We start from the raw sequence: 63,882 nt of genomic DNA on the forward strand, positions 1-63,882 counted from the left end.
CTCCGTCATCAGGTGGGACCGTCACTTGATGCAGCAAATTTAGCTGTGACGGTCCCACCTGATGATGGAGACTTGTGTTGCCTCCGAAACGTCGTGATTTTTATTATTTTTTTTTATTTCATTTTTTACCTACGTGACTTTACCGAAAAAACTAAGAATATGAGTATGCAATGAATGCCTCCGCAGTCTTGCAATAATTTAAAACCGACCAGCAGACTCGGTTCCCACAATGCGAGAGCATGAGATTGTGCACTATCGTTAAGATATGTTTTCTTTGTATATATTTGCATTAGATTAAAAAAATAATTCCTTATTCCTCGGTTGTATTTAAGTTGTAGATTCGCTCAAATTATATTTTGGTGGAAATCACATGCCGACAACAAGGGTTGCCATTCGCCACCAAGTTGTGGTGACCTTGCCACAGAATGCTTGTGCCAGACGAGTTTGCACTTTGAGCCATGTGAAGTGGCAAATGCTCTGCTGGCAGGACACGACACACAAATGTTAGCACAGCACTCGAGGTGTAACAATGCATGAATAAAATATCGATTCTTACGCTCACGATACATGCATCGAACTGCACGTTTTAGAACAATGTCCCCCCCCCCCTCCCCTATTTTTACGTTGTACATAATGCATTAGGGCGATTCGAACAGCCTCTGGTGGCTGCGACATTCACTGGCGATGAAAATGTATTCTTGTAATCGAATCCTTACCCTGAATCTCAACAAGTCATCGGATGCCGGAAATCATTCTACCACCAACCCGGCTTCCACCAGCGAAGCTTCTGAGATGCAATGAGATCAGGCCGATTAAAGGTGAATTTATCTCCGATAAATCTCCCCAGGATTAATTGGAATTACGGCAGGGGTAGCACCACGGTGGTGAGATGTTAACTACCTCACTTGGTATATAGGTTGTGGGTTTGATCCCAACCCTGCCTGTATATTTGGAGTTTGCATGTTCTCCCTGTGCTCGCGTGGATTTCTCTGGTTTTCCCCTCCACATTTAGAATCAACGTGCGTTTAGAGTAACTGGCTGCTTTAAATTTCCACAAGCCACTTTGAGCTATCATTAGGAGCCAGGTCACTTATGGAAAAATAGCTGTGGGCCTTACCTAGTAAAAAAAAAAGTTTGGTTTTAAATAGTTCATAATTTTTACACCTCTTAATACACACCGCACATGCATATTCATATATACAGCATGGTTGCCATGAGCCGTGTAATTTACCACCCACCACCGCCTTGTAGCCTGGTGCCTGCCAGCCCAGGAGCAGTTACACCGCCCATGCACTTAACAGCCAAGCCACTGGGCGGCCGCTGTTCTTGATTTGAAAACAAAACGACAATTGTGCAAAAGGGGTTGGGAGACTCGGGACACGGAGGGCACCCCGTGACTCGGCTTATACAGCGAGCGTCAGTCCCACCCCTGCGGGCGAGTCGAGTGCCGGATGGTGTTCCTCGTGCCACGATCTCATCGCACGCCATCGGGCCACACAACATCACTATGCAGATCAAGGCACATTGTAGCTTCGCCATCAACAGTTGGGTGCATGAGTGGGTTGTTTTTGCCATTCGTAACGGAACGGATGAAAGGCCTTTCATTGTTGTACTCGGAGCATCGGCTTGTATTTCTGAATACGAAGGACCGTGTTGTAGCAATTTTTTTAAACTCTCGTCATCGCTGACATCTGATACCGTAAAAGGATCATACGCCGATATGTTTGGCTAGGACTTTAGTACCGATTTGTTGTATGGTAATGGAGTTCCATCACGAGATTGCTGTATGGCCACAAGAGATAGTGGCTTGGGATGCTATCTAGCAGTGGATAGGTCATGGCTGTTAAGTTGTGTGCTTATACCCCCGTCAATACAATTACCTTTTTTCCCAATCACATCTATAAATGCATGCTTTCACTCACACAAACATAAGCACACAATTTACTGTATATTTACCCAAGTGCCAAAACATTGTACTACATTTTTAATGCGTGTAATAATTTTGAAATGGAACATTCCAATGAGTGCACTGAAAATATTAATTATATCTATTTCTGTTACGTGTATGACTGTATAAATAATAAAAAATGTGCTGTATCTTGAGTGAGCCTTTGTTCAATTCTGCCGGCAGCCTGCCAAGGAAGAGGCACAGCAACGCCACCCGGGCTGACTGGGAGGGTTGACAACTAAACGTTTAAGTCTGCATGTCCCATCAGTGACGATATAAACAGTGGTTTCGTAAACTGGGTCATGTGAATAAGACTCGTGGGAGACTTAGCAGCTCTGGGGTTGGGTGCACGGAATCAAGAATGAGAAACGCACAATGGCATAGAAGAGGTGTGGCAGAAAACCTCTTAAAAGCGACAGCTGGAAGAGAACTTTTCAAATCTGTGGTGATGAGCAACCACTCATCTCAGCCCACTTTCCTCACTTAGAGACTCTTGTTTTGCGCGAATGGACGCAAGCGAGCCAACGCGCTAAAAAAATCTGAAACAAGACCCTGCCTAAGTCAAAAGTATTCACTTCTGGTGCATGATTCAAGCAGCCAAGACCGCATGCAGCCACGGGGTAAAATATTCCTAGCGGGCCGGTGGGAAGTGGTTAGCCCCAAGTGGCTGTGGACCGTATGAAATTAAGTAATGTTGGCAGATACGGCCCCCGTGGGTCCTCGGTTCCTGACCCCCCCCCCCCCCTGCGATTGTACTCTTTTTAACAAGTGCTCCAGGTTGGCAGCTTCACGCAACTGGAGACTGAACTCTCAAAAGTGTTTTTATTCAAAATAGCACAAACAGCACTGTGTTTTGGCAGAAACTTACGATGCAGTATAGCCTTTTTACAATGCAGCAACAACCGGAGAACTAGAGGTTAGGGGTCGCAGGGATGCAACTAACGGCCAATATCCGTTACATTCAAATGAACTGGTCTCTCAGCTAAAGGGTACCTACCATTTCAGAATTGAAAAAAAATAACAAAAACGCCACGAGCTACTGGTAACATGCCATCCTGCCAGAGTGAATCGACGGGCAGTTATCACACGTTTATATTAAACTTTTTAAAAGGTAAATGTACACACTGAATATCTTACAAAATCAGCCCCCATTTGGTTACCACCTGTCCTCACTGATCCGTCGCAAACTTTTGACAGCTCTACTTGCCCAGCATTCCAGAAATTCACTTGTCATTTCTCTGTCTCTCTTTAATGATTTCCTCAACCTTTCGCTCTCTTTCACATTAAAAACACAAATGATTACAGCAGGTTCTTAAACACATGCGTTATTGCACCTCTGGTGCCTACACAACAACAGCTGTAAACGTGGGGGGTGGGTGGGGGGGAGCTGCAGAAACAAAGCGAAGGAAAGTTTTACAAAAACGAAAAAAGGAAGGAAGAAAGAACATATGCTCAGTAACATTACAACTACAACTCACCTGGCCGAACACTCACGGATGAACACTTTTACTGACAAAAGGAACAGGCTGCAACTTAACAAACGTGCCGGGCGCTGAAGAAATCGGCAAATCGATAAGTGCGGGAGGCATCACCAGTTCCAATTTGATTAGCGGCTGCATTTTTATTATCAACCCTGTTGTGTTGTGTTTAATTAAATTTTAAACCCTAAACTCTGGAATTAAAAATCTAATGTGTAATTCCATTACAGGTGATTGGAATATAAAAATGAGACTGGTTAAGGCGCATCTAAATTCAAAACCCGACTCAAAACTTCCACTTAAAAGTAATGATCTTGTCGTGTCCCTCGAGACGATACAAAGTTATATTTTGAAAGTCAGACGCATGGATGCCAAGTGCTTTTTTTTCCTTTTTTGTTTCGTTTCTTTTTAAGGTTTTTTTAAACAGTTTTTATTTTTTTTGTTTCTCGGTACGATCACTAAGTATACAACAACACCTACCCTATATATACAGTCTCCTGTGAGTAGTCCAAACCATTAGGATCTAACAGGCGTAAATTACGACGGTCCTTTCGATGCGTTAATAAAGACCCGAAATCCATGACTATACATTACACTAATCAAAATCACAGAGTACATTGGGGGGGGGGGGGGGGGGCGGGGAAATATACAGTGAATGTATAAAAAAGCCAAAAAAGAAAAAAACAATGTAAGTTCTTGGGACGAAATAAAAAATAAACAATTAATAATAAGCAAAAGGGTAACATAACGGCTAAAGCTTGGCAATAGAACACTTTTTTATTGATAAAATAAACTCATATGCTTTTAAAAAACTACGCCGACGTTTTTAAAAACTTCAATTTTGGTAAGTACAAGCCAATTCTGTAAAACGCAATGCATGATGTGATAGGGTACAGAACGGGTACGGCTGGCGGCCAAGATCCCGGCGCCATTCGCGATGGCACCATACGGGCGTGACACCGCCGCACAGACGCCACCTTCGCCGCCAAAGGGAGACCAAACAAGACCTTTCTCGCTCGCCTGGGCACTTGACCCCCCGCGTGACCACTTGCCCCATGCTTGCCTGCTGCTGCTGCCACCACCTCACCTCCACTCGCTTCTCCCCACCGCCACAACCTCTTTCCCCCCCGCTCCCACCCCCCCCCCCCTTTTCCTCGGGGGCGCAACACCCAGGGCGCTGGTTTTACAATCACCGCTTTGCTTTCGGAGAGAAAAAAAAGACGCCGTTTCCGTTGTGGTAGTCTGTTCCCAATTACACAGCTTCCTGTTTGGGTTTCTTCAAGCCCATCGGGGTTTTGCTGCAAAAGAACAAGGGCAGGGCAGTAAAGTGCGATTATGTTAATTGCACGTAATAGATATCGTTGCCGCTTGCACGTGTGTGCACATGCACTTTGTTGTTGAGAGTTGCCATAGTATTATTCAAGCATTTAGATTTATCTGGAAATGACATCCAACATATGCAATAGGCCATGTGTTACATTTTCAGCCGTTTATCTCAACACACTTAAATTCAAAGACTAATTTGAGAAGCCGTGGAGTAAATAACGCATGCTGCGAGAAATTACAGTATTCAGCGGATGAGTACTGCAGACCAGAGGTGTGGACTCGAGTCATGTGACTTGGACTCGAGTCAGACTCGAGTCATGAATTTGATGACTTGCGACTCGACTTGGACTTGCATAACAATGACTTTGTCCCACCTATGAGATGTGGACTCGAGTCATGTGACTTGGACTCGAGTCAGACTCGAGTCATGAATTTGATGACTTGCGACTCGACTTGGACTTGCATAACAATGACTTTGTCCCACCTATGAGATGTGGACTCGAGTCATGTGACTTGGACTCGAGTCAGACTCGAGTCATGAATTTGATGACTTGCGACTCGACTTGGACTTGCATAACAATGACTTTGTCCCACCTCTGCTGCAGACGTCCGTGACTGTGGGGAGAACTCACGTTTCTGGCGATGTGATGGGTCGCTTTGCCATCGGCTTGCTTCCTGGGGCATCTTTGCCAGCATCTAACAATGAGATGGATGTGTGGGGGGGCAGTGGTGGAAGAAACAAATACACAACAGCTTTCTTATAGTACAAGCATCCTACTCGCCATGAAAAATAATGCCATTGTGACACGCCAACCATGAGTTCTCTATTAATGTGTCTCATTTTTACTGCAATAGGTTTTCTTTCTATTTCCACCTGAAATTTACAACCTTCCATAACCATACATGAATGGAAAAAAAGCATTTATTTTTACATGCGCACTGATATAACAGCTGCTCCTCAATCGCCGAGTCAGTGACTGAATGCCTACGTGATCAAAAATATTTTTTTTATTTGACCAGGTAAAGCCCACTGAGCTATATAGGTCTTTTTCTGAAGTGACGTGGCAACAAATGATCGCTCAACGAAGTGGCTTGTGGAAATTTATAGCAGCCAAATACTCGAAACACATGTTTCTAAATGTGGAGTAAAAAACCAGAGGACCCGGAGAAATATCCACGCGACCAAGGGGGAGAACATGCAAACTCCACATATACAGGCGTCAGGGTCAGCATCAAGCCCATGAGATCCAGCATACCAGGCGAGGTAGCTAACATCTCGCCACCCGATTGGCTTTGTCGACCCAACAAAAACATGCAACACTCTACAAGTCCGCATACACATTCACGTGGGGAAGGTGAAATGACTAACAACGTTGGCGGTGCGCGCGCAGCCCTACGAACCTTGCAGCCACCGCACTTGTGTGGCGGGGCCATAGCCTTTCTGGTTGCGTGCCGAGATGCGGAAGATGATGGCGGGCTTGGCTCCCGTGTCGAGGTGAGCGCCGGCCAGGCTGGCGTTTGCCACGAGGCACGACGGCTCGGCGCCGCAGTACACGCGCGCAAACGCCAGCTGGGCGGCGGCGGCCGGGGCGCCGGTCTTGCCGTCGCTGGCCGCTTGCGCGGGGGGCTGGTTGGGCCGTTTCACCGCCAGGTAGACAGCGTATTCGAGGATGCGGCCGAACTTCAGGGCCGGCGGCTCCCACGTCAGGTGCGCTCCCTCGGGGGTCTGGCGGGCCGGGGGAAAAGGCGACGGTCGCGAACGTTAGTGGATCCCGGCGAACAAGCGGCTGACGGATTTTGTTGGTTAAAAGAAAGCGAGTGCGTGGAGGTGGCCGAGATCCTGGGTTGAAATCCAAAAAGCAAGCCGCGATCAAACTGGCTGGTTAAGCTTAGTCAATTGATGTTTTCGTAACCGTACGTAGCCAACCGTACTAATTGGAGGTGCGGGAAAGCCAGATAACTGAAAAAAGTTTTCCTTGGACCCAGTGATGGAGCGAAGCATTACATTTAGAACAGCGGTCGAGGCTGCTGCACAACCGTATAAACCAAACGCAACCAAAGCCTTCAGTTTCTCGCAACCACCGCTTCACCTGCATCCACCTCGCCAGCCCCCTCCACCTCGACTGCTGTTCAACCCATCCTCCGTCTTCCCTCTCCAACACTATCGACAACTGCGGGGTGCCCTGCACCGTCAGTGGATGGCCCTCAAGGAGTCGCTTTGACTTCCTCTCGAGCAATACTCCCATCATCATCCAATAAAACTTCCAGATTTACATGTTTTATTGTATTATTCGTGTTATATGTGCATTATTGTACATTAATACTATACAGTATAGGATTAATGTTATGAAACGTTCTCACTTTCTCCCGTATGTTCAGTCGGACACAGAAACCTATACACCTTTTTTCCCATATAAACATAGTCTCTACATTAGCAAATTCTACTCTTGTGCAGATTTTCAAGAACCTAACCCTCATGAATGTCAAGGCCATACCCTATACAATGCATTTTGGGTTTGCGCACTACCGTGATGAAAGAAAACAAGAATAATAATCCACGTACCTTGCTGATTTTGATAGCGGAGGGCGCCCCGGGGAAGCCCGGCAGGCAGGTCTTGAAGGCGGAAATCTCGCTGAAGGAACCGCGGCCGAGGGCGTTGACGCCGGCCACGCGGAACTTGTAGGCCGTGCCGGGCTGCAGTGACTGCAGCTTGAGAGAGCTGTGGTCAAGGATGCCACTCGAAGCGTCACCGTCCTAACCGTGTGCGTGGCGAGCAGTGTGCGAAAGGTGGAAATAGCACTCGGTCAGTCATCACCGTACAAACTAAAAAGTCGACAAGGTGCGGGGCCCTGCAACTGTTTGCTCACAACACGTCTGGGTTAAGAGCCTCAACTGAAAGGGAGCTCCGGAGAGCTCCTTTAGTGGGTATTTAGGCCGGCTCATCCACACACTGGCCATACCATCTTGGAAGATAATGGAGTTACCCACACTTCACCACCACACGCACTCCGCCGATTGACAGTGGTGTTGTCATTTACGCTGCTGGAGGCCCTTCAGCCAGCAGTGGTGCGAGCGAGGAGTAATTTCAGGGCAGCACCTTCTCCTATTACTGCACCAATAATGAGTAATAATGCAATGGCTCATCACAAACCTCCATGCTGCTGTCATCAGGAGGCAGGTGGTAGCGAGTCACCACGGTGTTGGTCACTTTGAAGATGCCCACGTCAAACCAGGGCGCAGACTCCTTCTTGGCGAGCGGTTTAGGCGCAGCCTCAACCACCTCCGGTTTCTGTTCCACGAGTCCGCAGACAACATGCACGCGCGGCAATTAATGGTTAGAATTGGCCATTCACCGGACAAGTCTCCCAACTTAATGCTTGTACAACTCAATGTTAAAGATGGAAAAAAATGATTTCATCTTGTGGCAGGTAAATAATGTTGATTCTTGGGCTGTGCAACAAGAGATTTAAGTTTCGTCAGTAAGAAAATGGACTTCAAAGTTGCTCTCGTGCGAGCACCAGTGACGTCACTTTGACAACTCCTACACATGACAACATGTATTGGAGTTGTTACTGTTAGTATGGCAGCGAGTCTATAATTTTATGTCTATTTTAACATTAACAAAACTTAAAAGTCATACTGGACTAGCCTGAAACAATTTCTACTAACTAATCAATACTTGAAGAGTGAATATTTCTTCAACGAAATTGGGGAACATTCAAATTTATAATTTCACGAGAGGTGCGCGAGTAAAATTGAGCATATTCTTTGGGTCTTTTGGTAAAGTCATGTAGATAGGTTGAAAGAAAATTACAAAAAACAATGAAGTTTCGATCGCAACACAAGGCATCCGTATGGGTGGCTTTCCTATAGCCAGTGTCCCATTTCACCATCTGGTCTCTTTTCGATTAAAACATCCAAGAATAGTAGCTTGCCATCCTTTTCCATTCGAGCTCACCGTAGAGGCCTCGCACCGATCTTACATTAACATGCTAATTTTTACCTGGCAGCCCTTTAATTGGTGGAAAACCGATCCACGGTCACGGCTGCTGCCCCACCACTTACATTAACATTCGCTGCCAAGTCCATGCTGCTGACATTTGAGCTACGACCATTTCAAACCTTTCTAGTTTGCCTTTAGAAGTTAACCCCCTTTTCCTGATGACGACCGCTTGTGTTGCGATCGAAACGTCGTAGTTTTTTGTCATTTTCTTTGAACCTATCTACGCGACTTTACCGAAAGACCCAAAGAATATTAATTACTGCAGTCACGAAAGCCTTAAGTCAAGATTTAAAGTTTAGCAATTAAACACTTACCACCTCTCCACCCCCGTGGCCTTCTCTCAGGAGCTCCCAAGAGTAATGCTTTGATTCCAGAACCAATTATGTTTCGTCTCATTTGTTTCTTAGAGTATATTGTTTATATAGTTTTAACAGTTTTCTAGAGAATATCATATAATTGGCACATATATTTAACTTGGGCACAACGTGCACGATTTGACACATGTGCCGTGAGCTTAAAAATGTACATTAAATAGACGAATATGCGCATGTCCCATGGCAACAAAATAATGCGATCAAGTAGGGGGGGCCAGGGCGGCCCAGTGGAACGCACCGCTATAGTGATAATAGTAGGACTTGGCGGGACGTTGTTTGCCACCTGGGCCAGCACGGTGGCCGCCTGCAGCTTGGCGGGGCTCGCGGGCACGGTGGACACGATGGGTATGGTGGGTAAGATTGGCACGGTGGGTAGGATGGGCACGACGGTAGGTAGGATGGGCACGACGGTGGGTAGGATGGGCACGGTGGGCAGGATGGGCACGACGGTGGGCACCGGAGCGGTGAGAAGTGTGCTGGACGGAGCAAGGCCTGCAAGAGGTAGGAATCGGCTGAGGTTAATGCCACACACGACACACACGCGCTCTCATCTCGTAAGGTTCTCAAAATATGATTATTTGTATTCACACATGTATCTAGCCAAGCTTGACTCAATTAACTGTTGTGATACCGAGTCGTTATTGTGGTGACTTTGGTGGGTTTTTGCTGCAGGAGGGGGCCACAACGAACCCATTCATTGCAGACAACATATACTCAAAAAAATGATTCTTACACAAATCCATGCACATATCGCGAGCTAGCATAATATATATTATTCAATGAATCGATGTATCATTGCACCCCTGGTTATTCATAATCAACGATTTTTGGGTTTAGATCGCGTTATTTATAAATGTGTCGTAACCCTCCACCACCCGACACGGCCAATCAGTAAAAAAAGTGTCACGTTGACAAAAGACAAATAGTTCACTGCTTTAGCCCACCGGTGTGTTGAAGCGTGAAACCACAACATTTACAATTTGAGTACGACGTTTCGCTGGTAATTGCATCCAGCATCATCGGGCAATTCGCCAGAATGGTGAGGCTATGCTGTGTCTCCCGTTCTTATATAGAGCAGCAGCAGGGTGACGTCATCATTAACTCATTAACTCATCAGGTGCAAAGATTTGAGGGGGGGGGTTATTGTAATTATATACTTGATTAGTAATAAGGCTATTGTTACGATGCGAGTTGTAGATTAGTAATCATTTGGAATGTGTTCTATTGTGATTATGCTACATTAATAATCAGTTAGTGCTTGTTTCCCTTATAAGGAATTGTAATGCATCTTATTTAATAATACGCTTCCAGGCCGCACTAAGCCTGTAGCTGTCTGAGCGATTAAAGTTATTTCTGTTTCTCTCAATCTCAATGGATTCTCTAATTAGTCTTTGCCAGTAGTAACTAGTTTTACACAACACTTCAACGTTGTCAAAATCAATTGAGTGTCCCTGTTGACAAGCATGTTCTGCCACTGCCGACAGTTGTGTTTGCGATAGTTTAATATTTCTCTGGTGTTCTTTTAGTCTTACACTAACGTTACGCCCTGTCTGTCCAATATAGCATCTGCCACATACACAATTAATCCGATATACACCTTCTGTTGATAATTTAGGTAATTCGTCTTTAGTGCACGTTACTAATTGTTGAATTTTGTGTACTGTACCAAATCTTACTGTAATGTTTTGCTTTTGCAAAACACGGGCTAATTTGTCAGTTACTCCTGAGATAAATGGTATTTTTATTGTTTTAATAATCTGATCGCTTTCAGCAGTGTTGCTTTGCGATCGTGATTTGGCATTTAGTGCTCTGTTAATTTGAGCATTATTGTAGCCATTCTGTCTTAGTGCTTCTTTAACATGTTTAATCTCTCTCACTAGACTTTCATCATCTGACACTGTTTTAGCCCGATGTATGAGCGTCTTGATTAGAGAGGATTTCTGAGCTGGGTGATGATGCGATTTCGCATTCAGATAGGCATCAGTGTGCGTTTGCTTTCTGTAAACGCTGTGTGTTATTTTACCATTTAGGCCATGCCCAAGTAAAATATCCAGGGCATGGCCTAAATGGTAAAATAACACACAGCGTTTACAGAAAGCAAACGCACACTGATGCCTATCTGAATGCGAAATCGCATCATCACCCAGCTCAGAAATCCTCTCTAATCAAGACGCTCATACATCGGGCTAAAACAGTGTCAGATGATGAAAGTCTAGTGAGAGAGATTAAACATGTTAAAGAAGCACTAAGACAGAATGGCTACAATAATGCTCAAATTAACAGAGCACTAAATGCCAAATCACGATCGCAAAGCAACACTGCTGAAAGCGATCAGATTATTAAAACAATAAAAATACCATTTATCTCAGGAGTAACTGACAAATTAGCCCGTGTTTTGCAAAAGCAAAACATTACAGTAAGATTTGGTACAGTACACAAAATTCAACAATTAGTAACGTGCACTAAAGACGAATTACCTAAATTATCAACAGAAGGTGTATATCGGATTAATTGTGTATGTGGCAGATGCTATATTGGACAGACAGGGCGTAACGTTAGTGTAAGACTAAAAGAACACCAGAGAAATATTAAACTATCGCAAACACAACTGTCGGCAGTGGCAGAACATGCTTGTCAACAGGGACACTCAATTGATTTTGACAACGTTGAAGTGTTGTGTAAAACTAGTTACTACTGGCAAAGACTAATTAGAGAATCCATTGAGATTGAGAGAAACAGAAATAACTTTAATCGCTCAGACAGCTACAGGCTTAGTGCGGCCTGGAAGCGTATTATTAAATAAGATGCATTACAATTCCTTATAAGGGAAACAAGCACTAACTGATTATTAATGTAGCATAATCACAATAGAACACATTCCAAATGATTACTAATCTACAACTCGCATCGTAACAATAGCCTTATTACTAATCAAGTATATAATTACAATAACCCCCCCCCTCAAATCTTTGCACCTGATGAGTTAATGAGTTAATGATGACGTCACCCTGCTGCTGCTCTATATAAGAACGGGAGACACAGCATAGCCTCACCATTCTGGCGAATTGCCCGATGATGCTGGATGCAATTACCAGCGAAACGTCGTACTCAAATTGTAAATGTTGTGGTTTCACGCTTCAACACACCGGTGGGCTAAAGCAGTGAACTATTTGTCTTTTGTCAACGTGACACTTTTTTTACTGATTGGCCGTGTCGGGTGGTGGAGGGTTACGACACATTTATAAATAACGCGATCTAAACCCAAAAATCGTTGATTATGAACAATATTGGTCGCGAAAGCCTACGTGTTAAACTGACCCCTGGTTATGTCAAATTCAGTAGACGTCATGTGCAACCCGAGCTACAACATGTCTGAAACTTCACGAATGCATGAGCGCACACCTGCAAGCACTGGGAAGTGGTTCGACTCCGGAGCGGGGTCGTTGAGGCTGTCAGCTGGGGCCAGCGCATCTGATGGCGCTAGAGGTTCGATCTTGGAGGGCAGTAGCGAACCTGCTCTCCATGCAACACGCACGGGCAAATTAGTGTGGAAACATGCAAACGCACACATTATTTGACTCACAGACACACACACAAGTCCACACTCGCACTAACATGCACACATATACACTCGGATTCATGCAAAGACAAATAACCCCTATAAATACTTTGACAGACTGTGCACACAAGTGCTGTTAGTGAGCACATGTGAATGCCAACACGGGGTGATGAGACCAGGCACCATACCAGGCCATCTTTATCTCTCCAGTGCTGATTTTACATACCACAGCAGGTACTCATTTAAGGCCAAATCAATCTACCACCATATTTCTCTTATAACAGGAAAGTATATACAGGAAACTGACGTTTCGGGCAATGACCCATCTTTAGTGAGGTGGTGCAGTAATGGTGCGTCCGACACATGCATGCGCCCACCTGCGTGCGGCGCTGGCTGAAGGACGACGGTTGCCGTCTCGGCGCTGGACAGGCACGTGGGGGTGCTGACCGACGCTGGTGCCGCGTTTGTCGGGGGCAGGATTATGGTGGTCGTGGGGAGCGGTGCCGGGACGGCCACCTTGATGGCCACAGTGGCAGTGGTTGCAGTCATGGTGATGGCGGCGGTGGCAGCAGCAGCAGGGGCTGATGGTGCCGAGGATGAAGGGGGCTGTGGTGGAGCTACTACTACTGCTGCTACTGTTGCTGGCGCCGGGGCCACATTAGTGCTTGCCGGTGGATTCACGGCAGTGTTCACCGTCTGTCGGGGAAATCAAGACCAAACTCAGTCAATGCCCCTACATTTTTTCGATGCCTCTCATATCATGTAACAAGTGTACATTTCAAAAACTTTCCGTCTTCATTAATAGGGGGCTTTTAGGCATGATGTAACATTTTTTGCACACACTAAACCTTTAAACAGTGTTTCAAAGTCAAAATCTAAGTTTCAAGTTAAGCTTATTTTGTTTAAACAGGTGAAAGAGAAAAAGAGAGTGTAATTTGCAATAATGACCTGGGGCATTCGTCTGCCAGTATAGGGTGATGACTGCTGCTGGGCATAACCCCAATTGAGCAATTTGCAGTGCAACTTTTGAATTTGGCATCTTTGGACCCCTGACACCGGTAAATGTCATCAAGGAATCTTTATCGCCAGTTGCAGTTATTACATTTGCAGTAAAAATTCACGGCGGCCGCTGAATTTGAACCGTGAACCTCTGTAACAAGCGGCAAACGCTTTACCGCTAAGCCACCACCTAAAATAATTCCCCTCTATTACCCGAATAATGGGGCTAAACTGCTTTACAAATGGGAAATTTTGGTGGGGCAGGCTTGATGTGTCCACTTGGCCATAAGAAATGAATGTGCGGTCATGATAGGTTTCCTACCTCTTGCTGGAATAAAATGTACCCAACTTAACCTCGTGTGACAATAGGTTGACAATTAGCACTCTCTCATAGGAGTGCCATGAGGTCAGCAAATACAATTAACTTGGTCAATATGATTCAAAGAAAAACCTCTATTTAGGTAAAATTCGGGTAAATTATGGTTAACCTGGTTCCACTGTTGACCGTCTGTGACCTCTCACCTGTGCAGGTTGGGGGGCGGCCTCGCTTGCTTTTGGTGCTGGTGGGATCGCGATTGCTGCTGCTACTGTCACCGTTGCCGTCGCTGCTGTCGCTATTGTTGTTGTCGCCGAAACTGTGGCTGCTACTGCTGCCGCCCCACCACCACCGCTGTTGGAGGTGGTGGCTGCAGTCTCTGAACTGGCCGCTTGGTCCGAAGTGGATGCGATCGTCTGCAGGTGTAACGATGCAACGCTCTGTGTAACACAAGTGTCTTTCTTAGAGAGAGTCGGGTTTTTTACTTACCCAGCATTATAGACCTTGATTAAGAGTCTTGAGACTCAGCGACACATTCATCGTGAATGCAAACAATGGTAAATATGCTACAATAATGATATGATGCAACGATACCATCATCTGCTTTCACCATCTTCCCTTAACATTTCTTACCCCATCCTCTTTCGAGAAAAAGTACCCTAATCAACAATTATTTCAAATTACCGCACTGTATAGGTTCCCCCAGTTACATAAGGGGATGTTGAAGAATGGTGGCGAATGGGGGAGGCTTTCAACCAGTTGTGGATTGGTTATGGCTGATGATGATTATCCAATGTTTCCCTCTGTGTACCGTCGCATGAGACAAGTCACAATCGAAATTGTATCACGTTGTTATATATATATCTTTTGTTGCATTCTATTTTAAGTATTGCTAATCCATTAAAACTAATACACGAGCACTTTGAGAAAATAAGCAACATGTAACGATCACTATAATAAATAATAAACATTAATGCATATGATGCACTTACAGATATTTGTTGTTAGATGTAGCTGGAAATCAAACTAACAAAACAAAGATATACTATGATATAATTTTGGGGGCAAGTGCTGCTGTCGAGGCTGAGTGGACCTAGGGGGAGGCCTAGAACTGGTTCGAACACGGGTCACCAGGCTAATGGCGAAGTGCAATGCTAAGCACTGCACTATTGCTCCCAACCACAAAACAAAAAAGACAAAGATCCCCAAATAGCCTAAACAGTCAGTTGGGGCAAGTGCTGTGAGCGATCACCTATGAAGGCCGACTCGGTACACAAAGGGGTGGGTGGCCAGAACCACGCCCGACTGCCTTTATCTCCCCAGTGGCGATGTTTGCACACTGCACCAGGTACACATTTCAGGCTGAGCCAACCTAGGCGAGGCTCAGGACCGATTCAGATAACAAGTCACTGGTGGTGGCCATGAGCGGGAATCGAACTGGGTTCGTCGGATTCGTAGTGCAGTGCGCTAATCGCTACACCACAAAACACAAAGACAAAGGACAAATGCAAAATCACATGGCCATTACCGAGATGGCGGGCCCCGGGGCGGGCGTTGACTGCGTGACGTTGGTGACGGCGCGGGGCTGGGCGGCTGACACGGTGTTGGTGGCCGTGTTGGTGGTGCCGGCTGTGGCGGTCTCCCCGTGCACGCTCTCCGGAATACCACCCTCGCCCGTAGGGGGAGGCTGAACTGTTGGTACAAAAAAAGCGTGAACGGTGGAAGTTCAAGAACATTTATTTTTAAGAGTAACTAATTTGAGATATGGCCGAGTGGCAAAGGAATTTGAGCAACGAGCCAGTACCACCAAAATCCTGGTATAAATAATTATGTATCAATTCTAATTCGTTGTCTATACCCCCCCCCCACCCCCCCCATTTTTATTCCGATTGTGCTATCTATCTATTCAAATGTCTAGCAAAGCAGTGCAACTCCTCTGCTCATCTGCAGTCCCATCGTTGATACCAAAAGCTAGCTCTGCACCGATGGTGCATCACAGAAGGTGGTGACACTTTCTGCCACTCGCTCTACAATCAAGTTTGTCACATAACAGTCAAAGCAACATTTTACATTTCTAAGAGCTGGATATTAGACAGTGTGTAAAAATGTAAGTTTACGTGATTAACTTTTTTTGTGTGCAGTCGTCATTGGTGACCAGGCTGAGACCATCAACTGTCTACACTTGAGAACCCAATTTAGTCACAGGCGGCTACCAAAATTCAAACTCAGCATCCCAGGTCATACTAGCTGAGCCCTCTGACCTTCTGTGACATCCAGCCACTTTTTCCGTATCTGTTATTACTTCCGGCAAAGCGGTGCAAGGTGCAGACTGTTACCCTGGTTGGGGTCCATGCTGGCTGTGGTTGTGGTTGACGTGTTGGTGGTGTTGGTCTCCGACGTCTCGTGCGGCGGGCTTTTGCACTCGGGCGGTGCAACCACCTCTGCTGGGGGCTGGGCAACGGGGACAACTGACACAGCCACGGTCTGTGGCTTGACAAGCTGCTGTGCCAACATCACCGGCTGTGGAGAGAGCGACGATGGTGACTACATTAGGAAGGCAATTGTTAGTCGATTTAAGAAAAGCAATAAAAAAGTGGCAGGTTGCGTTAAGTATAAATGTTACACTTGGTACGTACTTTAATGTGTTACAGTAAATAAAAGATCAAAACATCACTGCAAGAAGCCCTTGCAATGACAGCCGTTTACGGCCTGTAGGTTGGGAGATTACACACCCCTGACCTACAAGGTGAGACGTTTTTCTTAGAGATCAGTACTGCACATTTCCAACAATCAACTACCAACATCCCCAATGCAATACTATGAATCAAGAGCACTGTGTATCGAGAGCACGTCGCAATATCGCAGCATGCGGTTAACGCATACCTGGTTGATGGATGTGGCAGGCACGGCCGTGGTGCTGGTGACATGGGTGAGGGTTACGTTGGGCGCCGACGGCCCCGCCACGCCAGCCACCTGAGATGAGAGGGCGGCGATGGTGGCCAGCGTCGTGACAGGCGTCGCCAGTGCGGCCGGGACGCACGTCACGCCAGCCGCAGTCTGTGTGCTGAGGGCACCGGTAACTGTGCCCAGTGTCGTCATGCCTACGTCACATGCGCACACACACACACGGGTTTAGACCATAGATATACAACTTACGGCTCTTGTGTTTTTTTACCTGGCCTGTGAACACCAGGAGTACGTGGACGTAAAGTACTCGGTGGGCTTCTCGTCGCGAATAGGCTACCAGGCCCACTGAGAATCTCCGAGATACCCGCTTGACTCACAAAACATCACATTTCCCAATTCTAAAGTGTCTTTCCAATTAAGTGGCTTTTACACATCTCCCTCCACGCACACAATATACCGAAATATACACAGATAACACAATGATCCCTTGTATATCTGTTAAAAGACTGTTGGGGCAAGTGATGTTAAGCTAGCACCTATGGAGGCTGGCACAGCACACAAGGGGGTGGGCGGCCAACACTATTCACAGCCGATGCTGATGTTTACACACCAAACAGGGTACTCATTTAGGGCCCAGTCAACCTAGGAGAGCCCCAGGACCAAATTGCAGTTTAAATATTTGCCACTATTATCAGTCGTAACGCAATACACTACCATTCCCCACATGTAATCGCGCACACGCACAAACCTGTGGTGCCCTTGACGACCAGTGTGGTAAGGGCAGGCTTCCCTGCAGTGACAGTTGCAGGGGAAACCAGACGCACCCCTCCCATCATGGTGGCGGCCGACATGGGAGTGACGGCGCGCAGGATGGTACCGGCAGGGCCTGTCCCACGCAGCAGCACCTGGGACGGACGGATGTGAATTGTACACGTTAATGCAAAAGCATCTACATACACACAATACAGAAAGTGCATTTGTCAATTGGTACACTTAAGGCCCGTGACCCAATCGCCCGGAATGTGCCGGATCGAGTCACACCTCGGCAGATAAATGGGGTTCAGACTGAACAGTGATCGGATGGGAAAGTCAGCCCACATACATTAAAAATGCAATTAGAACTTCAGTAGAATGATCGATTGAAACATTACACACCTAGTAGGACCATAGCAAGCAGGATTGCACCACGACATTGCTTGGATGGACAATTATCATGCGTTGCGTGATAAAAAAAACGAGATTATTATTTATTATAGAACAGGTGCTGTAGGCTACTACTGCTGGGCTTTCAGCCTGCGGAGGGCAATGCAACATCCATCGTTATACTGCACTACTATGCTCCAATGGTGTAACAGGTTTTTTTAAGTGGAATTTAAAGGCCTAAAATTGTAATTTTAACCGAACCAAAGAATGGTTCCCTGTTTGTCCTCAAATCCGTAAGATCCACTTTGACTTAGGTAAGTCATGAAAATGAGACTACAGTAAAGCCTCGTTATTTCGGTATTTGATCATTCGTAAATGGGAATAATTCGGCACGGCTGCGCTTTCGGCATATGTACAGAATTAGTAATTCGCCACGAGCCGAATTTCCGTACCGAATGGTCTAATTTCGGCAAACACGTGGCGCGACACCGCTCGCCACGACCAAAACAACGACTCAGTTTAGTGGCGGCGCGCGTGGCGAGCGTTAGTGCAGACCTGTTGCTTTGGACTTTACATTGTTAAAGCACTCTGCAAGCCAACCCTCTCAGATCTGTCGTCTACACCTACATTAAGTAATAGAAAGGGACTGAAGTATAAAACCCTTGGTCTGGATATAATTGATGCAGGTGTGTCAATGCGTACGGTTTGTGAAGAGTTTGACACAAAATAAAGCACATTTAATGACATCAAGATAGGCCGGGAGAACATTTTTGGAAAAAAATAATTGGGGCAGGAGACACTGCGAAGTACCATTGTACATAATTCAGAATATTGGATAATTCGGAAATGTGTCCAATTAACAAGGGTTTACTGTATTCGTCCCTGAAGTTGCCACCTGGTTAAATAAATCAACTTGAACTTTAGTGCTCACCTGTGTGACTCCGGACTGGGTGCTGCCTAGCTTAGGCATGGCTGTGATAATCTTTCCTGGAGCTCCGGTTCCAGAGGTCATGACCTTAGTGGTGATGTAAGTGATGGGGGACTTCATTCCACCTGCTTGATTTCCACCTACAGTACATCACCAGGTAAACATAAATACAAAACATTATATGCATTACAAGACACATGCCCAAGAGAGATCTCAATGACTTGAAAAGAACTGGGCATGGACTGGACACGGTGGTCGAGACTTATGAAGGGAGTGGACATCCAACGTAGAGGATTGGAGCGATGAAAGCAGTTCGCGTGCTTGAGCCAGATGGGATTGTTACGTCGCAAGACTGTGAAAAATGGCTTTCATCCAGCAGTGGATTTTAACAAGGCCGATGATGACGATCCCATGCCTATACTGTATTTGTTTGTTTTTGATTACCAACCTCCATCCCCTATCTGTGGAGAGAAGGGAGCAGGGCAGGGGTCAGAGAAGCCCAAGGCCACAATAACAAGCTTATGGAGCGTGGGCACACAAACAACCCATGGATCCTCCACGATAAATGGAAACCAAACTAGGCCATTCCTGTGCCAGCAGAGCCTGGTTCCCCGCATGAGTGGAAACAAAGCAATACCATAATCCGATGAGATTTTTGTATCCAGTCAAGCACTGTGTGATCGGTCACCTGTAGCCCCAGCCTGGCCCATGAGCGCCGACATTGGGATGGTCTTGATGATGGTGGCACCGCCGGGCTTGCCCATGACGGTGCCCGTATGGCCGGCCATGGCACCGATGTTGAGGATCTGTGCCGTGCCAGTCATGCCACCCGCCTGCGAGGTGGTGATGAGCGTGGCAGGCTTGCCGTCCGCCGATGTCACCAGCTTCACGATGGTAGCGCCCGGAGGCAAGGTGCCCTTGGTCTGTGGTGCAAATGGTGGAGAGATGATAGGGATGTAAATTACTCGATTACAATTTTTTTTACCAGGTGTGGCCCACTGAGCGAGATAGCTCTTTTTCAGAAGCAACCTGGCCACAAATGACAGCTCAATAAAGCGGCTTATCACGTTTAAGTTAATAGCAGCCAAAATACTCTAACGCATGTTTCTATATGTGGAGGGAAAAACCGTAAGACCCGTCCTCGGTCTCCCACTCCGCAACACAATTAAAAGGTGAAACTGCAACTCTGCAATTGCTTTCTCACTCAAATGATAGAGGGCGCTCCATAAAGAGGGTCAGAATCGGAATCTTTTTTTATAATGGAGGAATCTGATGAGCTATGAAGCTATTTTCCAAAGATGTCCAAGTATGGGTGTGTCATGTCCAGTATTTGGCCTACCTTTCCACTGTCCAGAAGAGGAAATACCCAGATTTTACCTCCCCCCACCCCCTCACCCCGACCAGCCAATCACCTAACTGCTGGGTAATTGCTGGGTGGACAGGGGCAAAGGAATATAAGAAGTCTGCCCAACCGCACTGCCGGGAGCTCGAATCTTATCTGGTGACCTCTGGACTGCAAGTCCAGTGTACTAACCATCGTAGCATAGCAGAATCTCCCAAGATAAGTGGCGTCTGCTTCACAGTGTAAATTAACGATCCTGCGACGTCATTCACAAGAGTAAACCATTGTGTGCCTGCATCATGGTCCAAATTTGGCAAATGATAAAAATGATTAGCAAATTATCAATTTAAAAGTACGTAGCAATTATGGCCCCCCGACTGCAAAAACTTGTCCTCAAACTCGTTGAAGCCTTCCTGGGTAAACAAGCGTAATGAAATAAATAAATAAAATTGAGTTTATTAGTCTGAAATAAATGTGATTTGTTTTGCCCAGTTTAGCATATGTAGAATCTAGCTAGGTATGAAACTATTATCCTAGTGCATTACCATGATTAAGGGTTACAATTCAACAACCTTACTTTTACACTGTGGTGAATATAAGACGAGTGGTGATAGGATCACATCAATTAATGGGAAATGTTATTAATAAACAAGGAGTTGTGCAAAAGCTACCATAGATTATTGCTATTCTATGCAGTTGTTCTGTTCACATTTGTGCATACACACACTGAGCACTCCCAATTATCCAAGACACCTTATTGGAACAAACCGTTTATCTTAGCTTTCAGCCAAAGTAATACAAATCATTGCCGACATTAACAGATATGCTGCTGGGATTTACTTGGATATGTTTAGCACTCGACTTTCTATAAAGGATTAACTTTACTCGACACGGTGGAAACATGAAGCTCCAGCAGCCAATAGTGGATGGCAACACTGGCTGGCCCCCGATGTACGAATTAATATGCTAATATTATGAACCGGCATTTAAAAACCAGTTTCCCTAACATCTCGAGGATTGTTTTGTAAGCTGATGCATTGTATAATTACGGACTGGACATACAATAGCCTTGAGTTGTGCACACATTTAAAATGCTGCGTTTCCCTCACTGTAACCATCATGGATGTTGCAATGGCTCCCCGGTGGTGGGGGGGTGTGTGCCTTGTGCAGTTCATTGCACATTTCGAGCACCAATCACCACAACGATTGCACCATGGCTCTACCCGGAGGTGACGCTGGCAGCCACTGAACAAAACATGTTTATTTTCCCCCACTGGTAGGACAACTGCCAAATTCTGCGTGTATCTTTTTCTTCTTTCCTTACAATCCCCCCAAATGAAAACAACACCCCAGATGCCAAAGTCTGGGGGCACAAAATTAAATGAAGTACATTGGTGCGAGAAATAAGGGAGCGATGACTCGCTGGGGCCATCCCACATCTCAGTGGTGGACATGCGTTGTTGCAATGAAAATTAAATATGCATTGCTAATGTACTCAGGTGGCCAGGCAATTTAAGGGACTAATAAGTGTTATCAAGGCAATGAGCCAGCACTTCTGTTAGACTGGGTTTGAATCGTGGCACCTACATACAATTAAACTGGATTCACAAGTATAGTGAGATGATGGTCTCAGCTTGGTCACAAAATAATGCACAAAAACAAAATGGTTTGATTGCCATGGTGAAATTACTATTTGAAAATGAAATGTGCACCACCCTTTGTGTGGCTAAAAGGCAATTGTTGCGACTTTATAAACGGTTCTATGATGCCATCTTCTGGGACCATTTTCTCACACAAGTAGATTTTTTTACACTGGTAACTTTGGGAATTCAGAATGTCTTAATATTAAGACATTACAAGAACAGCAGTATGAATGAGATTGGGAGGACAACTGTCAATAAAAAAGGTTGAACCAGTGTTAGGGATGTTCTCAGAAGCACGCACGAGACTATCCACTCGGGAAAGGCTACGATCCCCATCAGTGTACTTGCGCAACGGTAATCAATGCACAAACACTGTTGCAAAACAATGCTTGCTCTGGAAATTAAACTTTACACGCAGTAAAGGTGAACCCATCATCATGTGCACCAGGCCATCTGCAAGCACTGAGGATGAGTCGCAGCCCTTCCCATCAAGCACAAAAGGAGGCACCCCTGCTCAGTTCCACACCAACTTGATAAACAACCTCCTGCTGTTGAGAAATTCACCGGCCAACTGGCAACACATTTCCCTGCAGATGATGCCAACGTTGGGCACACAAAAGCTTGTTTACTGGCTCCAGTTTGGGCTTATTTATTGCGTTAGTGTGGATCCAAGCATTACAATTATCTTCACGAGCGTACGCAGGCTGCTACAGGGATTGGAAGCATTAGTTGCACACGAACACTAAAACGACAACAATTATGCTCGAGCCATACATTATCAACTGTACGTCACCCTGCAGCGGGTCACTTTGTATTCGTTTTTGTTATTAATCCTGTAAACTTGGTTCGTTTGCTTTTTGGTGAAAAATATCAGCATTAATGCTTGTGGATAGCAGCAGACATATCATGTTTGTGTGACCCGCAAACAAAACCTACATTGAGTCATCTGAAATATCGGGACCGGCCACAGGAAGGCATCGCCGGGTCTGGAGAATAGATGGGTGGGCTGTGAAAGGGTTTATCCAAATCAAATTTGTTTTTGGTTTTGATACTCATAATTAATGTACGAGAGGGTTAATATAAAAGGAGGCAGATGGCTTTTCAAACGATCCTACAAGCTGCCGTCAAGAGCTTGCGGGACCGACAAAATAAAAATCAAGCAGCACACACAAACCGGCAAACCACTCGCCGCCACAGGACAAAGCGAAGGAGGCTAACCTGAATGAAGTGGGCGAGAGAGCTCGCCTGCGAAGTGACAACCCCAGACTGCACAGGCTTAGTCTGCATCAGCGTCACCAGAGAGCCCAGATTGGAGAGCTACACGGACAGGCAGGCGGGAGAGGATACATACACAACACAGCCGGAGGGGACAGCAAGGGGGGGAGGATACAAAGGCAGTGTCACTATGCGCACAAACAACAAGGCCCAGGCAGAAAAAAATCACCCAAACCACAGCAATAAAAATAAAAGAGATTCCCTGCTCAATCTGAGCATTAAAGCTGTGTGAACCTTGTAAGCGCAGGCCACTCGCTCTACCACTGAGCAACCAGGCTGGGTCAACCAAATAAAGTAGTTCCTCATTTAATTAAAAAGAAGTCCCACGTAATTGAATAGCTTTAAGTCCAGTGCTCGGCACAGGGGAAAAATAACCACTGTTATTTGAACTCCAGAATATTTTTGCCACATCGGTGAAGGGTGATGTGACCCAATAAACAAATAGCTCTTATCTTATAGATTAACTAGCTTCAGCTATATATCCTGAACTGTCCATCACGTCTTACAATTAACTGAAATAAAGAATTAAACGTCACTTCAGAAGCACCCCCACAGTAGTGTGCTTTAATAACATCTTTCTAACAATATGCAGCACATTTTTGGCATTGGACATGTGAAGCATGTCAAAAATTTATTTTAGAAAGATAAAAGCCAGTGCTCGGCACAGGGGAAAAATAACCAGGGTTCGAGAGGTAAATTGTTAGTTTTATATTTCCAGAATGTACCATGGATCGACTGCATTTTGAAAGTGAACTAAAATATACTCTGGTGGGTTCCATCATCTATCAGTTAACAGCATATGTTAAGCTGATCTCAGATTTAAAGCCATATGCAAGTCGTTTTGTAAAAATAAATGCACATGAAATAAAACAAATCTTTGCAGATATAGAAATATAAACATTTTAAGGAAACATGATATTAGTTTAGGTGGGCAGGCAAATTGGCTAACATAAAAGACAAAAAAAGAAAAGCTCACAAAAACTATGGATAGAAAAGTTGTCAACTGTAGGAAACACAACATAGCACAAAGTGTGAAAAATACAATTAATCACCCCACTGCCCCACAAAATAGCCCAGAAAAAAGATTCAACCATCGACCAAACACAATAAAAAAACAGTTACACTATGTTATTTTAATACGTTTGTATTTTTTCTAAATGTATTCTAATTGCCTTCTTGCCACGTGACAAATAAGGCATTTTTTATTCTCACAGAAACGTTTACTCTGTGTGTGGTCGACATTTGCCCATGGGCGAGATTTTTCAGAATGACCAAAAATCCTTCAAAATGTAATTTTTACCCTTTAGAAGTTTAGACAATAGGGTGTTGCACTTTCCCAAAAAGGCATGTTTCATTAGACAGTGAAATAAATACAATTATAATTCTTAACAGCTGGAATTTAGGCACATCAAGTGCAAAACCAAACAATATGATGGATCACTGCTGACCGGGCTGATGCCATCACGTAACTACATTTGATAACCTGGTTTAACCACAGGTAGTTGAAACCTGAATTCGAACCCAGGGTCTCTGGGGTGCCAAGCACAGCACTCTGGACCATGCGGCACTCGAAAAACATTACAATCGTATTCAAGAAAAAAAACACGTTATGGTGTTTTAGAATGCAATTTAATAACTTACTTTTCAGGAAGACATATTGCTACATTTATTGCAATAAAATCCTGTGTTTACTCAGCATATGTATTAGCACTAAACCCAAGCATGCTATAATTTTATCGCCACTTGGTACTCGCTCGGCCACAAGTGTGGGTTCACAGACCAATCGGTGGGCACTAGTAATATTTACATCATGATGAAAAGTAATAATTATTTAACATTTAGCCAATATACACTGGTTAATGCTGCCAAGAAGCATAATGCAGCTGGCCAGTTAAACTAAAATATATGGAAACACAAAGCAGGTGGAGGCTGGCACCGAGGTCGCCCTCGCAAGAGAGGCAAACACCGTTACAGATGTATCAATTGGTTTATTTAATCTCCAGGTTAAACAGAGGATACAGCAACCTACTACCATCATTGTCCTCTGCCTGTCAACTTCCACTTGCATTAACATTTGGGTAATTTTTTTACAAAGAAATCAGCCACAAGCCACAATGGGTAAGGTTTGTCTCCTCAGGTGGTATGGACAAATGTTCTCGGCCAATAACTTTTCAGCCGGAGTAGATGGTGCAACAACGCGACGCTCTCCCGTCACGGGCGACGGCGTACCAGTGTGCCGCCCCCAGCCACGGACAGGGGGCTCTTGACGAGGGTGATGGTCTTGGTGACGCCTCCGATCATGGTGGTGACCACCTGCGCCTGCGGCATTACCGAGATGGTGCCGGACTTGTGCACGGTGATGATGGGCCTGCCCGAGGTCCCCGACACTGTTCCGGGTGAAGACACCTGGGCCATGGCCGACTTCAGCATGGAGGTCGCAGGAGCGTTCACCTGAAGGGAATGGCGCTATACTCAAAAATAATACTGCTCTTAAAGAAATCCTGCCGCTGTTACCGCCATCAGAGGGTCGTGGGTCTATTAACGTGTTAATGGGCCCATAGTCGTGCGTAAATGAAGAAAAAAAGGATGTTGAAATGGTTAGGAGCTACCGATTGATCGCGCCATTCTTTTGCAGAGCGGCATCTTTTTTGTACTAAAGCGCCGTTAATGACGACGACCAAATGAGGTGGATCATCATCTTCACTTAAGACAAAAACTAGTACAACAAAATGTTTTTAAATCCTTTATATTAAGTTCGCATGCTTGCTTGCTTATGACCGTGCAAATCTTTCGGTCGTTTTTTAACCCACTTCCCGTGATCCAATCGAGCTGACATTTTCCACACAGACTCGTTGTGACAGACAATTAATGTTCGTGAAAAAAAATTCCCAAAATTTTACACTTTTTAGGCAAAAAAAAATTATTTGACATATATTCAAATAGAACGCATTCTTGGCTTTGGCTGAACGTCACAGTATAAGAGCCCAGAGCGTAACCCCTCCACAGGCCGTGGCGGAGTAGCGCAGTTGGTAGCGCCCTCGCTTCCCATGCCAAAGGTCGTGGCAATATACTAAATGAAGTAATTAAGCGACTGAAGTTTTATTTCTATAGGGGACAGTGTAAAGAGTTGAAAATTGGATTGTTAATCGCGTTTGTTTAGCGCTAGTGATAATTAAACATAAAAAAACACATTACTAAAAGTTATCATCAATCAACATGTCCAATAATAACTGCTTCTTCCAACGCGATGTAATATACACCCCCAGGATTTGCCAAGAGTCGGGAACGACCGACGTCACTCACCACCGCTTTGAGATGTGAGACACGGTCCCTTACCACAACAGTGCCGGGAGGAACTTTAATGGTGCCTGGGATGCCTGTGGATCCAGCTGCGAGTGTGGTTGTGGTGGCTGCCAACGAAGAGGCCCCTGCAGGGATCTTTTGGGTGGCGGCAGCCGCAGCAGCAAGCGCTGCCATGCCACTCATCTGTGGCGTGCCAGAAACGGTCTGAAACAAGACCACAGTGAAAACAAAAATAAAATAAATTACCAACGGTAAGAGGCAGCTTTGATCATGCGCAAGGTTGAGCTGTTGACAGTTTGTGCTTTCGTGTTGAGACGTTAGCCTGCTATATTTCATGTTATAAAGGCATTGTTAATAAAGTTGGTAAATTTGTATTTGTGTAGTGACATCAGGGATGTCACTGTATGGTGCCGGCCCGGAAGGGTCGTGCCGCTCGATGTTCCTACATCGTGGACAGCACCGTGGGTGGCTGTGTGTAGTACCAGCCCTAGCGGGGCTCGGCGAGCACTGGGATAGTGCGGGCACCACGCACAGCGTGTGGTGGGGGCTCCCTCGAGGGGGAGGGGGTGAGTGTCAGCCCAGGGGCAGGGTTGCCCCGGGCCGTGGCACTCTGGTTGACCCCAGTTCCCCCACCTGGTGCCCCCTGTGTGGACATTCCGGATCACGTGTCCGGAGAGAGCTCTTGAGAAGGTTCCAGAGGGAACGAGAATGTTCAGGTAGGTGGGCGGGGCCGAGGGCGGAGCGGCCCCGACCGGAGAGGGATATAAGACGGGTCCCTGAGAGTGACCGGGGTCGCTGCATTCTACAAGCTGGAAGCTCGACCCTTCGTAGCAGTAACTCGCTGTAGTCTGGAAAAGGGGCAGTTACCCCTTTGTGTTACAAATAAAAGTGTTGCCTCTAAAAGGAACAATGTCTGCGATGCAGCTGGACCCACTATATTTGTATCTCAAAGATCAAGATAAAATCCAAGTTTCAGCTGTTCGTTGTTAAACCAGATCTCAAGTGCAAACGAGCATAGGGTATGAGTTTGTCTCCAATGACTGCACAAAAAATCCATTCTATTTAGTTGATAATGAATAGTTGCATGTAATATGTATTTTGTTTAACTTATTTTGCATCGTACGTAGCCAGCCGTGCTAATTCGAGATGCGGGACTTTTTGGGTTAGGCTACGCAATAATCTGGCCAAATATCTGTCCTAAGGCCTCCACCACCCAACATAGCCAAACAAATATAATTATCGCATGCACAAGCACTTAACACGCAAATACAAGTATTATTTATTGATGAAAATAACTTTAATCGAGCTGTCATAAATTACTTGCAGTGTGCAAACATTACAAAGTAGATTATTTATTCATAATAAACTACTATAACATTTTTAACACTTCATTTAATGTTCAATTTAACAATCCTTTCCCTCTACAGGCTCATTTATTTTATCAGTAATTATGAATAAATAATATATGAATGACTGGCAAAGATAAGTGAAAAATGTGTAAAGAAAAATCATATAATTTGTTATATGTAGTTAAAATGTGATTGGTTGTTCCTGTAATGTGTTTTCTGGGTTTTTCTGGAGATGCTTGGCAGTTTCAAGCAGAACATCGTATCCGATTGCTTAATATGGGTGTGCAAATGTTCTTCAACTTAGTGGTTGAGTTGAAAAAGTTATTGGCTCGTTCAATGCTTGCACATGTGACAATTTTATTTGTTTGGCGATGTCAATAGGGTAAATCTCAAGTACTGTACTATATGTTACTACTGTATTATTGGTCTTGAGATATTTGGTTTTGCATTTAATTTGGCTAAATTGTCGATAATTTACTAGAATACTTTTTTTCAGGCATGTAACAAGCCTACAGCAGGAGCTGTAGCCAGTTGTCGCCGCTCTGAGATTTCTAAACAGAGGACGCTTCGTCACATGACTTTACGCCCTTTAGCACAACTGGAGAAAAGGGGTCCACAAAAATTTGCACTAATTTATGAGAAATTTCTTCTTGGTTCTTTCGGTAAAGTCACGTAGAAGGGAAGTAATAAAATAATAAAAATAAAACATAATAAAATAAAATAATTCTCACGACGTTTCACGACGTTTCGGCTACAACGCAAGCAGCCGTCTTCACCTGAAGATGGCTGCTTGCGTTGTAGCCGAAACGTCGTGAGAATTATTTTATTATGTTTTATTTTGATTATTTTATTACTTCCCTTCTACGTGACTTTACCGAAAGAACCAAGAAGATGAATCCCTGCAGTCACGAAAGCTTTAAATCGAAATTATGAAAAATTACTCGCGATTGTTCCAAAGATGAACTCACCCCCACCGTAGGAATATAGCCTTTCCAACACTGAGTCGGGGCTGTGAAAAAGAGATGCGTGCTGCCCCACTCTCACCAGAGCAAGATACCTCTGTAAGTGCTCGTAATTCAGTGAACTATCGCCCTCTAGTGGCTTAGGGGGAAATAAACTGCTAACGTACAGCAGACCTCACACTAACTGCAATTACCGAAACTAATGTATGCTGGCGCTGATATAAAACACCTATCCCGCTCTCTCCATCCAGGGCATAGAACATGTCTATAAACAAAGTCATTTTTTCCTTTTATGCTCACAAATCCTCAACCCTGTACCATATTTGGAGTGGTGACATGAGCCACCCCATGTTACGTCAGCCATAGGGGTTATTAGATAATACTTTATCGTGCCGTTCAGTGTGGGTTATGAATGGGGGCCAGAAGCAGTTCAGTCACAACTTGAGTCGCTGGGGTCAAACCACTGCGTTAAGGCTGCACAAACTTCATGACTATTTATAGCAATTAATTCCCCCACCACATCACACGAGTATAATTTTCATTTATGATGTATGGATGCAGTTCATATGCTGGTTGCACCTTCAAGCAATAACGTAAAGAAAAACACCACTGCATTTTAGTACAAAGCGAGATAGATAAATAAAAACTTCCCTACCCACGCAATTTGTTGTTCCTGGTAATCGGCAAGGTAATGGGCGAGACTTGACAATAGAATAACAAAAAGTTACGGATTAAGTTTGGAGTTTGTAATTTTCTGCAGCAGTGGCACATGGAGCATCAAGTGACACGCACCGTGGGTAGGGCGGAAACGGTGATGCCCGGGTTGGTGGGCTTGCGTGTGACGGTGAAGATCGGAGAAGAGGATGCGCCGGCTCCCTGCGTGGTCTGCACCCGCACCACGGTCGTTCCTGATGGCAGCAAAAGGCGTACACGGAGCACACGATAACAACGGTGTTAGAACTGCTCACGTGGTGTGCTTGAAACACCGAGAATGTCGTTATCAGCACATATACAATACACGTGCATGTACAGCTATTTGTCAGTCCCCCCCCCCCCCACATCGTGAGGTTCATGGGGACTATTCGTCCATTCTTCACCAAACTGGTCAGTATGGATTGGTGAATGAAAGAAGCAGACTTTGGGGGCAAATGCCTATACAGTATGTTGAACGTTTTTACATTGGACGTGGCTAACCGCGCTAGTCAAAGGTGCGGTACAGTACAACTATATACTTTGCTGCACTGCCCAGGTAAGTTTAAAACAACCTGCTACACCATGCACTATCCAGGATTAAATCTCCTTAGTTTCTGAGATCTGATGAGAGCTGGCGCATTTGGATTTGGTTTTAGGCCTCCAAGTCGCAAAACTATTAGGGTGCTTAAGATACTTGGCCAATTCGTTAATAAGTAATCATTTCTAAATTGGAAAAGATGCAGAACATGTGGTTTTAAGATTACAAAAATCTAGTGAGGATGGGAAATCAGCTTGCTCTGCCATCACCTACTGACCATCACACTTTGCAGCTCTGCAGGTGGCCGTGTCCAACACAAGCATCTCTCCATAATACAGGTATTTTTTGGGTTATATCGTGTAAATATGTATCGTTAAGCCGCCACCACCCGACACAGCCAATTAGTAAGGTTTGTCACGTAAACAGAACATGCCAATTCATTATTAGTACAGCACACCAGTGTGTTGTAAAGCAAAGCCACAACATTTACAATCTGAGCATCTCTGTATGATCCAGAAACCTCACACCTGGAGCACTGGCTTACAGTATCACACCACCACACCCAATACAAGATAAATCTGGCATCCCTACCGAGACAGATATCAACCATTTACATTAACCAATTGGTCGAGTGTGGAAATGTACACTCCCAATTTTCACGGTTGGCTACGTATGGTGCGAAAGAAGTTCAACATTCATAACGGTTGACTACAAATTTGTGAAGCTGCCTATGCAACGGGAGTGAGTAGTTTAACACATAGGCTTTCGCGACCAATATCATCCATATGAGGTTTTTTTGGGTTAGATCGCGTAAATGTCATCAAATTCCGCCACCACACGACATTGCCAAATAGTAAGTGTTGTCACGTAAACAGAACGTGCCAATTCGTCACGAGTACAGCACACCGGTGTGTTGGAGAGCCAACCCACAACATTTACAATCTGAGAAAGACGTTCCGCCAGTAATTACAACTAGCTTCATCAGGCGACAGCCAGATTTGTGGAGAAGTCCACCTGTTTTGATCCTTATATAGAGGCGTAGATGTGGTGACCACACTTCTGCACTCTTGCGCAAAGTGGGGGGGGGGGGGGTAATGAGTCAACGTACATTATGCATGTGCATTATGCAAGCCCTTTGATCTTGCCCTTCCATGTCCATTGTGTATGAAAATAGCCGGACCAACAGTAATCCCTTTTGAAGTATGGTGCCCTTTATAAGATTGCATTTAAACAATGTATTATTTGATGATTTACTTCCACGCAGCACTAGGGCGGGTAGCTATCCGAACGGTTAAAATAATTTTTATTTCATTCAATTTCGATAGATTCTCTAATTAGTCTTGGACCAGGAGTAACTAGTTATGCACGTAACTTCAACATAATCAAAATCAATTGAGTGTCCTTGTTGGCATGCGTGTTCTGCTACTGCTGACGGTTGTATTTGGGAGTATTTAATATTTATATGATGTTCTTTAGTCTTGTGCTGATCATTCATCCTGTTTGCCCAATATTGAATTTGCCACACGTGCCGTTAATCCTGTACACACCTTCTGTTGATAGCTTCGGTAATACATCTTTTGTACCAGATATTAATTTATGTATTTTATGTACCGTGCCAAATCTGACTCGGATGTTTTCTTTTTCCAAACATCTGGCTAGTTTATCAGTTACTCCCGCAATGTACGTTATTTTGATCGTTTTAATTACTTGGGAAGTTTCAATGCTCGTGTTATTTGATTTGGCATTCAATGCCCTGTTGATTTGTGCATCATTGTAACTGTTCATTTGCAGTGCTTCTTTAACATGTTGAATTTCATTTCTCAGACTCACCATCTGACACTTTCTTCACTCGATGAATGAGCATCTTGATAAGAGCAGATTTCTGTGCGGGGTGATGGTGTAGGTTTCCAGATGGGAATACTGCAAGTTGGTTCATTAACCTGTTTGATGTTGAGTATTATCCTTTCATATGTGTGCGTTTTTTTTGGGTAATTCCCGTTTCATCCCCGCACAAGCACTAATTTATAAATGCCAATCGACCAGAAATCCCAATGCAACAAGCTGCCTCCTGAAAATAAGCCTTCAGGCATTCCTGGGCAAATTCATATTTAGAGCTGAGCTTATTAGAGTAGAATGGTTTTGATTTGTAACAGTTTGGAGAATTTGACCATATACATTGAAAAAAGTGTTAGAGCCAGCATTTGGTGCAGTATTACATTTGCAACTGAATTTAATCAGCATCTCACATGCTACTGATATTCCCCGTGCCTCTCATGTACTTAAATTTATGTTTGTGACAAGAAATCACTGCTTGCTTAACCACTCCCTCGTCTAACTGTGGTCAGCAGTAGACCACCAACCTCCCCCCCCCTCTGAGAGTAGCTAGTCTGCCTCCCACTGGACATTCTAGGAACGACAGTAATAGTTTCAGTTACATGGCACACAAGCAAATTTCTGCATGACTTTCCCAACAATTTGGAAGGAAATTTCTGTCAATGATATTGTAATTGTGCTATTGGCATCATGCCATGAGACACAAGCTTAATTCAAAACTCTCATAGCTATCAGTGCCAACACAGCCCCAGGAAATGTCAGAACTGCCGAAGTCCCTCTGATGGGTCTTTATCCACGTGTGATAAAATATTTATATACTCTAACAAGAGCGCTTATATTAAATCAATCTATTTGTTATTCTCGAGAGCTGAAATAAGCCAAAATGTGAAAATCAATAGCGACGAGGCTGAGACCACCAATTGGCTAACTTGGAAACACGATTTGATTACACATCGCTGAACTCTGGATTTGAATGAGTTCTCAGCATTGTCAACTCAGTGCACTATTCATATTTAACATACTACAGCAATGCAGACCAATGGTGAAGACATAATGCATGTAACAATACATCGTCCCCTCCCAGAAATTCAATAAAATGTTGCAATTCATGGTCACAAATCCATAAAAAGATCAATACTTTGTTAGTGTCATTTGCTAAATTTTGTTTGCTCCATTAACCTAGATATATGCATTTAATCTGAGAACCTCTGACAGTTGCTAAAAGAGGAGAGGATCTGTCCCGGACATCAATCCTCAGATATGATGACAAAACTATACAAATGGGTAGATGTGCACAAACCATAAACAATTCTCACACGCACACAGAAACGAGGCATGCATCCTAAGCAACTCACATGGTACCGTTACCACATCTGCACACACTGGCACATTTAAGCGACACAACTATGCTCACCTTGAGCGTTGGCTGCCCCAATTCCTCCGGCCGCCGATGCGCCCAGCAGACGGATGCCTCCGGTCGTAGTCATCTGTGGCATGGGGCTAGTGGGGATGCCGGCAGCCATCAGTGGCGCCGTGGCAGCGTGCGAGGGGCTCTTGTCGCCGGCCATGGCGGCAGCAGCAGCGGCGGCTGCAGAGGCAGAGGCTTGGTCCATGGCGCTGACGCCTGCAGGGGCCTGCACTGGGGTGGCGCCGGCTGGCGGGGGGATGTCATACTTCTGCAGCTGTAGGAGGTAGGCGTCAGCCGTGCTGACGGCACCCCAGCTCACCTCGAGCGAGTCCGTGCTGGCGCGCACCAGCTGCACACGACCCGGCGCCGGCGGCCTCTCTACGTTAGGAAGGTGGAACGGACAGAGCGTCATCATCATCAGCCATGGTCCATCCACTCGTGGTAGATGAAGGCCTCCACAAGCCGTCGCCAATGTGTAAACAAAACAACTGACAAGACCCCAAAATAATTATAACAGATGAAAAGAGTTTCAGGGTGTGTAACTCCAGTGCCCATGGAGGGACAATGGTCTTCGTGCAAACTGAGCTCTCAATTAAGTAATGGGACCGGAAAACATTAGCTACGAAGCAGTTGGAGCTTTCAAGTTATCCACGCAACTTGCAGGACCTGCTGCAATTAAGGACCAGAAATAATGCACCCCTGTCATAGATGCAAATGACTGTAAAAAATATACCGACGCCTTTGACCGGAATAAATAACGCGCGCGGACGAGGATGGCAGTGACTGGCTGTGAGCAGGGAAAAGATGCGCAAGCACGTACCTGTCTCGAGGTACCACAAGTCCTTGCAGCACACCTGGTTGTTCCAGGCCTTGCGGTAGCCATCTCGGCCGCTCCAGACAAACAGGCGTGAGTTGATGGACACGGCACAGTGGCCAGCGCGCGGGCGCGGGTTGTTATCCTCAGACGTGTCAGTCGGCACTGACTGCCAGGTCATCGTTTCTGTGCGTGGCGGAGGAAAAATATATTTAAAGGACGCGTAATACGAGGTAATTTCTTGTGTGTGCAGTTGACCAGTGGAGAATGCGTCCCATTTGTGAAATATGTGCGTGCTATAACTCATGTTTGTGATTATACGATTTCTCATAACACCAAATGAAAACTCAAGCTTACATCTTTACTAATAACATGTGCATTTTCCTATGCAATGGTGATATGATATTGTAAATTGTTGAAAGTATATAGTTAAGTCGCTTTGAGATTCTTTGGCATTTAAGAGACTAATGCACATTCATATCAATTCATGAATAGGTCTGGCTTAAGCACTGCAGCTTTGTTGGCTGCCAACAGCAAGTAAAGCTTACGATCATTATTGTAAATCATAGCACACAAAATCAAGCATAATTTCCCCACTCACCCAGGTTTAAGCAGGCGAGGTTGCTGGTGCATTTCCATTCCTTCTCATGTGTCGCTACTTTTGCGTCTTCCAACACAAGGGGCACCCATCCTCCAAATACGAACATTCTGGAATAGCAGCAAAAAAATAACATTATTAACTCGCACACAAATCTGGGTGCTTCTTACTTCTGTCGAGCTTTGTAAAGTCATTGGGCCCTCTTGAAAACCACACTTCACCAAAACAAAATTTAATTGAGTGAAATGTGAACAAGATTGAAATAAAACAGGAAGCATAGTTATGCTTTTTTCAATTTAGACCTCGATATCACAAACAAAATTAAATGCAATAGTTCCATAGCTTACAATGTCCTACTGGACTTCTGCTAAAAAAAATAGCTTCATACCTCAGATTCCTCCAGTCTAAATAAAGTTTTAAAGATTTTTATTCTGACACATTTCGCAGCTATAAATTACGCAAGATGCTCCACCGTTACTCCTTCTCAGCAAGCGTATCCGATCCCTTTTTTCAAGGTGATAATTTAGATTGAAACCCATCTATTATGAGACCTTGACTGCAAAGAAGGCATTATGTGGATGTCATCTCACATTCAACTGCCACCGTGACAGCATGGATCGTCAATGTTGAGGATTTGTATTTTGTTCACGTGTTTCAAGTGAACATATCTGCGAGTTCACCGCGTTGGGCGTGCGCGAGTCTTACTTGGGTCCGATGACTGTGGCAGAGTGAAGACTGCGAGGGAGAGGAGCAATGCCCGACATCATTGGCTGGCTCCAGGTCATTGTGTCTGCAAGTGAGATGGATGGAGTTTAATGCAATTAAAAAAATTGACCATATTTTACCAAGCTGGTCAGTGCAGAGTGATGAAGATGGGGGCCATAGACGTGGAAGCGTTTGACAAATAAGTACCGCAATAGATTTTGCTATACTGCATGGCGTTTGTAGTCAAAAAGGTCAAAATAAAAAGAAAAGATGCAGCCCTCCAATAGCCTCCCGACACAGCTTCTGATGGAGGGGCCTCCACTAGAGAGCTCGAGAGGGTTCACAAATCAAAAAAGTACACAGCTGTAGGTGAAATAATTTCATAACCATTACAATACATTGACTACAGAACTGAACAATTAATATACAAATGAAAGAATTGGAGGTAAAATTTGCTGTCAGACCTCAGAACGCCACCCCCGTTCTCCACGCCGCATGCGCCACACTCACCAACATCGAGCGTCCACAGATCTCCGAGGCGGCACCCGCTCATGCCTCCGTAGATGACGAGCATGGGCCGACGTCCCAGCGGCTGGGTGAGTGCCGGCTGTGTCGGGGTTCCAGGGGAGGTCTCAGGGGGCTGGGGGTAGACGACGGCCGTGTGGGACTCGCGGGGAGGCGGCGGGGCACCCTGTGTCACGGGGATGTCCCAGCCCATCACCCCCGAGCCCGGCTTCAGCTCCAGCACGTACAAGTCGTTTAGATACCTGGTGACAAGAGGTCAACGTCGGTTTAAGTTTGAGCGACGCGTTGACATAACCAGAAGGATCGACTATGAGTTAAAGCATAATATCCTCAGGTTCCATATATTCTTCGACTCAAGATACGAAAACATTCAATCATGTGTAAGAGGATTGTTTCATATGTAATGTTATTTATTTAGACCAGAAAGCTTCACGGATTCTCAATGTTTGGCCAATTCAACGTAAAGAAGTGTTCTGAATGTGGGATGAAACTGGTTTCGTGGATAAACCCCGCCACCCATATGCAGGAATAACACGAACAGTCTGTGGAGAAGACCACAAACCCATTGGCTGTGCTGCCATCTCTTGGCCAATTTACGGCACAGCAGGTTTGGGAGTTTCAAACATCTGCACGATACACCAAAACCTTGTTTACAAAAAGCCTGGCTACAGGCATACGCCACCATGCACAACTCTAAAGACGAAATTATGTCGTGTGCAGAAACGGCCACATTGTGATTTTTACACTGCACAATGAGCACTAACACCCGACTTCAATTCCTGGCCATGGAAAACATCAGCGGTGAACGATATCTGTATTGGTACACAACGCAGTGCTAACCACGGCGCTAAACCCCCCTCCCCTTTCCAAACCCCTTCACAAACTTGCACTCACAAGCAAAGTACACTCAAACAACCCCCACGACTAACATGACATGGGGAGGAGGACTTCATCCAGCATTGGATTATCAAAGCACAGTACATTATTATAATGTATACATTTTCACAAAAATACAATCTCAACAGTCAAACAAGAATCCACTCGGCGTGGGCCCCGCACCTGGGAATGTTGTTCTTGGGGTCCTCGCTATCGTTGGCAAGACCCCCAAAAAGGTAACACTTGTTGCCGATGAGCGAGAAGCTGTGGCCCAGTCGGGGACACGGGGGCGGCCCGTGCTTCGGGGGTTTCGGTTTTAGGCGCTTCCATTCCCAACGGCTCGCCTGTGGGGAGCAACAAAGATGCCGGTTAGAATGAGAGCAAGATGCCGGCCATAACATGGGAATCGGCGTCATTCTCTTTAATTCTGACCTTAGTTCACTCAGGGTCCTGGTGCACTGCATGAGGCTGGAAGGGGGAACCTTTCCAATTCAAACACAACGCTTCTTAAGTCAGCAAGGGCAGGAGTTAAAATGAAACATTTTCAATGTGTTTGATGTTTGAACTTTTAAATAAGGAGCAATGTTCAAGACAGATTGGTGCTATAACAAATATGCAGCTCCATGAATTAGCTAACAGCCTTTAAAGTTAGCTAAGCATGTAATTATAGCACTCTGGTGATGTCACTGCGATATCACACGTGTCCGCAATTTAAAAGTCTTCATCATTAAGAATCCTTCAAACCTAAATTGGACAGCCCAAGGCACACAGCGGATTTACAAGATAACAGCTTTCTTTTGTGTTGCATTGTCCTCTAATACATGTGTTGTGTGACATTTACAATAGCCCATTCTTGCAAATGTCATCGCGGGGTTTTATACAAAATGCGGGACTTGAGGATAAACCGTGCGACTGCTGGGTGGCTTACCTGCAGCTCGTACAGGTCGTTGCTGTACTTCCCATACTCCACCATGCCGCCGAACACAAGCAGCCGTGTGCCATCGCACACGAAGCCGTACGCTGCGCAGCCCGGTGGGATCTCGCCACGCACCGCCGGGATGAACCATTGGTTTGTTGCTGCAAATGACACACCGCGGGTGTGAATTTGACGCAAGCGACGTGGACTTATAGGGTTGCGATTCACATAGCCATATGCAAGATGACCAACGCTCACTCAACAACCTTCTAATTCCATAAATGTCACATTTAAAAATAAACTTTTACATGTTTATACCAACCACAGCATTATGAAAAAATCTGTCGAAATTCACCAAAATATCAGAAGCTAAGCAGAGTTGACTCAAGATGAAACCAGTGTCTTTGGCTGCTGAGCAGCTACATTGTCAGTAACAAGAGGGAACTGCAGCAAGATCAATTGTACTGTGCAGTACTTCAATGCTCTGATGTCTATTGTCCACGCCTTCACCAACCCACACTGGCCATTGTGATAAGAATCGAAAATAAACCCCCATAACCAGCACAATATGGGGAAGCCCTCTTCCAGCAATGGACTGCCAAAAGGGCTGCACATGCACACCAATTGGTAATTTGTTAAACTGAAATTAACGTGTCAAATTCATATTTCACAATACTCACATGCTTTATTTACTTCATACTATTATTTGTAAGGCTAATCAGTTAAGGCAAATGTGTAAAAATGTGTGTTCCTGGATGCACACTTATATAAAACATATTCACGATTCCCTTCGACATTCAAAGTTTGTACAAGGACTGTACCGATTGACCTCCTTGCGTTTCTATGTATTAATCACGATTCAAGAATCAGTTCCTTTTTTGCACTTGTAGTGAATGTAGTGCCTTCTACTGGCTATAGGGTAGTATGTCAACCAAATACTGTACGTACATAAAACCTAAACGACTAAAATAAGCAAGTCGACATACGTTTAGTGGGCATAAGAATACATTTTGAATGATTAATTGATGCAAAGTTACACACATTGGTACTAATATACGGAAGAGCTACCATCTTTAACTTCAAATGGTAACCGAGGCCAACAAATAACATTGCCAATTGACCAAAGAGTAGAGCCAGGTTTACTTTTCACTTCAAGTGGGCACCCAATTTAGTGCACAATGTAATGAATGCATAGACAGGGTGGCCCACGTCAGGACACACGGGGTTATTTCATTTATTTTAACACTGGCATTAAAAGATTTAGTTTCAAACATTAAATCCACTGAAATAACGCTATGATTCCTTAAAATATAACCCTGTGTCCTAATTTTTGGACCACCCTGTACATTAACTCACGAGCGGCTTAACAATGTCAGGCATTAAAACTTTGTTGCTGCCTACCGTCGATATGTGCTATAGCTTGATGTTCAGGGTTTTTTGGGGGCTGTTGACATGAATGACGGTGTACAAGATCAAACTATTATTCCCTAGAATTAGCCGATGTTAGGAGCTTACGTGTTTACTGTCGCCGGACCTGGTTTGTGTTGTTTCACCTCCATACCCTTGATCTCTTTCGACTTTGTGTCTTCATGTGAATGTGATTCGCGATTAGCACCGTTTTGAAATGCAAATCACATGAATTAAGCTATTATTATAGTAGAACATTATTATTTTTAGAGTGTAAAAGCACAGCTGTGGGGGGTGGTGGGGCATCTTCCAATAGCGACCACAGGTCTGCTCATGCACCAACTTAAATGGCATGGATACTGTTAATTGCGTAAGTGAAATTCCACGTAACGTAACAGTCGTACAAAAAAAATAGGGGTCAAAAAACATTTGAGTCAGCTCATTGTGGTGCATGATATCACACGGGAATATGCGCAATATCATGCCTCATTAGGAAACGGTAGGCATTTTAAGGGTGTTTTGCAAAACCTTTTCTGTGCCAGTATTTCGTAATCGGACGTTATATTGTCCTGTTCAGTAAAACGTCGTGCCATTTTTTTGTTAGCACGTTGCATCAAATCGTTCACGAATCAAATTAAACGAGCCTGCAAAGGATGTTAAGTGGATATTATTGCTATGGGTAAACTAATTGAATACATTGTTGTGACTTTTCATGTATGCGTGCCAAACACGCCTTTCGGCGCAACAAAAAGTGGACAGGATTTCCCAGAAATTATCCAGGAGTAAAATGTTCTCCTCTTAGGACCAAAACATTGAACTGGATCGCTTACATACCAAGGTGAATTCGTAATTAACACACAGAAGGGCACTGCTTAAGCATATGGTGGGAATCATTTAATGGACAATAAACGAATCAAGAGCATGTGACGCATTAAGTCCTGGTGCATTAAAAAATAAACCCCTTAATAAGCATCAGGCTGCGTAAATATTGGAAAGGCTGAGAAAACAAAACCGAGCAGCCTAATTGGGCATCCCGACCCTCCCATCTCCACTGAACACGCTCCCTCCCTCCCTCCTAGAAAGCTGTGACCTCATTTGCATTCAGTTGTCATTTTTATATAATTAGTAATATTTGTACAACGTCAATGCTTTGTTTATTTTCTTGTGTCAAGTGAATGGAGGCTGTCACGTAAAACAAAGGCAGCAAAATAATGCGCAATTCGTTCCAATTGCTTTAAACACGATAAAAACAGAACTGTTTGCAAAATACAGTACTAGACTTTGTACAGTATGAAAAATAATACACATACAAAGTAAAGAAATTCTAAACCAGGGCAAATTTACGTCATTTTATTGCATTCATTCAAGGGTTTCCCTTGAAAGTAGCCACAATCACGGCATTAAGTATGGTGCGAAAAAAGAGAAACACTTGATTTTTTTTATCCCATTCACCACGACCTAAGTTTATGTATTCTAAAAAAGAATGATGAATAAATATTTACATTGGTGTAAAGGTGTTTTGTAACCGAATAATCGCCACTCATTTAACTACAAGCTACAGTAGCTGGAAACCAACGCGTGCAGACAGTGCCGAGTGAGTGTACTCCGCAAGCAGACATGCGTGTGGACTTCAGTTAAAACCAAAGGATTGAGTTTAAGTCCAAAAGTCTATTCGAATTAAAAAAGTCTCGCAAGGATTCGTATTAAAGAGTTGCTAAAATTACACCTCCCAGATGAATATCCCATTATAACTTGACCACATTTACACACCATGAGAACCCTGATTAAAACAATATAAGAAATGTGCCCTTTGTTTGAAGCCACAGTAGACGAATGTGAAAAAAATAGCCACCATCGATCGTGTAAATCCAGGCTAAATATTAAGATTTCCCAAAACATTTTAAATTAAACCCACCTCAATGTTGCGAGTTCCTAGATTAAACTACCCAGAGCCAGTACCATTCCTCTCATGAAGAAAACTTAGTGAAACCGATTACTCAAATTTCGTGAATTTGTTTCACATGTTCACTGCTGTACTACAGTAGATTGTGTTGACTGAATGAACGAGCATGACATTTGTTATCATTGCATCTTTATTGTCTTTCACCCAATGGTTGGATGACGTTACAACCCATGTCTCTCTTGACTTGGCCTCTATTTCTTCTGAGATATCTTTCTGAAAAAATGAAAATTGTTACCCGCCTAAAGCAGGCAGTTTAATTTATGCAAAGTTTCAGTTTAAGCCAACGCAATTAAACAAATATAAAAAAAATGTCCTTCGTGTAAAACACACAAACACACGGTGTCAGCCGAGAAGCGTCGGTTTATTGACTTAACACCTCTGTTCCACCCACAGGGGCAAGAAAATATCTCGCTGGAGTAGGACCGGAGCACCGTTCCCCTGTGTGCCACCTCATTGGCCGACAGAACGACGCCGCCAGGACAGCGAAGAAGGCAACGCGGGAGCTGCCCTGAGGCAATGGAGGGCGCATGGCAAAACTAACAACACAAGCGCCTCCACTGACCGGCGCCATGTTATTACCGCCGCTGAGTGGCGGAGGGAGACGACAACGACCGCGGAGAAAGGGGGGTGGCGGTGAAGCGGCTCTGGAGAAGCCGGGTTCGAAGGACCGGAAAGATGGGGGAGCGGAGTGAGACAAAAGTAGTTCCAGTCACCCCGCTACTTAAAATAACGAGAGAAAAAAAACACAAGACACTGTATGCTGAGAAAGAGCAAGGGGAAGCAGGCGCTGCGGTGTCTGCTGTCAACACAGCATCTCCCGCTCAGCAATTCAAACAATGACAACCATCACCACCACCCGCATAAAAGAATCGCCCAAGAGTAAACCAGCACCGCAATACTTGCAAAAACGGCGCACTGAATGCCGAATACAAACAATAAAAACGTCACCAATTTGAATCGCGCAATTGTTCGAAGGAGCAAAATACAAAAAATCCCGCGGCGTTCCCGCAGAAATAAAAAATAAGCCGCATTTAATTATTTATTTAACTCGGCGGCGGTGGTGATAAAAAAAAGCGCGGCCCGCAAGGCCCCAGCCGCCTCAGCGCTTATCCACAAACACAACACAAATAAAACAAAACCACAGCTGCGACTCGCGCGCGCGACCGCCGGCGAAGCGAGCTCCGCCCGCCGCGCGCACCCCGCGCTGTCGAAAGGCGCGAAAACGTCGACGGATCGCCGACAAATCGCGACAAAACAGGCGCCGCGAGCCGCTTTGGCGCCAAAGCGGAGCAGCACAAACACGGCCGCCATCTTGACGCCGCCAACCCCCGCGCGCGCCTCCCCCACCCCCTACGCCACCCGCCGAGTCGCGCACAGCGTCACCCGCTTCGCTCGCCGCGCTCTACGCACGCACCCGTGTTGTAGACGTGCAGCTCGTCCACGATGCCTTCGTTGCCGCCGCCGAACACCACCATGAGCTCCTTGATGGTGACGGCGCGGTGGCCGTGGCGCGGCCGCGGCACAGGTCCCGTCGAGCCAGTGATCCGCTTCCACTTGAGCGTGGGAGCCGCCATCTTGGGCCTCGCCTTCCCACAATGCCGAGCGCGCGCGCGAGACAGCCGGAAGCGGCCGTGGGGGATGGATGGGCGGGGTGCTGACCCCCCTCCCTCCGTCCCTCCCGCCTCTTCCGCCACATCCCCCGCACCGGCTTCCGGTGACGAGCGGGGCCCCCCCCACTCTCCCTCTATCCCACTCTCTCGTGTGAGACTCTTGCGTCACGGACCCCCCCCCCCATCATCACGCACCACGTGACCCACTGAGACCCCCCCCCCATCATCACGCACCACGTGACCCACTGAGACCCCTCCCCCCCCCCTGTAGCCACCCCCATAGAAATGAGAATCTTGATCCTGGAGGAATCCCGATGAGTTATGAATCTATTTTTTTTTTACAAACGTTCAGTAGGGGCGGGTAAGGCATACATTAAAGACAAGCCTACCGTCCTGCGATTGTGGGCCATATAGTAAGCCCTTAAGATGTACATTATACACAAGCCACGGTGCGATTAATGGGCATGCAACACAAACCATCGACCACGTAGTAAAACCACTGCAGTCTGCGCTTATTTAACGGAGGAACAGCAACACTACACGAACTACTCTCTCGTTGTGGCCAACAGCAAATGTCGACATTGGCATTTAGCAACTGAACATTTCCTCCATAGGCAGGAACACTGTAGTACGATCTCGTGATTTTGTATTGCTTCAGCACCATCGGTTATGTTATAAAAAATTCCACACACTTAGCAGGTACTGTATGTACAGTTACAAGTTCAATTACATCCAGCATCATCAGGCGATTGACAGAATTTTAACTCGTTGATTGGTTTCTAGAAAACGTACGTGTTGCATTTTAATCTGTTAAGTTAATTTCTTAGTGAAATGTTCTTGTAAACTCTCCGGCCATTCGTGACTCTTAAGCCATCTTGCAAGTTGCAGAGGAGTCATTCACGAGGAATCGATTAAGGGAATCGATGTGCGAAGTTGGACGCATGCATCGAATTGTGCGCATACGGTGGGGAGGGGTGAACCATTACGTCACGGACAACGGGCACGTGACGTCATAACAAAAGGACAATCAAAGTAATTGACGGCCATCTTACAAAGGGGCCTTTTAAAATGGGACCTTTCTTTGCCAGTATCAAAGCATGAAAATAATATTAGGTTTTACCCTTTCTGGCAATACTAATAATAATAGGGTTTACCCTTTCTGGTAATAATTGCCAACAAGGGTAAAGCCTATTATTTTTTATTAGGGCACTTTTCATTAAAATAATTACCGACTTGTTTTTTTGTTTCTGCCCTTTCCATGAAATGCAGCAAAAAAACCTTCCACAATCGTTATTGCATATTGCTTCGTTACGTGGATGTGTTAATAAACGATATTCCACTTTGTACATTTTTTTAAATATTTTGCAACAGCGCGTCGTCGACTTAACGGAGCTCGATTACCATTGGGGGTGTGCACGCGGCGCCTCGCCCTTACCAAGATGGAGGGTCCACGCCTCGCAACGCGCCGCGCAGCTGTTGTTATTAATTCATGGCACTTTCTAGACGGTTACATCCTTTGTTTCAAGAACGACCCCCCCCCCCCCGGGGGTAATGCTTGAACCGCACAGCTAATTTAACAAACAAACAAAAACAACACATTCGTGGATAACATCGTGGCTTTAGAAGGAAGACATAAATATATAACAGCTGACGTTTCGGGCAATGGCCCTTTTTAATTGCACGTAAATTATGTTTTTTTTTACATCTACATGTATGCACCATTGTCAACGCAGCAGCCAAATAAGTTGATACATTTAACACACCGGTCTTGTTATATCCACGACTCAGCGTTGCACGTACTCGAATTGATATGTACTGTATACATAAAAACTAGTTAATAATTAAGTGCTTTATACACTATCTGGCCTCTAAATAATAATGAGTACATGCGCCAGTGGTGTAGCCACATACGTTTCCTCTCCAATATAATACTGCATTACATATTCGGATATAAGCATAACTCAATACGGTCTCTTCACACATAAAAAAAACTTAATGCTTCGTCCATTGATCCCCATGGCGATATCCCGGGGTACCAAATAAAAATACAAAATGGGCCGAGGCAATTAAATATTTTACTTCTGGGACACTATTTTTTCCAGGGTTTACTTAACCATCGTGGTGCATCGTGCACAGCTCGTCGAGATGAGTCGATAGCCGCATCGCCGACCATCAACAGACTAAAAATGACTGCATCACGGACATTGTGCGAGAGCTATGGTTCTATGGTTCAATTAGTCCATCAGCTTAATTCCAGACCAATCCCAATGAACGTGCAATATTCGGGCAACGTCGGTTAACGTTGGAACAACGTTGGTTGACGTGGGACAAACGTAATGTACCATTGGAACCTCATTTGCCAGTAGCAAAATATGATCATTGGTTTTTACCCTTTTATCTGGCAACAAAACTGACATCTTTTTTTTTTACAAGGAGTCATGTTTGCATAGACCACGATACCTGCAGTCGGAATGCAAAAAAACCAACTGATAATGTATGCAAGGACAGTGCATACATGATCAGAGTTATGTGTTTTGATAATGTATGCAAGGACAGTGCATACATTATCATAGTTATGTTTTGAATGCAAACAAAAACAACTATGATAATGTATGCAAGGACAGTGCATACATTATCAGAGTTATGTTTTTTTGCATTCTGACTGCAGGTATTGTGGTCGATGCAAACATGACTCTTTGTAATAAAAGGTGTCAAGTTTTGTTGCCAGATAAAAGGGTAAACCAATTATCAAACGTAATGTAGTCCAGAGTTTGTATCAACATTTTGCTTGATATTTCTTCAGTAAACATGCAAACATTGAGGTTGGCCCGAGGTCAACCGACGTTTGCACGTTTACTGAAATATCAAGCAAAATGTTGTTCTTGGTTTTTTCGATAAAGTCACGTAGAAGGGAAATAAAAAAAATTAAAACATAATAAAAATTCTCACGACGTTTCGATTGCAACACAATCAATTGTCGTCAGGTGTGAAAACTACTGCAAGAAAATTTTAGCTGAAAAAAAAGCTAAATGTGGTTGACACAAGCAAACTCTGGAATGTAATAAGAAACTATTCATATGCCAATAAAACAACCGGTAATCAGAAAATATGTTGCAATTGAATTCTCATCAGGACACCACGGTGTCAAGGGCATTCTCCTACCCTTATCCATTTTAATTCCCTGGCCTATGTGCTATGAAGAAGAGTCATTGCTCGAAACGTCACCTTTTGCATATTTTCTGTTTATTTGAAAGCCACGATGCTATTAATGACCAACGTGTTGAGGTGTTTTGTTGGGTTGTACTTTTGCACCACTGCCAACGCAACAGCGGCATCACCAAATACTTGAACTCTGGCCCTGACTGCTGCAATGCGTAGTGGGGCTGCCATCACATTACATCACAGATGACTCTTAACGCCTGCTTAAATGCAAATTCAACCCTCCCCCCACCCAGTGGCTGAATATCCCATTGCAATTACCCCACGCCATCTGTTCATTTGCACATAAACTACATTTACGGACTTGAATTATGTGCTATAATGATGTATGGGACATTGCCCAAAACGTGGCCCTGTTACATATAGTATGCATTTTTTTAAATGTTAAGGCCACAGTGTTATTGATACGCGTGTTGGGTTTTGTTGCTTTTATTTGTGCGTGTGCACCATTACCAATGCAGCAGCAACAGCGTCTGACAATATCGTATACCGTATAGATTTGCATAACGAGTCACTTTCCCTATTGTTTTCTCACGAGACTCGATTAATTTATCTAGATTAGATTAAGCAATAATGAATACAGCACATTTCTGGAATTACAATGTGTACAGCGTCCGATTGATGTCGATTCAGCATCTTAAGACGTTTTACAAAAATAGCAAAGCTATATTCAAGTTTAATATGAGGTGGGGAGTGGGTCAGGGCAAGGAAACGCGGCTAAAACCGTTGATCTGCCTATATCGTCTGCATGTAACTCGAATATCTTTACACACTAATGATACAGTCACCCTATATCATTTTAAGGTTTCTTTAATTTAATGTATTTGTGCTATTTTGTAATGCTATATTAGGAAAAATAAGTGTTGCTGGCTGGCTGCCTGGCAGGACGTGACAGCTGGAGGGGAGGCATGGAGGGCCGGTCACTTCCAAAGGACATGCGGACTGCTGGTCAGTCTACAAATACATTTTTCTGACTCGACTGTACATGGAATTTACTATTTGACGTTGATTTATGTTTCTGCAATATTTTTCGATTTTTGCACGTCATCCTTGTTGTTTTTTGCTCTGATTTCCATTTGCTTCATTGGCACACTTTATTTGATGGTGTTTCGCTTTTGTCATTTTGGTGACACTGGTCAACCGTGGAAAGTTTGACCATCTCCGGCATCTTGGAGTTGCCACCTGGTTGAACAAAATGAACTTGAAATAATCGCGTAAATTCTCTCATCTGCACTGCTCTTATCTTTTGTCATGTTTGTGTGATCTGAACTGTCCGTTTTGTCTGTGCTACCATCGTTTTCGGACATTTTGCACGTCGGTATTTTCTGCTATGCTGTTGTTTCATTCCTTCAGACCAACAGCCAAGAGAGAACATTAATTGGAAAACATAATTTCCATTGTAATTATTGCAAATTCTAGCAAAAACGCATCATTACAAAATACCGTAGAACAGTTATCAATAAAATCTGTTTGTTGTACAACTGTTCCAAATCATAAGAATTCAACATATCCGTCAATAACACTGCCGTAAAAATCAAAAAAATACATATCATAGGTGACGTTTCAGGTGTTGGGCCTTATTCATAGCAATGCTTATGCACCACCGCCAAAGCAATATTACAATTCCATTGTTTTAAAATAAGGTGAGGCTTGAAAAGCATAATAAACCGAGGGTCGATAAACAAAGCAGGCACTACTTTGTGGGAATTCAACATTGGTGGTAACCCTTGTGGATAAGACTGGCCTCGGCCACCACTATTGAAGTCCCAAAACATCGCCACCTAGCGCCCATTTAAATGAACACAGGGAACGGGGGAAGAAAATACAGCACTGGACAGCCCACTTATACTGCTGGTGGACCGAGGCAGAAGGATCTGAGAAACGTGACCATTGTTTTTGACTGCCACGCCGGAAGATCGGCAACCTCTGGATTGTCTAGTGTGTTCACCAGCACATCACATCAGCATCTCCCTGATTACGTAATTTATATTAGTATTGCTGTAAACTGTGTAGTTTTCACTATTGGGCTGTGTTTATGTGGCTGTCTCCATAAGTAAAACATCAAATTGACTCTGAGGGTAATTCTAAGCATGCATCTACCCATGCCTCTTTAGGTAAATTGAACACACTCATCAACAACACTGTGGCCTTGAAAGACAATTACAATCGGTGACGTTTCGGACAATAGCCCTTGTTTATACCACATTGCTCAAAACGTCGCCTACTATTAATCGTATTCTTTCATGGCAGAATTGTTTGATGAATGCGTTCAGTTTTTTAGTTTGATTAATTGTGCTTGTGCACCACTGCCAACGCAGCAGAATCACCAAGTAACTTGTGCACAGATTAGAAACGTTGTCATTCAGGCACATTGGTAAGTTGCAATTTACATGATCAAGTTCATCTTCAAAAAAATAAACATTCCGACCTGCTCCCGTCCACGCATCTCTGTATCTCATCACATTGACCACCCTTGTTCTGCATCAAATAACTGCTCAAAGTCAACACCTGCTCTGATGCGTATTCCAGTTGCGCCACCACTAACAGACAACTCTAATTGTTGAGTGAACTTCGTGCAGGTGACCTTTGGTGGCGGTGATAGGGCCCAGCGGTGGCGCGTTCGCCGCTTGTTGTTGCAGAGGTTCGCGGTTCAAACCCAAAGGCCGCCCTGATTAATTACTCAATTGGGATTATACACAGCAGCAATCGTTTCCCCCTATTGGCAGACTAATGCCCCAGGTCACTCTTGCACCCGAGAATCACCCTGGTGTCTTGAGTTCTCACCTCCAACTAGCAAAATAAGTTAATACCTGTTTTTCTCATCTTTATTCTGAGTCCAGCTTTGCAGCCTTCTTCATTGAGTTATTTTGACATTTCCTGTAGTTTATTCTAATTGGATTTCGCAAGAAACACGTCGTCGACAAATCTAGGCAAAACCCTCACTCAGAGCAATCTCACACCATCTACCCTGAATACGACCTCGTCAGTCCAAGTCCCGCCCACGCGGCGGTTGAGTCCACTCGCCACACGTGTAGCGGTCGCAGCCACCACATGCAATGTGAGGTTCAAGCATAGCGCATAGCAGGTGGCACGCGTGCAGGGCTACAAGACAGACGGCCAAGAGATACAGCTGAGCTTCTATATCGACTGTGCAATAGCCAACATCAATTTTCACTCAGCTTTCTCCTACGAGCTTGTAAGACTGCGAGTGACACGAGTTATTGCAAGATTTCGAGGTTGTTTATAGGCCGGTGCATTTAATTGCTTGGCATGAAGCGGCAACTTGCTGTTCACTTCAGCGGGTCGGTTAACGGATCGCTGTGGCCAGGCATTAAATTGCTTTGGAAGGCAGCAGAGGAAAGCCGCATATCCTAGTCATTGATACAAATAGGTGGATGAGACAGGAAGTGAAGTGTTCAGTCCAGTGATCAAATAAGCATTCTTTCAGTGAGAAATTAATCCAATATCAGAAAAGCTAATAGCCAGTATTTTGTTATCGATTCAGGCAGGCAGTGGCTATTGCTGACAGTCGTTAGCCAACTATTCCGGCAATTCCTGTGAACTAGTCAGTCAGTCGTTATCCGGACATTGGAGCAGCCATTTGATAGCTATTGAGTCAGTTATCAGCAGTCACCGGTAGCGATTCAAGAAAGTGGACAACAATTCGGGCATTATCAGTCGTACATCCCAACAGTTCTTCGCCAGTCATTAACAAGTTAATAAGGCAGACATTTGCAAGAAATTCAGTCATTAGTCAGATTTTAGATAGTCAGTTATTTTAAGACATTTAGTCATTAGTCAGATGTCTGACATTGGTTAGATGTTCATGAAGCAATTCACCAAGTTAATCAGGGAGTCCTTTCGCCAACTTTTCAAGCAGTATTGATCAGCTGTTCAGTCACTAGAAGTCAATTGCGATATACTGTATTCACACAGTAAGTAGCTAATTATTCAGTCATAAGCCAGATGTGCAGAGTCATTATCTAGCTATTTAGACAATCATTAGCCAGAATGACAGTCATTTGCCAGATATTCAGACAGTCATTTGTCAGATATTCACAACGCCATTAACCATATTCAGACAGTTATTTAACCAGCTATTCGGAAAAGCAATTAGGCAGCTATTTTGGCAGTCATTAAGCCAGCTATTCATGCACTCGTTAGCCAGACATTGGACAGACATTAGCGAATAATTTGCCAGACATTAGCCAGTCATTGAGGCAGTAATCGTAGTCGGCCATACGAAAGAAGAAAAAGTCAGCGATTAGGCAGTCATCATCGAGACATGTCGAAGCCCGGAGAGTTCACGGATCGGGCAGTGCTAGATCTGAGATGCGGCTTCTGTGGCAGGCGCGTGTCTCCGCGGGGCATGCGGGCCGTGCTGCTGTCTGACCCCAGCACTCATCTCTACTCTACAGACGCGCCACCCACGTGGTCAGTGACCCACCGCACGCTCTTTTATCGTCAACGACCACGCACAATCGTAGACTATTGGACACCATAACATATAGCATCATCGTCATAATAATAATAATTCATAATCATCAGACACTGACGTCATGGCTCAATATCCGTACATCATCACACTACATCATACATTACTCATTATCACAAATCACCATCGTGATGTATTATCAAACATTGTAACCGATCAGACAAGACAAGGGAAAGATTTATATTATAGCCAACACGTATGTTATAAAGACCAGCTTGGAAAACGAGGGGGTGGTGTGGTCAGAACCACTCCCTGCCGCCTTTGTGTCCCCAGTGGTGATGTTTACACACCGCACCAGGTACTGATTTGAGGCTGAGTCGACGTAGGGAAGGCTCAGGACCGGTTCAGATAATTGTCACTGGTCTTTTTCCGTGAGCGGGAATCGAACTCGGGTCGCCGGTTTCATAGCTCGGCGCGCTCACCGCTACACACATCGGCAGACACACAGACAGACATACAGACACATAGACAGACATACATACAGACACACAGACAGACACACAGACACACAGACAGACACACAGACACATATACATACAAAAATACAGACACATAGACAGGTGGTATGCAGGCAGAGCTCCTGTATGATCCCAGTACTCAGCTCTACTCCAAGGACGTGCAATCCATGCTGTCAGTCAAAGACAAATATCCCCCAAATAGCTTTAACAGACTGTAGGGGCAAGTGCTGTTAGCGAGCACCTATGAAGGCCGTCAGTCACACACACACACAGACACACAAAGAGATGGAGGATGTAGGCATATGCAGAAACGTGCAGATAGACAGACATATAGATCGAGTGGAGTGGTGGCGTAGTGGCCAGCGCACTGCCATTTGAACCTGGCGACCTGAGTTCGATTGTCGACCACGGCTATCACAAGTGGCGAGTGATGATATCTGAACACCAGTCCTGTGTCCCCCACTTGACACACACTTCGACATACAAACACATAGACATCCCAGTGAACATGGGAACGTTGGGACAGCGTTGAGCCAATGTTTGTCCATGGGTTCTAACGATATATGCCAACGCTGGCCCTACGTTGACAAAGATCTCCCCCCCCCCTCACCCACCCCATGTAGCTTTTAAGAGACGCTGTGAGTGAGCTCAGCTCACGAGGGAGTGATATGGTCTGAACCAATTGCTCTGCACTTCAAGGAGACTGATAGCGACACAGCTTCATCAAGGCCACTCATTGCTCCTCGTGAAGCCGCGCACTTTTCAATTACCCCCCTCGTATATATTGCTAACTGCATGCTATATTCTACTGTACGAGTAAATGGCATCAAGATTTATTGGCAGCTGTCTATCAGACGGAGACTTGTGTTGCCTCCGAAACGTCGTGATTTTATTACTATTTTATTTTTTATTAATTTTAATTTCATTTTTTACCTACGTGACTTTACCGAAAAAACTAAGAGTATGAATCCTTGCAGTCACGAAAGCTTCAAATCTAGAATTAGCTGTCTATCAGCTCCAGAAGGCAGGAAAGTAGAGTGTGGACTCCATCCGTTCTATCTGTACAGGATAGAGTGTTGTACCATCGCACGCGTGTTTTTTTCAGGTGCTCCGGTTTTTAACCCACATGTATAAACGCTCATTAATTGGCTGAAAACATCTTAATGTATAGAGGACAGCAGAGCATGGATAATTGTTGGGAGAGCCGGCTGACGGTGTGGCTGCTGCCTTCCCTCTTATCTGTGATGGGGTTCGTATATTTGTAAATGTTAAGTGGGAAACTTGAAGCAATGTTAAATGTCAGGCTGATCTTGCCCCAGTGTCAAAAGGTCACAGTATTTTCCAGATCAAATTAACATTCAGGCGGTGCTCATCTTCTGAGCCAGTTGTGGAAAGTCCACATTGTTATGGTCGTGGTAAGTTTATCCACAGTTGACTTACTCAAAAAATGGTACTCATTTGATCGATCCCACTGAGATGACGGGATGAATCAACCCCCAAATGCAGGAGTTAACGCCAGCACTTTCGATTGCGAGCCCGCTTTCTCAGCCGCTGAAAAATAATGGCCGGTTTGCCCTCTGGACTGTAATGTTCAGGGGGACACATTCTTTGATTTTCATACAAGTACGTGTTTCGCATTTTTCTGGTTGTAAACATCAACTATATTTGTGCCAAATGTAAGATTTCCAAACCTTCTGGACCATCATTATAATTTACTTCCATCACACAGATCGTCTATTTGTATGAGATATACTATGCCTGGATTACTTAACCGTATAGTATTGAATATACAGTATGGAACAGATGAACATTCATTCATCACAAGAGAGGGTTTCATAATATATACGTTTTAACCCACAGCTGAGATCACGATTGATATTCAAATATAATTAATTAACAAATGAGCGTAGTGTGTAACAATTAAAATTTCAGATTTAAAAGGAACAACGAAACAAAACACGTGGAAATATTGGGTCACGGAATGTTTAAAATTTGAAGGTAAATTTGGGCTGTTACATCTTTAAAAAGTAAAAAAAAATGGCACAATTTCAGATCAATAAGACTCCCATCTTTGCAAAAATGCATTTGTGATTAGATGCAGAATGTAGTTTTAGTAAAAACTGTCAGTATCCAGGAAATGCAATCGTCGGGAGTGAATTCCATAATTTATTAATGACTTATAATAACAGTGACAATAAACGTATGTTCCAATCCTTTGCCATTCCACTGCAGGACAAAGGACTCCCCGATGCCGTGCTGGTCATTGAGGTTTTTTTAAAATCATATTTCACCAGTCTGGTCAGTGCGGATTGGTGAAACAGGGTCCCAGGACCCTGTTCGGATACCTCACGCCACCGATGTCAGCTGTGTGCCAGGAACCAAGCATAAACAAACAATACAGTTTGTATCGAATAGCATATAGAAGTGACGTGCATCTCGAGATTAACTCATGTTGCTGGGTGCGTAGGACAATTAACTTACCACTGTCCTACCCCAGGTTAGTAAATCAAGAATACAATTGAAGTTTTGTAAAAAAAGAACAATTCAATTTAATTTTGGAGGGCATTTGGGGGGGGGGATTTACAGCTGCAGTTGAAAGACCCCCACTTGCAGTGCAAGGTGTGAGCGAGTGGCTGTGGAAAAAGTATCAGGCAGGCAGTTGTAGATGTGAGATCCTAATCGTGACCTCATCTACCCCAGCGCTGACCTTATCTGGCTCGGAACGGTTTTTGAGGCGAGTTGTATTTTCCAAGGCAGCACCAACCAAAAAAAAACAACACGAGACGCATGCAGCGAGTTTGATAATGGGTGGGTGGCCGAGTCTGTGGGTGAGTGTTTTGGTTTTCGGGTGGGTGAGTTTTTGAGTGAGTCTGTGGGTGAGTGAGACAACGAGTGGGTTATTGGTTGGGCAAGAAAGTGTGTAGGTGTGTGCATGGGTAAGTGTTATTTTTGTAGGTGGGTGAGTTTTTGAGTGGGTGTGTGAGTATTTTGGTTATCGGTTGGTATGATTGTCAGTTGGAAAATACTGAGTGAATTACTGAATATGCATGTATGAGTACTTGAGTGAGTGGGCAAGTGTGGAATACATGAATGTGGGGCGCAGTGGAATGCGCACTGCCCTATGAACCCAGCGACCCCAGTTCGATTTGCACCCACAACCAAATGACAAATATCAGAACTGGTACTGAGCCTTCCCGACGTCGACTCAGCACTGGGGAGACAAAGGCGGCCAGGTGTGGTACTGGCCACGCCCCCGTCCCCCGCTTCCCCCGGGCGCCGTGCTGTGCTTCAAAAGTGCTCGCTAACAGCACTTGTCCCCAACAGTCTGTTAAAATCTACACGGGAGATCGTTGTCTTCTTTGAAAACACGAATGAGTGTGTGCACAAGCTGAGTGTATGATTGAGTGTATGAGTGAGTGCATGATTGAGTGAGTGTGTGAGTGTATGATTGAGTGGGCGAGTGAGTGTGTAAGTGTATGTATGACTGTGTGTGAGTAAGTGTGGGTAAGTGAGTGAGTGTGCGAGTTGGGGTGGTGAGCGCAGTGTGTGCGGCGTGCAGTGCGGTAGGGCTGGTGGGCCCTCTCTACTCTCCCGAGAGCTGCGCCTGCCGGGTTCAAGATGCCGCCTGCCTCACCTGGTAGGGCACGGTCCTCCCTGCACTCACCTTGACGATAGAACCGTGATAGGTGGTTCCCAAAAGCATTGCCGCGACTGGACACAGACTCTGTCGGCCACGTGCATTAGCACCGGGTTCCTACGAATCCCCAAAGGTGCCTTGGCGCGTCTCTCCAAGCTTCGTGCATTAACGCACGCACGTTTCTTCCGCAGTAAGTGGAAGATCAATATGGCTCACGAAACTGCGGACCATTAGGCATTTCACTATTCTATGCTTTCGCGTGGAAATATATTCAGGAGCTCGATGGCAACGTCAAGAGGGCTTCAGGAGAGAGTTGATGAAGTTTTGCTGTTCCTCCTCCGTTGATGGAGCGCAGACTCAGAGGTGTGGACTCGAGTCATGTGACTTGGACTCGAGTCAGACTCGAGTCATGAATTTGATGACTTGCGACTCGACTTGGACTTGCATAACAATGACTTTGTCCCACCTATGAGATGTGGACTCGAGTCATGTGACTTGGACTCGAGTCAGACTCGAGTCATGAATTTGATGACTTGCGACTCGACTTGGACTTGCATAACAATGACTTTGTCCCACCTCTGCGCAGACTACAGTAGCTCACGATGTGGTCGATAGTTTGAGTTGCCTGGCCTCAACGGTAGGGGTGGAAGGCAGTAGCCCTCTGACGGTGGCCAACCTGTTATGCCATCGGGTTTTAATGTCACCTCAAACGCAACTAACGCCGTCATCTTAGTGAAACGGACGTCGTTAATTTGAATCCAGATACGATCAATATACATCGGGAGGGAACCCATCCCAATTGTCGTCTGCCGCTGCTTTTTTTTTTAAACGCCATATCAAAGAAGAAGATTAACACCAAACTCAAAAAATATATCACCAATGCTCTGTACTTTCACCAACCCGCACTGACCAGTGTGGTGAAGTATGGTCAAATAGTCACCACAAATCCTCATGGCGTGGGGAGGACCTCATCCACCAGCAGACTGGCAAAATTGCTGTACATGGACGGACATGTACCCGATGTCACTGCTGTGCAGTTTCCCGATGTGTTTCCAGGTTGTATACCGTGTAGTTTGGCACGATGTCAGACGTTTCGCTACATGTGTTGGGAGCTCCTTCTCTGATCCGCATGTTGGTGGAACACTAAATTCGATTTCTGAATGTGTGTGTATTTTGCTGGGGGAGTGAATGATTTAGACATTCAGCGCCTGAATTCAATTCCCTGAAGCTGCGGAAGCTCTCACAGCACGTGGATGCGAAACGTCGGACACCATGGCGAGAACCACCTGGTACAACCTCAAATCACATCAGCGAACCCAGTGTATCACACATTCAGCCAGAATGCAACGGGCACGGAAAAGCGATTTATTTAATTATTTGGCACGTGCATTTCACACGGGGTGGGGGGGGGGTCATACAGATGGAGCTCACAGAATTCACTCTGTCGGCCAGATAATTATCTTCCAAGGCACCCCCCATCAATACCCAGGGGTGCGGGTATTGAAGGGGGATGCGAAATGTGAACGCTGAATCCACTACCCCCCCACGCCCCCCGACAAAGTTCCGAGAGTGAACGGCTGTGAGACAAACAAAGTGTCAAGAGTAAATGGCTGTTCGACAAAATGAACTGGACCCCCGCAGTGGGAACGCGCTGGGATACCACGTGGCGGTGCCGTGCCGCCCCTGCCTCCTCTCCTGCCACAACGGCCACTTGTGGATGTTCCACAGCCACACGTGCCGTGCCACCGAGCGCCTCGACTCCTCCGGTGAGTCCAACGTTGCCTGGCGACTTCTTCCGACGACGCGCGATTTGCAACCCTGTAAAGCAGTGTTCTTCATCGCAAGGTTTCTGGCGGCCCCTGGTGGTGTTTAGTGCGGCCCCCGACAATACACAAATGTGAAAGACCCCTTGCAGACGACATGGCCGCCTTCACACTGTTGATGTCTTATCAGCGAAAGTGAAGAACACTGCTGGAAAATGATCTAGTTTCAAAGAGGGGATGTGGCATACACACATGCTTCCGGCACCATAAATGTTCTCCAGGTGCTCCGGTTTCTTCCCACATGTAAGCGCATTTCAACTGGCCGATAACACTTGAATATATAGAGGTCAGCAGAGCTTGGGCAATTGTTGGTACAGGCTCACACCGTGTGGCTGCTGCCTTCCCGCTTGTCTGTGGTTCCTCTTTGGGCCTGCGTTGTTCTCTGTGCGGTGCGTTACAAGTTTAAATTATTATTCCAGGCTCCCCTCGCTTTATGCGGTAGATGCGTTCTCAAAATAGAGGCGCGCAAAGCAAAATCGGCGTAGCATGGACCGCACAGCCAGCCAACTCACAATGCACCGCACGAGGAGACAACTCCCTGCCGAGTAGCGCACACAGTACACACAATGTTGTCCTACGTCCGACCGCATAGCAGCCCACAAATGAATTCAAACCACCATAGGTTGCGATTTTTTGGTGGAAATAGGTTTATCCGCACATATGCGCGAAACGGCACAAACCGAACGCGCGTCGAGCGAGGGAAACCTGCAGCAAGTTCGTCCGTCTCGCGCATCGTCGCCGCGTCTCTTGCAGGAGTCGCCGTTCTCCTGTGGGGCGTCCTCGCCGAGACGGATGACGACGATGACGGCAGGTCTGGAAGATCCCCAGGGCATCCGCGTGGACCTCAGCCCGTGGCGAGATGAGTGGAGCGGAGGCACGCGGCGTAACGGACGCACGGTGGCGTGCAGAGCTGAGCAGTTGGTGGCTTGTGGCTTCCACGTTGAGGACGCCAACACATTCCGCTTCGAGTTTTCCAAGTCTCTGGCGATGACGTGCGCTTCATCATCAGAGGGGTTTTTTTTTCTTCCACGCATAAGACCCAGACATAGATCCAGAGACTCAGGCAGAGACCCATAGATTCACAAATAAGCCCATAGACAAACACAGAAACCCAGACTCACACAGAGGCCCATAGACTCGCCTATGCGAATCAGAATAGGTTTCATACTGGAGGAATCCGATGAGCTATAAAGATCTTTTCACAGATGTCCTCAACTACCATAGGCTCACAGACACCTGCAGATTCACGCAGAAACTCATATTTTCACACGGAGACTTCTAGATTCACATAAACATACAGACCCATGGACTTGCATAGAGTTCCATTGACTCATACACAAACCCATAATCTCACACACAGACCCATAGACTCACACCGAGACCCACGGACTCTCATAGACACCTATAGTTTGCAATGCGTCATTCATGCATTCTCCACGAGACGAGCGCACACAGCCGACGTAGCTTCCCAGGAGGATAGAGCTCAGCACGGGTACATCACCATCATCATCACCATCATCATCATCACCATCATCATCGCCACATGTGTCCTTTTGTGTTCTAATTATCAATGAGCATTCCTGTTAATCCCTTATCAGTACCTATCTTATTCCAGACCAAATTCAGACCTTATCGGTCAACCCGCAACCTTTATAAATCATAACGTTCATGCTACAAAGTCCCATCACAAGAGAGAAACACCAAGAAATAGACAGAAAAAACAGTTTTTTGCCCTCATTGAAACGGCTGTACGTCGTTTGGACCTGAAAACTCAATTACCCTGCACAAGAATAAGGGTAAACCGTACGGGTTGACAGCTATGGATGAAATCTTGACGTAAAGCTTTCGTGACTGCAGGAATTCATATTCTTTGGGTCTTTTGGTAAAGTCACGTAGATAGGTTCAAAGAAAATGACAAAAAACTACGACGTTTCGATCGCAACACAAGCGGTCGTCTTTCGGAAAAAAAGATCCTTCGGGAAAAGAAAAAAAAAGATCCTTTTCCTGAAGACGACCGCTTGTGTTGTGATCGAAACGTCGTAGTTTTTTGTGATTTTCTTTGTACCTATCTACGTGACTTTACCGAAAGACCCAAAATATATGAATTAGCCCACCTGCATGCATCATCAACTGAGAATTAGAAACCAGAGGTGGAAATCTTCAGCTTTCTCAACCTGCAACCACAATGTCACGTGTGCTGAAGTCTTGGCTGTGTTTAAGGCGAAAGCATTTCCAAACGTTTGTTTTGTATTATTAACAAGACGTTAGTTACGTTTCAATTCACGCGACACCATTTTTTGGCGGGAAAACAGCAGAATTTGACGGCATAGGGGCCGTCCATAAATGACGTCACGCACCTGGGGGGGGGGGGTCAGACATTTGTGACGATGTGTGACGAGGGGGGGGGAGTGATAAATGTGACGTCACATCAAAATGCGCAACTTTCAATAATTAAGTAGACTTTTTGATAAATGTTTTTTACTGCAACATCAGAGTGCAGCGCCACATTAAATACGCACTACAATGACAATAGTTTTGAAGCATGTTTAAATTTTGTTTTTGGGGGGGGGGGCAGAACTTTGTGACGTCATATTTGAGGGGGGGGGGTCTGACTTTTTGTGACGCCGTGTGACGAGGGTGGGGGGGGTGTCAAAAATCATCTAAAATCGCGTGACGTCATTTATGGACGACCCCATACGAGCAAAGCGACTGACATTTTCGAAGCACAGCAATCCAAAACAAACATTTATTTTCTTGGCTCCCTTACAATCGCCCAAAAATTCGTATACCACCTGGGCGCGACTTTCGGATTCACGTGAAACATCGAGCTACCTTCCCTCACCCACCCACCACGTGGCGCATCAGGAGCGACGGCCGGGCACGCCTCTGCGGTCCGGGGCTCACGAAGCGCGCGAGCCGCGGTCGCGTGCGGTCGATGGAATCTCCCTCGCCTGTTCGATGGAATCTCTCTCGCCTGTTCGATCCCGGTACCCTGACGATGCCTGTTGTTGTTGTTGTATATTTGTAGTCAGCGTGTTCTCTCTCTCTCTCTCCTCGTAGTGGTCGCGTGGATTTGTCTTTTCTGTGGGGTGTCCTCCGGTTGTGCCTTCCCCCCCCTCTCACTCCAGATTTTGAATGAACGTGCGTTTAGATCAAAGCCGTAGCCATGGAGTCAATATTGTGGGGGACCAAATCTTCCAGGGGGTGTGGGGGTCCCCCCCCAGAAAAAATATATCTAAATTTGAAAACGAATTTCCTGCCTAAAATAAAAAAAAATTCACATACACATATGATGGACTTTATTTTTTATTTTTTACAATAATGTCTAAGAGTGTATTGTATTTCATTGCTCTGTTTTTACTTTTTTTACCTTTTCTTGTTTCATTGTATGTAATGACAAAGATTAGGGATTCATAAAGTACAACCATAACCACACTCATATAAACAAATCTATTTTATAGCAATATATTGGGGGGGACATTTTGAGCATATTTGAATATATATTGGGGGGGAAGTGTCCCCCCCCCCAATATGTATTTAATTACGGCCTTGGTTTCGATGATTCGGCTGCTGCTGCTGCGATAGATTGCCACGCGTGGTCACATCAACTTTAAGGACAGTGCATATCATTATCATCATCAGAGTTGTTTCTTTGTGTTTGCATTTTGACTGCTTGTGTTGTGGTTATTGCAAACATGATGCCTTGTATAAAGGTGTCAGTTTTTGTACCAGTTGAATGGGTAAAAACCTATTACTATGATTTAACTTGCGGGCTTACAATGTGGCCAGGAGATGGCAGTACAGCAAGTTGGACATTTTGAGTGGCCTTATCTCCGTCTATGCTTGGTGGGTTTATAAATATTGTTAATAGCGTGTATTTTAGATTGAACTATACTTGATACATTTTGCGTTAAATTATCCGTATAATTTGCATTTTTTCGTACAATGTTCCGTGAACAATACGGGACTTTTTGCGATTTTAAACTCAATCAATTTCCTCTCTCTGAATCGCATCACTGGTTCGTAACGTGTTCATGTGCAAAATGTGTATTGGAGGCTGTCGTTTGGATCTTGTGTTGTGAATTCCAGGTGCTCAGACTGATATGCCTAATGTGCACAATGATATACGTACACACATTTAGGTGATGCTGCTGCTGCATTGGCAGCGGTGCACAAATAACATAAACAAACTTAGCATGTTTCTCAAAGCACTGTTGCCTTAAAAGTAAAAATAAATGGCGAAGTTTCGGGCATTGGGCCTTCTTTATAGCACACAAGGGTTTGGAGATTGCACTTTTTAGCGATTTTAAACTAAATTTCCTCGCTCTGAATCACGTCACTCGTTCGTAACGTATTTATCTGCAAAATGTGTTTTGGAGGCTGTAGTTTGGACTGGACTTTTTACAATATAGGACCCAATAACTCTTATTATCCACTCTCTGAACTTTCTATTTACGTGCTACGAAGAAGGAACGCCACCTGAAAAGTTGCCTATTATATAATATTTGTTTTCGTTTTAAGGCCACAATGTTTCGACGAATATTTAGATTTTTGTTTTAATTGGAAACTACACTGTATGCTGCCATGGCACCATTAGGGAGGCTCATTTGGAGTTTGCATGTTTCTCTCACCCTTGGTCGCATTGTTTTTTCTCCGGGTCCTCCGCTTTTTCCCTCCGCAATTTAGAATCAACGTCACGCGTTTAGACTATTTGTTTGCTATAAATGTCCGCGTGATGATAAGCCACTTCGCTGAGCTACCATTTGCGGCCAGATCGCTTCTGAAAAAGAGCTGAATAGCTCAGTGGGCCTTACCTGGTAAAGTCAAAAAATATATATTTGTTGATAGCTTACGCATCCAACCAGTTCCGGCGCCAGGGGGCGCTGGGGTTGGCCCTGACGACACCACCAGATGTCCCTTCGCCCTCTCCCATCCCAAGGTCAATTCTCGTTCGCGGTGAATCGCTCTTACGGTGTCCCTCCCCACGTGACAGCTCTCCTGCCACACCCCCACACCCCCCATCCGAGAGAAGGTGCTGCCAGGAATGTGTCTTGCAAGAGTCGATGCCAGCCCATCCTGTGTCGAAAACCTGAAATCCATTTTACGTTATATGTACTTTAGGGCAGTTGTTGCCTACAAGTGCTACCTGCAACGTGTTTACAATGAGCAACTCTGGCAATTCGGTGCAGCCCGAGTAAGCAAGCAACATTGACGTGTGGTTGTAACCATTGGCCCGTCGATGTGCCCAACGTTCTCATGTTTACTGGAGCAGTCGAGTTCTATAGAGCAACGGAGTTGGGACACTGAGTTCGTTGCAACGTGTGCTCGACGGTGAACGATCGATCTCCAGAGCACACGCAACATTGGGGTGGTCACGTGACGTCTTGTCTGCAAGCTCATCTGAAGTTGCTGTACAAAGTCGCGAACGAGGTAGGGGCGGTGGTCAGATTGGTCGAGATCTGGGCATCGAACTTTTTCACAGATAGAACAACATGTTGCCGCCAGCATTGGTGGTGACGATCGCACAGCTGGCTGCAAAGGTTCCAATATAAATGTATACAGTTTAACACGTAGGCTTTCGCGACCAATATTATTCATAATATAGGTTTTTGAGTCAGATCGCGTTATTTATAAATGTGTCGTAACCATCCACCACCCGACACGGCCAAACAGTAAAAAATGTGTCACGTTTTTCAAAGGACAAAATAATTCACTTCTTTAGCCCACCGGTGTGTTGAAGAGAGAATCAACAGCATTTTAAAATTTGAGTACGACGTTTCACTGGTAATTACAATCAGCTTCATCACCATTCTTGCCCGATGAAGCTGATTGTAATTACCAGCGAAACGTTGCACAACAATTTTATAATGCTGTTGATTCTCTCTTCAACACACCGGTGGGCTAAAGAAGTGAATTATTTTGTCCTTTGAAAAACGTGACACATTTTTTACTGTTTGGCCGTGTCGGGTGGTGGAGGGTTACGACACATTTATAAATAACGCGATCTGACCCAAAAACCTATATTATGAATAAATGTATAAATCACGTGATATGAGAATACATTATCTACCGCCACCAGCTTTTGAACGATTGATTCCGGTGAATAAATTCTGGCCTCTCCAAGGCCGCCGTCACCTCTCACAATCCTGCGATGTAATCATCCACCCAGCACCGACGCGCGAACTGATTTCATTGCTCCATCTCCTCGGACGATGTCGTATCGAACGCGTTCCGTTCCTTTGGCTGCAACTCCGTTTTTTTCATTCTTGACCATCGGCCGTCTTCTCTTTATCAGCGGCGCATTTGGCCCAAGCCGACTTACTTTTCCCTACAGTTTGTATGCACGTCGAACTTCTACGGCTATCCACCGGTCAGCACTGACCACAAAGTCACGCGGAGTTTCGTAAAACTTTTAATCGGATAGTTTATTTCGTAAAAGCACCGCTGAATGCTGTCTGCAGCGAGGACCCAGAAAACATAGCAACGTCGGGCCAACGTGGGTCAATGTTGGTCCAATGGTTCAAACTACATGCCAGTTGCGCTTACGTTGGCACCTGGTTGGAACCAACGTTGTGCCAACGTTCGCATGTGGTTCCATGTTTGCTGGGGAGCGCTATCAGCTGACGAGCAGTCGGCACGTTTACAGACCCCGGCAAGAGCACCAATGGGAACTGTCATCAACAAAGAAGAGAACTTGGTTCATAAACTCTGCTGCAACACGAAGAGAGAGAGAGAGAGAAACAACCTCGGAGGACTTTACGTCAATTAAAACATTTCGTGAGAGACCGTAAAAGGGTTACACGATCGATGCGATAATGTTTGAGAGAGTAAAAGAACACGACAATGCAATAAGTTAATGAGTAAATCATCGCGGTCCATTTTTTACTCCGTGATCTTCTGCCTACAAGCGCATATATGTATATGTTCTGTATAAATATGCTGTAATTCGGCCATCGTTTTGAATTTTATGAACAGAGATGGCCCATAGTTTGTAATCACGCGTAAATTTTAATTTCTTCAAAAAAATATACGTGGAGCCAGACTTAATGTTTGCAGTATACATTTTCGTCTAAATGTTCGCAAAAATTTATTAATAATTGAGTCATAATTTACAGCCCTTTGTTAATCGACTGCTGCATAGAGGCCTAACCACGGTGTGTCAGTCATTAGGATTGGTTGACCATACTTCAGCACGCTGGGTCAGTGTGGGTTCCTGAAGTTGGCAGGTGGCGAGAACCAGGGTCAGATACATCGCTCGCCACCAATGTTACCAGTGGCTGGCAAACAAACCCGGGTCGTCGGCTTCATAATACGTACAGGGCCCTAACGGTTACGCTGCGGCGTGGGCCTCTGCAACCGCTCATAAAAAGCGAGCATGGCTTTGGCAGCGCACGTCGCTAGAAGGTGACGGTGGCCGACGGTCGAGAATAGTGACGGGGGTGGCGGTTGAGGAACGGAACGCATCTCACAGGACATCCACCGCAGAGAGAGAGACGGAGCGATTAAAG

At 45.0% G+C, this 63,882-nt stretch overlaps 2 protein-coding genes across 5 annotated transcripts; one reads left to right on the top strand and one right to left on the bottom strand.

The window, feature by feature from the left end:
- Nucleotides 1-2,758: 2,758 nt before the first annotated feature.
- HCFC1 (host cell factor C1) lies at nucleotides 2,759-42,744 on the bottom strand. Of its 4 annotated transcripts, none has more exons than XM_078871412.1 (27): nucleotides 42,547-42,744; nucleotides 37,775-37,923; nucleotides 37,030-37,190; nucleotides 35,956-36,212; nucleotides 35,446-35,530; nucleotides 34,744-34,850; nucleotides 34,149-34,328; nucleotides 33,335-33,706; nucleotides 29,649-29,764; nucleotides 26,579-26,749; nucleotides 25,472-25,693; nucleotides 23,186-23,284; nucleotides 19,671-19,905; nucleotides 18,986-19,122; nucleotides 17,660-17,816; nucleotides 16,888-17,105; nucleotides 16,341-16,524; nucleotides 15,533-15,696; nucleotides 14,211-14,420; nucleotides 13,067-13,385; nucleotides 12,533-12,643; nucleotides 9,369-9,622; nucleotides 7,905-8,042; nucleotides 7,316-7,507; nucleotides 6,154-6,478; nucleotides 5,385-5,448; nucleotides 2,759-4,724 (listed from the first exon to the last, which is right to left on the bottom strand). In XM_078871412.1, exons 1-27 carry the CDS (start codon nucleotides 42,704-42,706, stop codon nucleotides 4,679-4,681), a joined length of 4,833 nt encoding a protein of 1,610 aa, XP_078727538.1. In that variant the 5' UTR covers nucleotides 42,707-42,744; the 3' UTR covers nucleotides 2,759-4,678. The 4 variants fall into 4 exon arrangements, with proteins under 4 accessions (XP_078727538.1, XP_078727537.1, XP_078727539.1 ...); XM_078871411.1 differs by having other exon boundaries at nucleotides 25,472-25,708; nucleotides 42,547-42,743; XM_078871413.1 differs by lacking the exon at nucleotides 42,547-42,744 and adding an exon at nucleotides 41,695-42,458 and having other exon boundaries at nucleotides 25,472-25,708.
- Nucleotides 42,745-50,187: 7,443 nt separating this feature from the next.
- LOC144943824 (protein FAM72A-like) lies at nucleotides 50,188-57,259 on the top strand. The gene is made up of 4 exons (XM_078871672.1): nucleotides 50,188-50,395; nucleotides 54,474-54,551; nucleotides 56,193-56,317; nucleotides 57,128-57,259. Exons 1-4 carry the CDS (start codon nucleotides 50,247-50,249, stop codon nucleotides 57,235-57,237), a joined length of 462 nt encoding a protein of 153 aa, XP_078727798.1. The 5' UTR covers nucleotides 50,188-50,246; the 3' UTR covers nucleotides 57,238-57,259.
- The last annotated feature ends 6,623 nt before the right edge of the window (nucleotides 57,260-63,882 follow it).

The sequence above is a fragment of the Lampetra fluviatilis genome, chromosome 32, assembly GCF_964198595.1.
Source record: "Lampetra fluviatilis chromosome 32, kcLamFluv1.1, whole genome shotgun sequence".
NCBI lineage: Eukaryota > Metazoa > Chordata > Hyperoartia > Petromyzontiformes > Petromyzontidae > Lampetra > Lampetra fluviatilis.

What these genes read in the sequence shown, in the direction of transcription:
- HCFC1 (XM_078871411.1), bottom strand. Translation starts at nt 42,706, where the DNA reads ATGGCGGCTCCCACGCTCAAGTGGAAGCGGATCACTGGCTCGACGGGA. An exon ending in CCCAAGAACAACATTCCCAG is followed by an intron (nt 36,213 to 37,029) that starts GTGCGGGGCCCA and finishes TCTTGTCACCAG; the next exon opens with GTATCTAAACGACTTGTACG. An exon ending in CCACTTCCCAGTGCTTGCAG is followed by an intron (nt 9,623 to 12,532) that starts GTGTGCGCTCAT and finishes TACCTCTTGCAG; the next exon opens with GCCTTGCTCCGTCCAGCACA.
- LOC144943824 (XM_078871672.1), top strand. Translation starts at nt 50,247, where the DNA reads ATGTCGAAGCCCGGAGAGTTCACGGATCGGGCAGTGCTAGATCTGAGA. An exon ending in ACAGACGCGCCACCCACGTG is followed by an intron (nt 50,396 to 54,473) that starts GTCAGTGACCCA and finishes TGCGGCGTGCAG; the next exon opens with TGCGGTAGGGCTGGTGGGCC. An exon ending in GATGCCGCCTGCCTCACCTG is followed by an intron (nt 54,552 to 56,192) that starts GTAGGGCACGGT and finishes GGACCCCCGCAG; the next exon opens with TGGGAACGCGCTGGGATACC.